At 43.7% G+C, this 72,089-nt stretch overlaps 2 protein-coding genes across 2 annotated transcripts; both read right to left on the bottom strand.

Moving 5' to 3' along the window:
• Positions 1–7,960: 7,960 nt before the first annotated feature.
• On the bottom strand, positions 7,961–41,787 carry LOC132590541 (C-type lectin domain family 2 member D-like). The gene is made up of 7 exons (XM_060263469.1): positions 41,672–41,787; positions 24,774–24,821; positions 19,129–19,209; positions 18,317–18,409; positions 17,832–18,016; positions 15,450–15,553; positions 7,961–9,001 (listed from the first exon to the last, which is right to left on the bottom strand). Exons 2-7 carry the CDS (start codon positions 24,790–24,792, stop codon positions 8,851–8,853), a joined length of 633 nt encoding a protein of 210 aa, XP_060119452.1. The 5' UTR covers positions 24,793–24,821; positions 41,672–41,787; the 3' UTR covers positions 7,961–8,850.
• Positions 41,788–55,922: 14,135 nt separating this feature from the next.
• LOC132590544 (killer cell lectin-like receptor subfamily B member 1B allele C) lies at positions 55,923–61,432 on the bottom strand. Its single transcript, XM_060263471.1, has 3 exons — positions 61,314–61,432; positions 60,517–60,615; positions 55,923–56,101 (listed from the first exon to the last, which is right to left on the bottom strand). Exons 1-3 carry the CDS (start codon positions 61,396–61,398, stop codon positions 55,923–55,925), a joined length of 363 nt encoding a protein of 120 aa, XP_060119454.1. The 5' UTR covers positions 61,399–61,432.
• Between the last annotated feature and the right edge of the window lie 10,657 nt (positions 61,433–72,089).

Here is a 72,089-nt window from a genome sequence, read left to right on the forward strand (position 1 = left end):
CCCAGCCGTCCCCGCTGCTGGCTACTTGTCTTATATATCCGCGCTCCTATTATGTCAGCGGCGGGGAAAGAAACTGAGTGGGTTGGGCGCCTCCCTCGCGCTACAGGCATGCGCAGTGGATGCCTGCTCCCCAGAGCGAGAGGGAGTGCGCGCCAAAAATAACGCCTAGGCTAGCTTTTTAAAATCTCCGAGGTAGGGTTCGTCCTGATAGGAAAACCCATGTGTGTGACTGCACAGATGACCACTCGAAGATCATCAATTACAGGTGAGTAACCTGTTTTTTCCGATCTTGACTTGAGCACTATTTAGCCATAATGACACCCAACTGTACTTGCTGTTGGGTGACCAGTCAGCCACTTTCCCATTAACATTGGCCGAGGGATTAGAGGCCATGGTGGACTGACTGTGGAAAAGCAGATTGAAGCTGAATCCATCAAGACAGAGGTTCTGTGGCTGGGGGGAGCAGGGCTGGAGTTGGAGTGTAGATTGCCAGCTCTTGACAAGGTGCTTTTAACACCAGTACCAACCGCTAGAAGTTTGGGAGTAACACTGGATACTTCCTTTTCAACGGTGGCCCAGGTTACACAATTTGCTGAAGTGGCATTTTCTTCACCTTCGCTAAGCTCTGCAACTGGCTCCTCGCCTGTCATGCTCAGACCTAGCCACAGTAATCCATGCAACAGTCACCCCCAGGTGAGACTACTGTAATTCACTGTATGCTGGCCTACCCCAGGGTCTGACCCGGAAACGCCAATGGGTCCAGAATGCAGTGGCACAGGTCCTGATGGGAACGCCACAGACAGCACACATTCAACCTGTGCTGTGTCAGCTACACTGGCTTTCCATTGAGTACTGAGTCAAGTTCAAGGTTTTGGTTATGACCTTTAAGGCCTTAAGCAGTCTGGGACTGATGTATCCATGGGGCCACCTCCTCCACTATGTCCCTGAAAGAGCATTACACTCTACTGGTCAAAATGTACTGGTGATCCCTGGCCATATAGAGCAAGGGTCCCCAATCACCAGTCTGCGAACTGGTCCTGGTCCGTGGTCTGCTAGCAACTGGGCCGTGGAGCAGGTCAGAGGCGCCGCCCCGACCCCACCCATCTGGGATCTGGGCAAATGAAAGAGGCCGCATGGACTCACTCCGAGGCTGCCTCCCCTGCAAGGGGAGCCTCAGAGTGAGGCAGAGCAGCCCCACTATCCCTTCTGCTGGCCTGGGACCAAGGCAGACGAAAAAGGTGGCATGGCCTCACTCCGAAGCTGTGTTGGAGTGAGGTCACATCACCTCTTTCTTCCACCCAGATCCTGGGCCAGTAGAAGGGGCAGTGCAATTATGACTTTAGCCTACCCCTCATTTATAGACACCCCGCCCCCCCGGCAATCAGTTGATCGGTGGGGGTCTTTAAATGGGAGAGAAAGGCAGTTTGGCCTTCTGCCACTTAGCAGGGAGGCAGCAGAAACAGCCCCAGTCCCTCCCCCCCATTTCAAGACCACGGGGGGCAGGGATGGGGTGCGGGTGGGGGCACAGCCTTGGGCAACAAAACCCCCACCACCACCACCCTCTACTGGTCCATTAGGGTTGCCAAGTCCAGTTCAAGAAATATCTGGGAACTTTGGGGGTGGAGCCAGGAGACATTGGGGGTGGAGCCAGGAACAAGGGTGTGAAAAGCATAATTGAACTCCAAGGGAGTTCTGGCCATCACATTTAAAGGGACAGCACACTTTTTAAAATGCCCTCCTTCCATAGGAAATAATGAAGGATAGGGGTACCTTCTTTTGGGGCTCATAACATTGGACCCCCTTATCCAATCGTTTTGACACTTGGGGGGTATTTTGGGGAGAGGGCGGCACTAGATGCTATACTGAAAATTTGGTGTCTCTACTTAAAAAAACAGCCCCCCCAAAGCCCCCGATACCCATGGATCAATTCCCTATTATTCCCAATGGAAATTATTCTCCATAGGGAATAATAGATGGGGGCGGGGCTTCCCCCTACGGCCAGCTGGCTGGGGGCGGGGGCCGGGGGGAAGCCTGTAAAACCAGGGGACCCCCCGCTGGGACCTGGGGATTGGGAAGCCCATGGTCCATGGAAAAATTGTCTTCCATGAAAGCAGTTCCTGGTGCCAAAAAGGTTGGGGGCACTGATAAAGAGGTCTGGATAAATTGGATGAGGGCCAGGACTTTCTCAGTCCTGGCCCCAACTGGTGGAACTCTCTGCCAGAGAATATCAGGGCCCTGCGAGATCTTACAGTTCCACAGGGCCTGTAAGGCCAGAGATGTTCCACCAGGCTTTTAATTAAGAACAGTGACAGTTGCAGAGCTGGCACCTCTCCCCTCCACAAGGGGTCTTGCCCCCTTCAACACTGCATCTGAAAATCTTAATTGAAAAAACTGATAGGATTTATAATTGCATTTTAATTGATTTTATTGGTTTTAAATGTTTGTATTTATTAGCTATGCTGTACATCGTCCACAGCCCAGCATTGGCTGGGAAGGGGCAATTCATTAAGTTGCAGAGATAGAAAGATAAGAGTTCAATTTCAGATTGTTGCAAGCAAATATGAATTAAGAAAAGGTAGGTGAGACCCCTCCCTACCCACCCTAAGTTTCAGCTGTGACAAAGAATTATACAACATATTAGTTTTTATACTTATTTATTATATATTAAGTTATAAATATATTGCACACATAAATAATAAATCAAGGACAAAATAAAACAGATTCTTGTGAGAAGCTCCAAAATGACAGACTGTGCAATGACTTATGGAGCAGAGGAGCCTCAAGACACAGCCTCTCTCTCACAAGGGGCCATTTTTTCACAGGGCTTTGATGTGAGAGCAACAAAGTAGCATGCAAAACAGGACAAACAGACAGAAAAGGCAGCCACCAGTTGAAAAGGCCCCTTCGGCGTTGAGTAAGCCTTGTTGATGTCTTATTCTTAAAAGGTTAATATGCAATTAAAGGGCCAAACATTAAAAACAACGTGTAAAAAAATCATAAATCAACATACATGTATTTATTGTTGAAAGCTAAAACCATTTAAGGGCCTATCATAAGCCTCTATCCTATGTAAAATCATAAAACCTCAATGGGAACCCACTCAACTTGACCTGACGCATTTTGACCTAAATTGGTCTTCTTCAGTGGTCAGAAAGCTAAGTACACATACTGACTCATAATACAGAACAGGATAAAACAATAGAACAATGCTGGACCACAAGGAAATTTCTGTAATATAAAAGAGAAAAATTATAAATTTGTACAAATATTTTTTCATGCTATTTAAGAATATGTAGAATTAATTCTTATGTCTTAATCAAGAGCATACCTATAGCATTCAGTGTTTTTTGTATGCCTAAGAACAAAATATTAACCAAAATATAAAAGAAAATTTAGAAATTATTTTTGTAACTTTTTAAAGTTTTCCATTTCACCTGTAATGTACCTGTAATTCCCAATTTACCTTCCCTCATGACTTTTGTTCTAATTACATCATGCTTTGATTGGGCCAGGATTGCATCATCTGGTTCCTAGCATTTTTAAGCTGAGCACCAGCTTCAGTGCACTACACACAACTCTTGGCACATAGGCTCTGACTTTACTTGATCAATTCTGGACCACGTGGTGAGACAACTGATTTAAATCTGAAATTTATGGTTTTATTCGGTATTATTTTTAGTATGGTTTAACTTTTATATTTTGGTTAATATTTCGTTGTTAGGCATACAAAAAAACACTGAATGCTATAGATATGCTCTTGATTAAGACATAAGGCTATACAACAAGAGGCCTCAAGAATATCTCTAAACTTTGTCACTTCACTGTAAGTAATTAATTCTAAATATTATCCTTAAATAGCATGAAAAAATATTTTTACAAATTTATAATTTTTCTTTTATATTACAGAAATTTCCTTGTGGTCCAGCATTGTTCTATTGCTTTATTCTGTTCTGTATTATGAGCCAATATGCGTACTTACCTTTCTGACCTCTGAAGACCAATTTAGGTCAAAACGCGTCAGGTCAAGTTGAGTGGGTTCCCATTGAGGTTTTATGATTTTACATAGGATAGAGGCTATTGATGGGCCCTTAAATGGTTTTAGCTTTCAACAATAAATACGTATTTTGATTTATGATTTTTTTACACTTTGTTTTTAATATTTGGCCCTTTAATTGCATATTAACCCTTTTAGGTTTCTTACTCCAGTTTTTAGGTTAAGTTTCTTTCCCTTGTTTTTCTTTTCTCATGTCTTATTCTTAGAGAGCCGGCGAAAAGGCACTCACACAGTTTCACCTGTGACGTGAAGAAGGCCTCAGCTTGGGCAGTATCAGACTGGGAAAAGGCTGGGCAGCCCATGTACACTGGGAGCAAATTTCTATGGTGATTTCAATGGGTCTGTTTTAAGGGAATCCTCAAAAGAGGTGATTCCCAAGCCAACTGGAGAGCAGCAACCTCTGGAGACTGTGGGAAAAATTCCATCTTCTGCACTTCATGTAATAGACAAAGCCCCATCCTCTCCAGAGCATTTAACTGTCCTAATCTAAATAGTATACAAAAATATTTTAATACTATACAAATAACTATTCAGTCATGATTTTGCCTTCACTGAGATAGGCTAAATTCTCCATCTACAACATACGCAACATCCTTTGGCATCCTAATGACTAAACATTCTATATCACACCAGGTAAAACCAACACATCAAAACTTGTCTTGTTTTTCACAGGCGGTTATTGTCTCTACCACACTGTTGAAATGCATAGTAACATATAGAGTATAGTTACATAAATATTAAACTTTCAGGGTTGTTTTTTTAAAAGTAGGATTGCTACAAAAAGACTTTCTAGCATTGTCCAAAGTCAGGATCCTGTAGTATACTAAATAAGAACAGTGTAAAGTAATTTAGGCAGCATCTTCTAATTTCCTGTTGTAAATAGTAGCAGCAGCAGAGCCTGTTTTACCTTTGTTAGGCATGTTATATATCTTTAAGTTTCTGTAAACTTCAGAGTCATATGTAACAGAACATTTGTGATAGTACAATTTCTTCCATCATAACAGCACTGTGAGGGGAAAAGCCACATCATACACATTTCTTTCCATATAACTCCTGGCAACCCCAGTGCTTCCCAGTTATTGTTGTAGAGCAGCTGAGGGACTTGAGCAAAATAAAGGCAAATATACAGCTTTCCAGGATTTTAACCAGGAATCTCGTAGCTAGAAGCTGGGGATTATGGCAAGTGATTTGTCTGGCATTTACATGCTTAGGCACCACATACAGAAACAACAGAATAGCAGCATGGGATAGCAGTCCCTGACTGGCAAGCAGTGGGCTTGACCTAGTGATCTGTCAATGGAAGGAGATAAAGGATGTGGGTGTCTGCCTTGCTTTTCTCCTCCTCCTCCCACAACAGATGGGAAAGTTGAATCCTGGGGTTGTCTGACCACATGTGGTCTAACAGCCACGTGAGTAGGGGGACTACAGTGTGGTGAGGGAAGAGGATGAACTCTCCCTGTCCCTTACCTCAGCAAAGCACTGCCCACTTTGCTCTCCTCTGCACAACCCACCAACCCAGTAGATTATTTATTTGCCTGAGTTCTGCAGAACATCCGAGGGGAAGAAAGGAAAGAGTTGCTATCTTTGTGCCCATGGCTGGCTGGATCCATGAAATATGCAGCTAGGTACAAATACTAGAAGCCCACCTTTCTGCCTTTGGTGGCTAACAAAGAAGTATGTTAAACCCCCTCCTCTCATTCTGTAATCCCTATCAAAATCAAGCCCCCATGCACTTGATTTACTGATTTTAAAAAAACACTCTTAGCATCAGGGCTTTTTTTGTAGCAGGAACTCTTTCCATATTAGGCCACACACCCCTGATGTAGCCAATCCTCCAAGAGCTTACAGGGCTCTTAATACAGGGCCTACTGTAAGCTCCAGGAGGATTGGCTACATCAGGAGTGTGTGGCTTAATATGCAAAGGAGTTCCTGTTATTTTAAAAAATAAAGCCCTGCTTAGCATCATGCCAAATTCAAACCATCTGAAGGTTTGGAACAGAGAAACATTTCTTTAGGTGTAGCTTTTGGTAAAAGAAGCCACAACCAGTAGGATTTTGTCTTTACATGCTAGTCACACAAGTCTGAATTTGCTGTTCAACCTGAGTCCCCCCAGATTGGGATCCGGCACTCTTATAGCCATTGTTAATGCTACATTTATTATTGCAATTAAATATAGGCCCTGCTGGGTAAGACCAGTGATCAATCAAGTCTCGCATTCTGTTTCATATAGCGGCCTTGGAGGGCCAATGAACAAGCCAGAGATGCCAACTCGTTTCCTGTCCGAGGCGTATAACATGACACGCATCATGATATGCAGGTATTCAATGGGTGTAGCTTTTTTCTCAGCAAGATGATAGCCACGGTTTATTTTTGCAAATTAGGCAACTGTTTATGCACACAAGAGTTCACTGTCAGAAAAAATGCCTTTCCACCCACTTTGGGTCACACTATTTATTATGCTTCTGTTCTCCAAATCATCCATTCAAATCCATGCTCCCTGGTCTGGATTTATAAATAACATTCTTTGGTTTTATCAAAGATTTCAGGTTTTCATGGCTGGTAACATCATTAGGGTTTGTAGAATCTTTCGGGCTCAAGTGCCGTGTTCTACTGGAGAAAGTTTTCCTTCCAGACGTTTCGTTCTCAGCTGCGGAGAACATCCTCAGTGGTGTTGCAGCCGGAGCAGGCGCTCTGACCTTCTTGGCTGCTGTGCATCCCCACTCAATGCACAGCAGCCAAGAAGGTCAGAGCGCCTGCTCCGGCTGCAACGCCACTGAGGATGTTCTCCGCAGCTGAGAATGAAACGTCTGGAAGGAAAACTTTCTCCAGTAGAACACGGCACTTGAGCCCGAAAGATTCTACAAACCCTAATTCTTTGGTTTCTCTGGAATCCATTGGTGATGAGTGATTTTTTAAAAAATTACATTTATAAATCTGTTTGTTAGACATCTGTGTCACATACTTATCACCAAGAGAAAGGAATGTGTATTGTTCCTGAGTTACTGGTAGCCAGATGAAAAAGGTATTAGATAGATTCATGAGGACAGATCCTTCAGTAGCTACTAGCTATGGTGACTAAAGGCAGTCTCCATATTTAGAGGCAGCAATTCTTGGAGTGTCAGTGCTAGGAGGGAAAATCTGTTCCCAGTTTGTTGGCCTTCCAGAACAGCTGGCTGGCCACAGTGTGAAACAGGATGCGGGACTAGATGGAACCACTGGTCTGATCCAGTATGGGTGTTCTCACGTTAGGTAAGGCAGTCGCTTGCACATACCCTGACACTCACTTTAGTGTACAAGCAGGGACAGACAAAAGTAGAATATTAAGTCACTACACTCAATCCTAAATTCAGTAACATGAACCAGACACACAACATGTATAATTAATGTAAAAATACAGGAATGTCATAGGTGAACTAGAGTGGAAATCAGGGTGCTTTTTTGTAGCAGGAACTCCCTTGCATATTAGGCCACACACCCCTGATGTAGCCAATCCTCCTGGAGCTTACAGTAAGCCCTGTAAGCTCTTGGGGGATTGGATACATCAGGAGTGTGTGGCCTAATATACAAAGAAGTTCCTGCTACAAAAAAAAGCCCTGGAGGAAAGAACTGATTTGTCAGCTATAACCTGGAATGAGAATGAATTGCTGATACCCAATATTGCATACTGGAAATGTCAGAAGGAGTGTCAAGGAACTTGGGGCATTTGCACTCTGTTTCCTGTACCTGGGTAACGTCTTCTATTTTCTTGTTGTCTTCACCTTCAGCTTTAGGTGATATGAGATTTCCTGTGTAAAGTGTGTGTGGGGAGGAGGGTCGTTACACACGAGAGAGGATACATGACAGCAAATAGTGAAAGGAATTAAATCCTACCCTCTCCCATGCCATTTACTATAGCTCTTCTAAATCTTTAAGTATTTCTTTTCAGACCTGTTTCTCTTCCAGTAGAGAAATACACATGGATTCTCTGGGCACGTGCTTCTACTTCCCCCTACTCTTTGGCAAACCTGACAATAATAACTCAAAAGAGTTGCATTGGACCCTTCAATACTGTGAAATATCGAGACATGAAGCAGCCACGGCTTACTCCAACCTTGCTTGGATATCTGCTATTCTTCCTACCCTATCCCCAGCCTACTGTGACAAATAGATGTCCACAGAGGTGCCAGACAGCATGTGAAAGGTGTGTGTGTTTTCAACTAGACCTAGAAGAGGAGCAAGAGGAAGAAGCAGAAAATGTCTCCTCTCCCAATGGCAGAGGTATGTTTTAGGGCTGTAACCCCTTTTTCCTTTCCCCTTTCCAGAGGCACTCGACTTGTGTGGAGGCACTGGTATGCTAATTACTTCAAACTGGGATGCAAACACACCTGAGTCTCATTGGCTTGCATTTCATGGTGCATGCTGCATTATCTCTACAGCAGGTACCCGCTGACAGAATTTAGAAGGTTCAAAGGGCTTCATGTGCATTATGTCTCATTATTATTCCTATATGTTTCTTGTGTGTGTGTGTGTGTGTGTGTGTGCACGCATAGAAAAACAGAGGTTGTGGGACAGCAGATTGGAAAGGCTGCCTGGTAGGTTCATTGCAGAGGGGAGATTCAAGTCCAGATTCCCATATCAGTTTTGTAAATATTATACTCCCTCAACTCTGTTGTAGAAAAAGACCAGATGAAAAGGGGTATAATAATAGTAACGATGGGCCCAGGCACTGTACTAGCCACGAAGAGTGGTTGGTTCTACCACCACTGTCTCTTGCATCACTTCAGAGGTGGCTTTGGTCCTCTTCCACACCAAGTAAGTCACATATCCTTTCCGGCGAGGTTTGTTTTTCTCTTCCTGGAGCAGGCATCTGGCTGGCTGCAGAGGAAGTTCTTCTCCAGGGAGCACCTGGTACTACTCACCCCAGTGTCGTCCAGGTAGGCACACATGTTGTCTCCTCGCACAAGAAACCTGAAATAAGCATTTTTAAATTATTAAACAGGACTTCTTTATTCCATGTTTCCTCAGAGTTGTTCAGAACAGTGAACAGGATTCTCTCATAGCTACAGGCATATTTAGCTGTGAGGGTGTCCATTGTTCTGAACTTGTGAATTAACTTAAGTTCAACAGTGTAGTAGTTTCCCCTGGAGATTTCTTTGTTTGAGTACTGTCACTTTAAAAATCAGGTAGCCAGCTCGAGGTTGACTCAGCCTTCCATCCTTCCGAGGTCGGTAAAATGAGTACCCAGCTTGCTAGGGGGAAAGCGTAGATGACTGGGGAAGGCAATGGCAAATCACCCCATAAGAAGTCTGCTGTGAAAATGTTGTGAAAGCAACATCACCCCAGAGTCAGAAACAACTGATGCTTGTACAGGGGACCTTTCCTTTCCACTTTAAAAAATTCTTTACAACCTCCCTCACAACTTGTGACTGGAATGAAAGAACTCAGAGATTTCTGTTTCTATTTGCTTCTGATGAAGGGAGCTTTGACTCTTGAAAGCTCATACTTCTGAAACTCCTGTTTAAGGTGTTACTACTGGACTAAAATCGAACTGTTACTTCCACTGCAGATCAGCACTGCTCCCCATTGAAACAAGCCTACTCTTGACAGACATTATGGTCTATATTGCAGTGCCATCTGCTGGGGTGGAATAAACATAGCAGCAAGAATTCATCCAAGCAGTTTAACTGAGGCCGCGGCCACACTCACCATTAAATCCATCCCTAACCCGTCGCTATTATACCCCGCAGCTTTTTTACAACGAATTTCCTGATCAGACATCCCTCCATCCTTCAGTTCTAAGCAGCGTTGGTCCCGTTGTTGGTTGATCAGAGGTCTCAACCGGACCTCATTTTTTGAGATGGCATTCCACACTCGCGCAAGCGCAGTACCGTGGGATATCGTGCTTGGCTTTTTTTTTTAAAGGTGCCAGGAAAGGTGGGTGATCTCTCCCCCCCCCCCCCATTTAAACACCCGGAAAGGAAGGGGAAGCCCAGGAGTTCTCTTTGCTGTCTCTCCGCCTGGCAGGGAGACAGCAAAGGTGGGTCAATCTTCCTCCCCCCCATTTAAACACCCCGCCGTGGGTTTAAATTGTGGGGAGAGCACGGCAACTCTCTTTGCTGTCTCTCCGCCTGGCAGGGAAACAGCAAAGGTGGGGGATCTTCCTCCCCCCCCCATTTAAACACCCCGCCATGGTGTTTAAATGGGGGGGGCACGGCAACTCTCTTTGCTGTCTCTCCACCTGGCGGGGAGACGGCAAAGGTGGGTCATCCTCCTCCCCTGGCAGGGAGACAGCAAAGGTGGGCGATCTGCCTCCCCCCCCCCCCATTTAGGAAAGGTCCCCTGTGCAAGCACCAGTCGTTTTCAACTCTGGGGTGACGCTGCTTTCACAAAGTTTTCACGGCAGACCTTTTACGGGGTGGTTTGCCATTGCCTTCCCTGGTCATTACACTTCCCCCCCCCCCCCAGCAAGCTGGGTACATATTTTACCAACCTCAGAAGGTTGGAAGGCTGAGTCAACAATTGCTGGCGCGATGATATTATTCAGAGTTGGCTCTCGCAGGGAAGCAGATGTGCGCTTGCGACGAGTCGGCTACAATGGAGCATTCAAACATAGAAAGTACACGCGGGAGTCGTCGGAAGCATTCTTATTCTGGATTTAATGTACTATCAAAAAAGTCCGCGTCTCAGTCGTGGCAGTTCGGGACATGAACGAGCCAACAACCATTGCCAGATGCTGATGTTTGGACAACCGCATAAAATCCGACATGCATCTGGCTTTCATCCATGCCCATCTCGTCAGTTTATGTGTGTCTGACCTTGGCCTGGGATGGGTTAATGCTCTCTAGGAACTTGCTAGTTTAGAGCAGCAAATCTTTAACTTTACATTCAGACCAAGACAGAACTTTGTTTTAAATGCTATCAAGTTTTCTTTTATATACAATGAATGGCATGTGTAGTTTCCCCACTTGTAGTAAGTTGTAGATGATATTGTGCAGAGACAATTTTTTAATCTGTTCTCACATGATGCTACAAAGCCCCTTTCCAAAATTATCTCTACTATTATTCCAGTAGAAGTTGTAATTGAAGCTGTTTGCCCTCATCTAACACGTCGACTCTCTTATTAAACTAGAACTTTCTTGTTTAAGAAGAAAGTTTGGCAACGAAAATCTATTTGCTCTGTGAAGCACAAAAACATCCTCCCAGAGCGAGAGAAACTTTTTGCACATTTTCAAATACAACTGGGAAGGGAGGGGGGAGGGAGAACACACAGGAACACAGTTCTGGCTGGCTTGGCTTCAGGAGGTTTGCCTAATATGCAAATGAGTTCATACTGGGCTTTTTCTACAAAGAAATGCTTGCTTTTTACAGGTTGCGATCCAAATCAGAGAGGCTTTTACTCATGCATAGCCCACAGCTATTTTATGTCATTTAACTTTTGCTGTTTTTTTTAAGGTTTTATTATATTCTATAGTGTTATTGTTGGTTTTAAAGTATACTGTATTCTTATATAAATGCCAATAAAGATCTATGGTATGGTATGGTACAAAGAAATGCCCTGAATACAACCTTAGAAAGCAACAGCATTTCCATTTTGTTGGGCAGTCATAAAAACTGTTCTTTTTTTTTTTTAAGTTTATTGATTTCTTAACACAAACAAACGTCAACCTCTTACAAAATACTGTATCATTCTGCCATATCAGTCTTGGTATATAAATACAGAACATAAATTTCTTCTTATAATTTCATCCGCGTACCAAAACCTCTAAGTTCAAATTGTCTTATATCTAAAACAGAGAGTGGAAATGGGTTTAAACATCTAAAGTTAACCACCTAGTTTATAAAACTAAACATAATACTATATCATTTATTCATCACACTGAATTCTTGTTATCTTTTTCTTTTGTCATCCTATCAAACCATATATATAGCTTCTTCCATTTATTGCTTGCTACGGATTTTGTCTCCCCTTTCAAAAGAGTTGAAAGTATATCCGCTTCAGCAGCTTGTAGTACTTTTTCAATTACTTCCTCTAGATTTGGGCATCTCCCTTTCCTACAATATTTGGCTAACAAAATTCTAGCAGCTGTAAGAATATAAATCATCAGATGCTCATCTTCTTTTGGTATAAGTTTGTTTACCATAGATAATAACATGATCTCTGGTTTAAACTGAAAATCCAAACATAATACCTCCTTTAAAAATAAAAATACTTTCACCCAATATTTTCTCACAATAGCGCAAGTCCACCATAGATGATAAAACGTACCTATTTAAGTACCACATTTCCAACAAGTTATTGGACATCTTTGATAGCTGGACTGGCGTAATATACCACCTATGGAACATTTTGAAAAAGTTTTCCCTGTAGTTAACTGGCTTATTTTATAGTTATTTTTCCACAATTGCAGCCATTGTTCTAAGTCAATAGTCCTCCCCAAATTCTGTGACCATTTAATCATCACTTCTTTTACCTGTTCATCTTCTAATTTTATTTGCATTAAATAATTATATACCTTTCTGATCGTTTTATCCTCCTTTGCCAACAATATTTTATCGAAATCAAAATTCCCTTTAGTAAACCCACACACTTTATCTTTATTAAATTTAGCTGTAATCTGCAAATTTAGCCACCAATCTATTTTTATTCCTCTCTGTTCTAAATCATCCCTCTTTCTTAATTTATCATCCTCATCCAACAGCTCCTGATATGTTACAATATTCATAAAATCCCATAATTGAGGTTTTGTGGATGCTTCTATTGGGGAAACCCATCTGGGTGTCTTATTATATATCTTGTTTTTTATCTTTATCCAAACATCAAATATTGCCTTCTGGATCAAGTGATTAGTAAAATACTTACTACCTTTATCTGTGTACCAGAGATTTGTGTGCCAGCCTGTCAAGAGATCATGACCTTCTAAAGCAAGAATTCTCTTATTTTCCAAACTTATCCAGTCTTTCAACCAGACTGTTACATTTGCAATATAGTAGGATTCCCAATCTGGTAAACCTAGTCCTCCATTTTCTTTCTGATCACTTAATATCTTCCATCTAATTCTTGGCTTTTTCCCTTGCCATATAAATGTCCTGACGAGTCTATTCAGTTTAGTGAAAAAAACCTTCTTAATTGCAAAATTAATTGTTTGGAATAGAAACATCACTTTCGGAAGAATGGTCATCTTAATAAGGGCAATTCTTCCCATAAAAGACAGTTGTAGACCTTCCCACTTCTTCAGTAAATTCTCAATTTCTTTTAGCGCAATCACAAAATTATTTTCATATATACTGCTACACTTGTCAGATTTATTCCTAAGTATTTCACTTTCTTTGCACTTTTAAAACCAGCTCTTATTTCCAAACAGTTAATCTCCTGTATTGTCATATTCTTAGTTAAAATTTTATAATAAAAACTGTTCTTGACTGAGATATGGTTAAGACAAAGTCACCGCCTATGTGAACATAATGTAAATATCATATTACCATAGGAAAAAATTGGCATGCAAATTATTACAGCATTTACAGAGGTGGGTTCCTGAGGTAAAAAGACAAAGAATCAACAATATCAAGAAATATGCAAAAAACAACGGTCACCGGATAGCAGAGAGCTGTGTGCAATATCACACAAGGATGTGGTGGTTTTTTGTTTGCAGGAAATGCAAAAATCTTCCAGCCTGCTTGGCATAACCATAATGGTTTTTCATTATGTTCTGGGAGCCTATCCCATTCTTTCAGATCCCCCTGTGACCCACCCCCAGACATCTGAATCCTGGAAATCTGTTGCCTAAAGAAAACTGAAACAAAAATGTCCTTACAGAAACGGCATTCAGAGTTTTCTGTAAAATGCTGAGCATATTCCAAATACTTTGATGTCGAATAAGATCCAGATATTCTCTAAATGCTAAAATATGTTCCATATACTTGACATCTGGCCAGGGCATTTTTTTGTAGCAGGAACTCCTTTGCATATTAGGCCACACACCCTTGATGTAGCCAATCCTCCTGGAGCTTACAGTAGGTCCTGTACTAAGAGCCCTGACCGCTTATGAATTTTCAAGCTTGATTCTCACTAATATAACCAAGAATTGCCAATGGAACCACAGAACAAAACATCTGAGATAAAAGTTTCACAAAGAATAAATTTAAATTCGTAATTTAAATAGGAAACTGAAAGCTTAAGACAAATCTCAAACAACTGGGAAGATTCATTTTAGCCCAAAATAAAACCTGGCTTGGCCCATCTGTTAGTTTCATTTAGCTTCTAGGAGATGAATGATGAAGCTGTTTTATACCACTTGGGCCATCTGTCTACATATCTGTCTCAGGTTTTGTCAGTGCTGATGGGCAGCAGGTGTCAAAAAGACCATGTTTCTGAGCACTTCCAGTTCTTAGTCATAGATCCATCAGAGAACCTCCGTGCACACAGTGGGATGATTTTTGCTATTCCTGGGGGTCCCCGTCTCCCAGAAGCAGTGTTTCAGACGGCATCTTGGACTATAGCATGAAGTAGGGAAATCATATGCTGCAGACCGAAATCCTTTCCAGTCACAAAAACCTTCTGGTAGTATCAACCCCTTTCTGTAAATATTCCAATAACTAGGGGTGCTGCAATTTTTTCAGGGAGCTTGTTCAGTTGTTATAGGCCCCTTCACAGCTGATCCAGCAAATCAGCTGTGAGTTGTCTCTGAACCACATTCCCTCTTAGCAAAATAACTACATAGTGAAGATGTGAAAGGAAGAAGAGCTCCCTTTCCTACAGGCTGGGCTGGATCAGAAACAAGGCTTTTGGCCTCTGCATTGCAAAAGGAAGCAGAGAAAGAGCTCATTTCTCTTTCCCTCTCAAGCTGGACGGGGACATTTTCCTGAGCTCCGCATTGCAAAAGCGAACTATTTTTATGAGCTCCTCATTGCAAAAGTGAGAAGAGCAGAATTTCCCCAGCAAGAGATCAAAAAACCCTCAGGTGATCTCTGCAAGTAGCCTGTTCCTGCAAATTCACACGAACAGTTGTGAACAGCCAAACAGGTCATCCATTAATTGACTGCCTGATCACCACTTGTGAAAGGGAATCAAGCCAAAGTAGCAGGCATTTGAGAATTCCTGTCAATGACTGAACCAGGGACCATCTACATACAAAGCAAGTGCTCAACTGTCAGTTATAGCCTCTTCCTCTGAATCCAAACCCTTTGCATACAATGAATGTAATTCACCACTAAGCCAAACCCCGACCTTGTTCCCAGTAACTTGGGTAGCAGCCCTGAATGTGTTTTTTTCACTTTTCAGGTGTGTTTAGCTAATGATCCACCTGGAGAACAGTGGGTAATGTGCATTAGCTCCAGAAGCTTGTGTTAGAAATTCCCTTTACAACATGCAAATACCGAAAGACAAATGGAGAGAGGTTCAAAAAAAAAAAATACTCACTGATCTTCAAACTCTGTGCCATTCTGCCATTTCCATGCCAGGCCTGTTTGCCTTGAGAGGCCAATCCAATGATGAACAGGGCGAGTCATGTTCACTAAAAAACTCTAGAAGATAAATAAAGGAATGATTAATATACCTCTGTGTTAGAACTCTCTCTACATCAAGGTCCCTAGTCTTGTTGAGCCTGTAGGCATTTTTAGAATTTTGAAAATGGGGAATGGGTGCCACCACCCAAAAGAGGCAATCAGAAAATGATTGCTACAGGGTTCTTGGGCCAACAAAAAAATGCTGTGTGAGCAAAGTATCACCCTTCAATGAAGGCAGGTGGTTTTTATGGATGTTCCCTGGAGATACAAAGGCCTCCTGGGTTCTTCTGAAGTGCCTCCTGTTCCACTGAGATGGAGGAAAATCAGGATTGGCTTTTGCTTTAGAGAAGAAATGCTTTGATGAAGAAGCAAATGGGTATCAGGAAATGCATTGGCAGGAGCCCTTTTGGAAACTGCTGCTGTATATTCTACCTCTGTAACCTTGTGCACTGAAATCAGATACTGCAAGGCTATACATATGCCTTCATAAATTTGGTACACAGTGAGAGAGTAGACTGGGAGAAAATTAACTTAATAACATATCTACCTCCCACCCCCATTTTGTGTTCTAATTATTTTTTTACAACAATCACAATTTGGAAAGCCATTCCTTTTAAAAGTTTTAGAAAGAGAAAGGTATCAGGTACTTAATTTGGCAAGTTCATATACAAAACAACAATATTACCCCCTTCTTAATATTTTTGGCTGCTAACATTTTGTAGGAGGAAGGGCTCAACTTTCATTACACCTGCCTCTGCTGTCAATGGATTCTCTCCAACAAGAGCCTTTGATGTTTGCATCTATACATTATCAGTGACATGGGGCCCCTACCTTCAGATACCTAAATCCATAGATCAAGGCTGCACAGATGCTGAACAATTTTTTCTGCAAAACTGGTGGACTCCCCAGGTTTGCAACAAAAAAAATCTGAAATGGTTAAATTCACCCTAAGTAAAATGAAAAGTTAAAAAGTGTCATATGCACTTGCACATTTTCTTCAAATGAAGCTCTGCCCACCACACCCAAGTGCAGTCCCTCTCTGACCCTGGAAAGAAGCTGCTATTCACTATGACCCTCCCAGATGGAAGGAGCTGTCCCTTTAAACTATGACCCTCCCAGATGGAAGGAGCTGTCCCTTTAAACTATGACCCTCCCAGATGGAAAAAGTTGTTCTGACAAATGTTGCTGTGGCCTCAGACCAAGAGCTGTCCCTTTAAACTTGAGTTCCACTCCCCAGGGTGTCCTCATTGGCCATTCAACTGTGCTTCCCTCCCAAGCCTTCTCACCTTAGACCACAGTCCCCCAAGCTGCCTATGCCAGCATTGCCTTATCTACTTGAACTCCATTGCTTTTCATGAGTAATGCAGTCTTCTCTTGCCCTTCCCAAGAAACTCACTCACACATCTCCTTTTAAATGTGCAGCCCTCCTGCCAGCATCTGCTCACCATCACTTGTCAATCAGTCGGGCTGCCTGAAGTTTCTTGATGCTGCTCAAGTCCTGAGGGCCTGCTTGACAGCCCCAGTTGCAGCCATTCCACTCCTGTAGCTTGGTCCTCCAAGTGGTATCCTCTCCCTTCTAAAACTGATCAAGCATCTGGAAAAGTACTGGCTGTTTTGCCACTGCTGAGTACTTTGCCACTGCTCTTCTTTTGCTTGTTTCCTTGGGCCAGAGTTGCAGGTTTGGACTACGATGCTTGTCAAGGTTAGGACTTTGCCAGAAATTCAACGAGGGAGGATGGGTCTATTTCAATGGTTTCCATTCTTCACTGCTATCACTCGGGGTGGGAAAAACAACTCCTGTACAAGCACGTGCAAGCAAAACGGAGGCATACAGAGATGGCATTTGCATGCCTTGTCCCTGTGCCTTTATTCTGAAGTCTTGCTCTTATTCTGGTTGGCTTCATGATCTCAGACCTGATTGGCTATGTAGCACCACACTGTCATCACACTGAACAAGTGATCCTTGATTGACTTAATAGTAGCCTGAAAAAAGAACCCTCCTATTTTTAATTTTAGTATTTTTTTAGCAACAGATGACATCAAATCAAAGGTATGTGTGCTATGTGCTGTCAAGTCACTTCCAAAGGAGGAGTGAAAGGGGGTGAAAAATGGAAGATTTGGGGCAGGCTTTATGAGAACATTTCAATTCCCCAGGAAATTCCCTTTTTTTTGGACCAAGAATGTTTCCCCGTGGCATGTCAGGATGAAGGAAGAACAGCAGCACACAATAGTAACTATACACATGCTTGCTTCAGACGCTCAACCTGCCAGTTATTGATACATACATATTCCTTACCAGATCCCACTGCGAATCGATCAGTGCCAAGGTAGCACCAAATGTGGAACATTTTGTTTCACTGCTATTCCAATCCCCATCATCTTCAGATTTATAGTAGCATTTTCCATGGTACCCAATCCAGTGTTGTGGGCAGGCAGCATCAGCAAGAGGAGGACACGGTGAACAAGGCTGTGGTTTTCGAACTGAAAGAAAAACAGAGTGATCATATTTCAAGCAGCACATGAAGTATTTTATACTATCTGGCCATTGGTCCATCCTAGTTCAACAGTATGGCCTCTTCTTAGCCTCACTGGGCACCAGTCACTCTCTCTCAGCGTAACTAACCTCTTGAGAGAAAAAAATGAGGAACTGAGAACCAAGGGAATAAAAAAATGAGGATCAGAGAATCCTTAACCCATTCACCTATCTTTCAAACTGTGCAGCATATCTTAATTTAATTTAAGTACTAAAAAAGTCAAAGGATAAGATTGTTATGCACTCACCAGCCAATGCAATGATGACAATGAGCAGAACTGTAACCACAAGGGTGACTGCCAGGGGGTATTTTTTATCTGTAATGCACTTTGGGATGAAAGCTGAAAAACAACATGAGACTGAGAATATAGTGGTCACAAGAATGAAACACACAAGCCCCTCTTTAAAGAACTTATCTAAGTTTGTTTCTCAAAAGGCAAGATAGGCCTCATTGAGCTGTTTTTCATGAGAGGCATAATGAAGGCATGCACAATGCCATTGTTACTACATCTCTGGATATAATTTTTCCTCAAAAATTGGCCCTGAGGAAAGAAATCAGGAGCAGGACTGGACACAACACCACAGTCTTTCTTCTACCTTTCCCTTGTCCATCTCATTGTGAAGAGAACCAAATGACAGAACGGGGGCAACTGACCTATTATTCAACGCCAGATTCCCCCAGACACTGGGGAATCTTGAGGCCTGTTCCTCATCTCTCTCTGGAACAATCTGAGACCAGGGGTAGCTAGGCAGGGATCTGAACAGGCCCTTCAACCTGCAAAGAATCCAGCCTCTCTGATATTGGTTTTCTGTCTTACCTCAGAACTGATCAGCCTCATAATTCCTGCAACACAGCTGCCCAAAGTACAAGGCCCCTTCCCAAGGGAAAACAAAGCCGGCATCCCATCTAGAATCTATAAAGTCATATAAACAGACACCTCAAATGGCCATAAACAAGGCTCTAATAGCACACAATGTCGTTCTGCTCTTTAAGCTAAATAGGTCTGGCATTTTTGGAAGATCTCATTATAAATGCAACAAAATAAATTATTAGTTTTACCAGCATGTCCTGATTGCCCCGCCTTAATTGTCTTGGGATGCTGGACAATCAGTTCGGAGTCTACGGTTTCTCTTGCTGCCTCTGTCCAGAAGCAAAAATGACTGAGAATTATTATGATTAGCCCAGATCCTAAAGGATAAAGTGTAGCCATATGAAAATGGGTCAGTGCTGTGTATTGCACGCCCCATAAGAGTGGCAGAGATGAGCTGCTAACACAGTTAAGGTGGGAGAATTCAATAATAATAAGTAAATACCTCCATGAAATATGATCAACAGTTTTTTCAGAACGGAAGGAGGCTGTTTCCATCAGGTCTCCATTTTGGTTGGCCTTTCTCTTTTCTCCCCCACTTTAGCTGTGTGATCTGCTGATCCCTGCCAGTCATATAGTGCCCAATACACAGTGCTGGCCCATTTTCATCAGAAAAAGCAAGAACTACAAGAGAGGAGATGACTGAGAGGTGATATGCTCACCATTTTCAAGTACTTCAAGTACTCGTATATAGGATTGTGCGGAGTTGTTTTCTGTTGCCCCAGAAGGGCGGACCAGAACCAAAGGGGTGAAATTAAATCAGAAGAGTTTTCAACTAAATATTAGGAAGAACTTCCTGACAAAGCAGTTCCTTAGTGGAACAGGCTTCCTTGGGAAGTGGTGGGCTCTCCTTTGGAGGTTTTTAAACAGAGGCTAGATGGCCATCTGACAGCAATGCTGATTCTGTGAACTTACACAGATGATGAGAGGGAGGACAGGAGAGGTTGCATCAGTGCTTAGTTCTCACGGCCCTTTCTTATATGCCCAGGAAAATACTGGTTGCCAATTTGGGGTCAGGAAGCAATTTTCCTCCAGGCCAGTTTGGCCAGGGATCCTGGAGGGTTTTTTGCCATCTTCTAGGCATGGAACAAGGCTCACTGGCAATGTTCCTTCTAAGTTGCATGTGAGCTAGCTCACAGTTTGTTAGCCTCCAGCTTACACATTTCTGCTCAAGCTCAGGAAAAATTGCCCCAGAGCAACCTAATTCATGTAGTAGCTCACAACTGTAATGCCAGTAGCTCACGAAGTACTAGAATTTTTGCTCACAAGACTGCATCTTGGTACAAATATTTTTATTACATTAGCATCCCTCATTAATCTTAAATTCCAGTTACATCAGCACTTTTAACTAATAAGGTTTTCTTCTCACATAAGAGTTTAGATCTATCTCCACTTTGCAGTTATGCAGCTAAGACCATCCCGATACTGCCCCAGTATTTCTCTTAGAGCCCAGGAACTTCTCCACCATACTTCCCATTAATCAGGAATCTCTCCCCTAGGAAAACTGAATCTCTTATATCCAGGCCTTTTTTTGTAGCAGGAACTCCTCTGCATATTAAGCCACATACCCCTGATGTAGCTAATCCTCCAAGAGATGACAGGACTCTTAGTACAGGGCCTACTGTAAGCTCCAGGAGGATTGGCTACATCAGGGGTGTGCAGCCAAAAAAGCAAAGGCGTTATATCCTATTCAATGACAAATCCTATCACTAACATCAGAATTCTTCTCTAAATGAGCTGTGCTCTGCTTACCATACCACACTAAGCTCTACACTGCATGGTAGATTCCATGTACTTTTTTGTTCTCCATTCCCCTTGGAATATTACTCCTCGGATCTCCACCTCTAACTCCAGCCATCAGCCCTCTGGTTGTTTCCAGATTTCTTTTTGGATTACTGGCTTCTTAAACATTTGGGAATCTCCCAGCAGAATCTTCACTCGAGCTCTTTCCCTTCCTGCTCCCATCCTTGAGTAGGCATTCTTTCTGCTTAGCCTAGGAGCTTTGTTACTTGGTCAAAAACAATCTGTAATGCATCATTCCCCCATAGGCCAGGTATGAAACCTAAGCCTGCAGCTCCTTTATCAATAACTGTGCGAAGTGGCAAAACATCTCTTCTGCTCTGCTTCCGCAGAGTGAATCTGCAGCAGCCAGGGGAAAGCCAGATTTATTTACACAGACTATTAAGTATGTGTGTCTTCCTGATGACCCATGGGAACAATGTCTGACCTCTCCCCCTGAAAAGCACAAACGTTTCCAAGAAACAATTAGTTGCTCAGACATGGATCAGTAGCTTGGTAACAGAGGATCTGTGACCAGCAAATGGGAAAGGCAGCTTAGAAGCTGGCCCCGGTAAGCCTAAATTACCAAGGGCAAGGAGGCACTTGTCTTATGTATATTGTGCTTTCAGACGGTCACAATCAATATGAGATGGCCAGTAAACATATTAGCTGCTTCCTGAAGAGCAAGCTAATTTGTCCTGATTGCACAGTAATCTTGGAACCAGGCCTGATTTATATGGAGCCAAGGGATCAACAACGTATCTGTAAGGAAAGGAAAAATTGTTTCCATCAAAGGTGGAAAATGTTCTCTCTCCTGCTAAAACTGATTGATTCAAGGAATGTACAGAACCAATGAGAGTTGGTTCCTCCATCTTTCATTCTGCAGTAGGCAAGGTTGCCAGCTCTAGGTTGGAAAATTCTTGGAGATCTGGGAAGGGGAGGGACTTCAGTGGAATATAATACCCTAGATTCCATCTTCCAAAGCAGCCATTTTGTCCAGGAGAACTGATCTCTGTAACTAGAAGAGCAGTTAAGAACATAAGAAGAGCCCTGCTGAATCAGATCAATGGTCCATCTAGTCTAGCATCCTGCCTCGCACAAAGGTCAGCCAGTCCCTCTGGATGGCCAAGAACAGGACATAGAGGCCAAGGCCTTCCCCTGATGTTGCCTCCCAGTTCTGGGATTCAGAAGCTTAGTGCCTCTGAATGTGGAAGTTCCGCTCATTTATCATGACTAGTAGCCACTGACAGATTTATTCTTAGTGAATCAATTAGGGCTGTCAATTCAGATAAAGGTTTACCAAATATTTACCGAATATAGCCTTTTCGGTAAATATTTGGAAACAGGTATTCCAAATAAGCATCTGAGCCTATTTGAGTTCTGAATACCTGATTTCCGAATAATTACGGTATTAATGGGAAAAGGAAGTCTGTAATTGCCTTTCCCGCCTTTCCCTGGCCTTTTCTCGCTTCTGGCTGGGGTGAGGGGGAGGGGTGGGGGTGGGGGGGAGAAGAGGCCTCTGACCAATCAGAGGCATGCATTTCTGCAAACTGGAAATACATGGCTCTGCAGGACCCTGCAGGGCTTTTTTTTGTTGTGCAAAGTAGGGAGAAGGGAGACACTGCAATTCTCCAATGGAATTGCATGTCCCCCCCCCCAAGCCAATCAGAGAACAGAACAGTTTATTTCCAAACTGTTCTGTTCTGTTCATGGGCAGAGAGAGGGTATTTATTTACCATCTCTTGCCCCCTGGACTCCATTGCTGTTCCTGCTGCCATAGAGAGACTGTGAACTGGTGTTGAGCCTCTGCTGCTTTGGCACAGTGCTCTGCTGCTCTGCTCTCTGTGGCCTGGTGTGGATCCTGATCCTGGACCTAGACTTCAGCATCTGACTGGGTGAGATCCTTCCTTTTTTTCCTTATTGTGGGGTAGGGGGTTGGGGAATTTTTAAAGTAGGTTTTTGTTTCTATATTTTAGAAAACCTTCTTTGTGCTTTGGGTAGGTGTCTGCATGGTTTTGTGTTGGGAAAGGGTTGATAGGGGGGATTGGGGTTGGCTCTGGCATGGCCTGGCTGGGATTGTTTGTTTTAATCACTTCATAATTTTATTACATTGTCTAGTTTGTTAAAAATTATTTTTGCTCTGCTCTGCTGGTTTAGGCGTCTGGTCTGCTTTGGTTCCTTGGTGGCACAGGCCATTTTCCTGTGGGCTGAGTGCCTCCCTGGTCTGGTTGTTGTGCTTGTGGCTGGGTTAGGTGGTGGGGGCCTGGTAACCTTTCCTGGTTTGCTGTGCTCTGCTGCTCTGGGCCTCGGGTAGCCTGCTCTGGTCCCTTGGCCAAGGTCACTGTTCCCTGTCATTTTCCTGTGGGCATCTGGGTGAGAAACCCAGAAGCGGCATGGTTGGTGCGCTTGGGCAACTCTCCCAGTGTTGTTTGGGGCTGGCCTGGAGAGCTGGCATCTGGGTTTGCTGCAGAGCAGACCTGGAGCAGATTGTATTTTGTGTGGCACTGAAGTTGGCAACTGGGTTTATATTGGTGCCAGGGTGCATATAGAGTAGGTAGATAGATCCATGCTACGGTCAGCTCAAGAATAGATCACTGTAATGCTCTCTACATGGGGCTACCCTCGATGCTTACCCGGAGACTACAACTAGTGCAGAATGCTGCAGCACGGCTTTTAATGGGGCTGCCGCGATGGGAGCACATTCAGCCCGTGCTGAGAGAGCTGCACTGGTTGCCTGTTGTGTTCCGAGTTTGCTTCAAGGTGTTGGTATTAACCTTTAAAGCCCTTTATGGTCAGGGACCTGTCTATCTACAGGACCGCCTTTCCCCATATATCCCCCAGAGAGCACTGCGATCAGGGACAAAAAGTCTGTTGTCTGCCCCTGGGCCAAAAGAAGCCAGGTTGTGTGTAACGAGATCTAGGGCTTTTTCGGTGGCAGCACCAGAACTTTGGAACACCCTTCCAGAAGCCATAAAGGCCCTGCAGGATTTGTCTGCGTTCCTCAGGACCTGTAAGACCGAATTGTTTAAGCAGGCTTTTGCTGTTTAATTGAAAAAGGGCTGCCACCGGACATCTTATAGAATGCTGGTGATCACAGTCGAGAATTCAATACCACTTATATTGTACTGAAGCAGCGCCATAGAATGGTTTTAAAACTGAAATAAGTAAATTATGGTTTTATATGTTTTATTGGACTGATTGTATTGTATAATGTTGTGAGCCGCCTGAGTCCGCTTGTGGAGAGGGTGGGATATAAATTGAATGTAATAAATAAATAAATAAATAAATGATAAGATTGGGGACCTATAGGATTCTCTGATTTGAAGTTAGGTTTGGCTTTGGGTGCCCCAGGAATTGGACCCCATGGTCCAATCTTTTTGGGACTTGAGAGTTTTGTAGGGGAGAGTCCCCTGAAGCTGCCCTGCAGTTTCGGGGGGTCTCCCTCAAACCCCCTCCCCTCCAGGAAGCTTCCAATATACCCTATTTTGCCATTGACTTCAATGGCCCATAGGGTATAATGGTGGAATAGGGGCACCCACTTTGGGTGCCTGTGGATAGGGACCCCTGGCCCAATCTTTTTGAAACCTGGGGGTTTTGTAGGGGAGAGTCCCCTGCAGGTTTTCTGCAAGTTTGGGGGCTCTCCCTCAAACCCCCTCCCCTCCAGGAGGCTTCCAATATACCCTATTTTGCCATTGACTTCAATGGCCCATAGGGTATAATGGGAGCCGAATACCGAATGTATCCGAATATACCTGTGTATTTGGATATATCTGAATACCCTATTCGGTAATATCCGGAATACCAAAAAAATTACCAAATATTTCCGAATCCGGGTATTACCAATTTTGTTGTTGTTGTTGACAGCCCTAGAATCAATCTAATCACCAGTTAAAGCTGTTTATTCCTGTGTATCACTACATCCTCACACAGAGAATTCCACATTTTAATCGCTCTCTGTGTCATGCAGTTATTTCCCTAGAAATTCCAGGAGATCTCCAGACACAATGTGGACTACAACCCTAGCATTAGGAGAAATAAATAAGCTTCTACCACTTACCTGAGACTTCTTGTGCCATCCTCTGAGCTGAGAGTAACAGGCCTTAACCTGTATAGAAACCAAAAAGAAACATTACTTAAATAATATTCTTAAATAATAAGAAACAAAAAATACTACTCATTGCTACATGTAAAAATCATTGTGATTTCTTACTGTAGAGAAGACTGTGTCCCCTAAAACCACAAGGGTTGCCAAATCCGGATTAAGAAATTTCTGGAAATTTGAGGGCAGAGGCTGGGGAAGGCAGGGACCTTTCAGTGGGGTACTGTCAAGAACAGGACCCTGATAATGATTTTATGGTTGCTGTTCTGACTAATGTTTGGGTTGCTAACAGTTTTGTCTTGACAGTATTTTCCTTGCTTATTAATTAGCCCACAGTGAATGTAATCTATGACACTTAGCCCCTTATATAAACTTATTTTCAGTTACCAACAACCATTAGCTTCTTTTTGAATGTCTGGTACTGTATGTAATGTAGGATGCTTTGGGCTTGCAGGTGGAAAGAGACTGCAGGGAGACAGGTCTAATCTGGTCTCCCTGGGCAATGATGATAGGCTCAAACTGAAGAGAGAATTTGACCTTGACCACCACAGCCTGAAAGTTAACTATATCTTATTCTAAAGGACTTTCAAAAGATTTTTGGCGGGCATGGGAATATGAGGAGTCGTTGCTCCCCTTTTTTATAATAGTGGGTAATTTTTCATTGTACTCCATTCTGGCAAGACCTGGTTTAGTATCCACTTGCCATGTGACGGTTGCTTTGAGTACCATCATTAAACTTCTTTTGCTCCTACTCAAGAAGTCTCGTGATTGAACCTGGGCAAAACCTTACAGGTACAGTGCCTTGAGTCCACCCTCCAAAGCTTCCATTTTCTACATGGGAACTGATCTCTGTAGTTTGGAGATGAGCTGTAATTCCAGGGGATCCCCAGGTCCCACTTGGAGGCTGGCATCCCTAGTCCACAGTAAAGTGCCTTATGAAGGTGCTTCAAGCTGAGCCAGAACATCTATCTAGCCCAGGGGTGGCCTATCGTTTTATCGTTATTACCGCTAGCCCTGGTAGGTGAGTCAATATAGCAAGCAACAGTCCAACGACACTCTGTGCTTAACAATATACAATTTATTTACAATATTTACACTCACCAGTAAAGTGCTTCGCCAAGCAAACCATCTAGAGTAGAAGGATACATTGCACAGCACAGCTTATATACAAATTACATAGTATATGCACCAATGGGTTACAAGTGCTGCGTCATTGTGCACTGGACATTCAAGCTTTGCACTCGTTACCAAATGCCAGTCAGAACTGGTTTCATCTTGTTGAGACTTGGTAAGCACTGAAGTCATTATTTTGACACTGACTGTCAGTTAGATCAGCATGATCTCAGTAGTCACTAGCCTAATGCCTTATTGAACATTTTTATATGCTGACATGGCCAACAGTACCGTGAAGGGTCCTCTGAGGACCAGAGAACATCTTGTGGGTGATTTCCCATCCTACTTGTAGGGAGGCAGGATAATTTATTTATTTAAAACTTCCTGCTTCCTGTGGGAGTCACCCGGGAACTCCTGACAGCAGTAGACCTAAGAGAACTGGAACAAAATGTAAAAACATAACAGCTCAACGAACAAACATGAAAAGGAGCAAGTCGAAGGACTGCGTAGCTTGAAACACAGGCTTAGATAGAAACATGCAGAGTATAGGCCTGTAACTAACCCTACTTCTTATCCATCAATATCTGGTCAGGGTACTTCAGAACTTTTTTGGAACACAGAGATGGCGAGCTGGGCAGGCCAAGATGTCCTCTTGTCCTCAGAGGAGAAGGACCCTTTACGGTGAGTATCCAATGGTTGTTCTCCCTCTGAGACATAGGACATCTTGTGGGACATCTTAAAAGCAGTGTCCCAAAAGACTGGGAGGGTCTCTGCCAGCTCAGCCCTCTAAAATATGTTGTAGGACCTTCTGCCCAAAGGCTGCATCTGCTGATGCATACAAATAGATTTTGTAATGACATATGAACGTGGATAAGGAGGACCATTTGCAGCTCTGCAAATCTCCTCTACCGAGACCCTATTGGCTAATGCTGCGCTAGTTGCAGCACTTCGTACTTAGTGAGCAGTGATGCCCTGGGGAAACTGTAGACTTTGGCTTCTGTACGCTTCCACTATACAAAGTCTTATTACTTTGCTAATGGCAACAGGAGACATCTTCTTGTCTGTATGTGGAGGCGCAGTGTTAATGAAAAGAGAGTCTGTGGCCCTCATGTCCTTTGTTCTGTCTATATACTGTTTTAAGGCTCTTCGAACATAGAGACAGTGCCATCTCTTCTCCTTCGGGTGAACCGGATGAGGACAGAAGGTAGGTAAGTAAATCTCCTGGGATCTGTGGAAGGATGAGTCTACCTTGGGCTGAAAAGATGGAACAGTACGTAGAACTACCTTGTCCTTATGGATGATGCAAAAATTTGATCTAACAGACAGTGCGCCTAGCTCTGAAACTCTTCTGGCAGAAGTGACAGCCACCAAAAGCAAGACTTTCATCCGAAGGTAAGCTAAAGAAATCATCTTGATCGGATCGAAAGGAGCCCTTGTAAGTGCCCTAAGCACTGTGTTTAGATTCCAAGTGGGGAACCTGTGTACCTGAGGGGGTTGAGATAGAGAAGCACCCCTCAGGAAACGGAGAATATGAGGGTATTTTGAAATTGACATTTTTTGAACCTTTGGTATGACTGACAATAATGCTGCGACCTGACATCGTAAAGTAGCTGCTTTTAACCCCGAATCTAGTCCATCCTGTAGGAAGTTCAGAATAGAGTTAACTATTGGGCAAAGTGGGTCCATTTGCTTTCTACAGCACCATCTAACGAATACCTTCCATGTATAATTATAAATTCTCTGTGTGGAAACTTTCCTGGCCGCCAATATAGTTTTGGTAACCTGATCTGAATAACCCAGTTTTGTCAAACCTTGCCTTTCAACCTCCAGGCGGTCAAGCGAAACCACTCTGGACTGGGATGTGCAATTGGCCCCGGTGAAGCAAACCTTCTGTCACCTGTAGCGTCACTGGTTTTGAGACTGCCAGTTCCTGCAGATCTGCCAACCAGGGTCTCCGTGGCCAATATGGGGCCATTACAATGACCTCTGCTCTGAGTTGACGTATTCGCCGAAGAAGTCTCAGAAGAAGAGGGATTGGGGGGAATGAATACAGCAGTTCCTTTGGCCAGGGAGCTGTCAGCGCGTCTGTGTCCTCTGCTAGCCGGTGATAGTAGCGTATGTAAAAGTGAGGGATTTTGTGATTCAACAGAGATGCAAATAGGTCCACTTTCAGTTCCCCCAAAAGTGACACTATTTCCTGAAATGAGCTGTTTGAGTGCCCACTCCCCTTGTCTTAGCTGTTGCCTGCTTAGCCAATCCGCTTGGGTATTGACAACCCCCTGAACATGTTCCACCTTGATGGACTTGATGTGAGACTGAGCCCACGCGAAGAGGCTGCAAGCTTCCCTGTGGAGCATCCTGGACCCCCCCCCCCCCGCTTGTTGATATAGGCTTTTGCCGCAATGTTGTCTGTGTGAATCAAGATGTGCTTGTGTCGAAGAAAAGGAGCAAAATGAATCAGTGCCAGTCGTATTGCTCTTAGCTCCAAAACATTTATTGGAAATCTTGTTTCCTGACTGGACCATGTTCCCTGTACTGGCATCTGTTGGTACGTTGCCCCCCAGCCAGACAGGCTGGCATCTGTGAAGATTTGATGCCATTCTTGGACCCAGAAACATTTTCCCTGTAGCAAGTTTGGTGTCTTTGTCCACCATTTCAAGCTCATCTTCACCTGTAGAAGGACTCTGAGGGTCTGCTCTTCTGGAAATCTGGCGCTGAAAAGGCTGAAGAAAACTCTGAAGCTGTCTTGCATTGAATCTTCCCCATTGGACTGAGTCTAAAGATGCAATCAGACCTTGGAGAGAAGCCAATCACATCAGGGAAGATTGTTTGCTTTTGATGACCACCGTTGTCGATTCTTTGATCTTTTGAGCCTTCTTTCGCGTTAGGAACAGCCACGACATCTTTGTGTTGATGACTACCCCTAGATGCTCCAGACGCTGGGATGGACCTATAGAGCTTTTCTGTCTGTTGATGACGAAGCCAAACTCCTCCAGGCACTGGATGGTCTTTCGTCATGGATGGTGAACAGATCAGCATGTCGTCTAGGTACGGATGCATGTGCATCCCTTGCTCTTGTAGAATAGTTACTGGATTGACCAGTACCTTGGTAAAGACTCGAGGGGCAGACACCAGACCAAAGGGAAGGGCTCTGAACTGGTAGTGTTCTCCATTATAACAGAATCTGAGGAATTCTCTGTGGTCGGGAAAAATTGGAATGTGCAGATAGACTTCTGTTAAGTCTATGAAAGTTAACAATTCCTTAGGTTTCAGGGACTCTGCAATGAATCGTAGCATCTCCATCCAGAAATGCTTGGTCACGATGAATTTGTTGACAAATTTTAAGTCCAGAATCGCCCTCCGGTCCCCTGATCATTTGGGCACTGTAAAAAATATGGACTAGACTCCAGATTGTTGTTCTTCCGTTGGTACCCTTTCTATTGCTTGTATTGAAAGCAGGTGTTGAATGGCCTGAAGAGTTCGAAGCCTCTTTTGAGTGTTTCGGTGCTCTGGAGAACGAATGAAGCAATGTGGTGGGAAACAGAGGAATTCGATTTTGTAACTGTCTGCTACCACCTTCTTGCACCAATTGTCTATTTGTGAGTCCTGCCAGATCTGCGCAAAGTGAAGTAGACGAGCACCAACAGGTAGACTCTGGTAGTCATTGCTTGGATTTTGGATCTCAGTTGGTTCTGTCTGGTTGTTTGCCTTGTTTGTTGAACGTATTGTGGAAGGTGGGTCTACGAAAAGGTTGCTTAGACGATGACCATGAGTATCTCTTTGAATCCTATCGAAACTTTTGAAGGGTGTGGTGGGTACGAAAGGAAGAGGAAAAATTCTGCCGACCGTCTTGGCGCCTAATGAAGCGTGGCATAGCCTTATTTTTATCCCATTTCTACCAGGATCTTGTCTAGATGTTTGCCAATGAGGCACCCCCCCTTGGAAGAGATAGGACATTATTATCTTCTTTAACCTGGTTCTGTGGACCAAGCTCTGAGCCAGAGGGAACGTCTTGCTCCGGCAGTGGATGCAATTGCTCAGGAAGCAAAAACCAATGAGTCTAGGGTGGAATCTGTTAGAAAAGAAGCCGCTTTTAGTAGTCTATTTGCTCCATCAATGACTCTGGAATTCTCTGGAAGCATCTTTAGTAATTTTCTTAGCCAAACGATAGATGCCTTGGCGACCATAGAACTTATTGCTGAGGCTTTAAGGGATATGGAGGATGGCATCCATCCGAGAGTTCTGAAAGAACTCGAAGTTGAACTTGTGGATCTTCTAACAAAAATATGTAATCTTTCATTGAAATCTGCCTCCGTTCCTGAGGACTGGAAGGTAGCAAATGTCACTCCCACCTTTAAAAAGGGTTCCAGAGGAGATCCAGGAAATTACAGGCCAGTCAGTCTGACTTCAATACCGGGAAAGTTGGTAGAAACCATTATCAAGGCACATTGATGAGCACGGGTTATTGAGGAAGACTCAGCATGGGTTCTGTAAGGGAAGATCTTGCCTCACTAACCTGTTACATTTCTTTGAGGGGGTGAACAAACATGTGGACAAAGGAGACCCGATAGATGTTGTTTACCTTGACTTCCGGAAAGCTTTTGATAAAGTTCCTCATCAAAGGCTCCTTAGAAAGCTTGAGAGTCATGGAGTAAAAGGACAGGTCCTCTTGTGGATCAAAAACTGGCTGAGTAATAGGAAGCAGAGAGTGAGTATAAATGGGCAGTCTTCGCAGTGGAGGACGGTAAGCAGTGGGGTGCTGCAGGGCTCGGTACTGGGTCCCATGGTCTTTAACTTGTTCATAAATGATTTAGAGTTGGGAGTGAGCAGTGAAGTGGCCAAGTTTGCGGATGACACGAAATTGTTCAGGGTGGTGAGAACCAGAGAGGATTGTGAGGCACTCCAAAGGGATCTGTTGAGGCTGGGTGAGTGGGCGTCAACGTGGCAGATGGGGTTCAATGCGGCCAAGTGCAAAGTAATGCACATTGGGGCCAAGAATCCCAGCTACAAATACAAGTTGATGGGGTGTGAACTGGCAGAGACTGACCAAGAGAGAGATCTTGGGGTCGTGGTAGATAACTCACTGAAAATGTCAAGACAGTGTAAGTTTGCAATAAAAAAGGCCAACGTCATGCTGGGAATTATTAGGAAGGGAATTGAAAACAAATCAGCCAGTATAATAATGGCCCTGTATAAATCGATGGTGCGGTCTCATTTGGAGTACTGTGTGCAGTTCTGGTCGCCGCACCTCAAAAAGGATATTATAGCATTGGAGAAAGTCCAGAAAAGGGCAACTAGAATGATTAAAGGGCTGGAACACTTTCCCTATGAAGAAAGGTTGAAACGCTTGGGACTCTTTAGCTTGGAGAAACGTCGACTGCGGGGTGCCATGATAGAGGTTTACAAGATAATGCATGGGATGGAGAAAGTAGAGAAAGAAGTACTTTTCTCCCTTTCTCACAATACAAGAACTCGTGGGCATTCGATGAAATTGCTGAGCAGACAGGTTAAAACGGATAAAACAGCAAGGGTCAGCTGAACCTTCTTCACCCAAAGGGTGATTAACATGTAGAATTCACTGCCACAGGAGGTGGTTGCGGCCACCTTCAAGAGGGGTTTAGATAAAAATATGGAACAGAGGTCCATCAGTGGCTATTAGCCACAGGGTGTGTGTATGTGTATATATATATAAAACATTTTTTTGCCACTGTGTGACAAAGAGTGTTGGACTGGATGGGCCATTGGCCTGATCTAACATGGCTTCTATTATGTTCTTCATGAGCCTTGCGTGGAGTGAATTCAGCTTTCCTATCTAAGGCATCCTTTAACGTTCCTTGACCATCTTCAAAGACCAACATATAACTTTGCAGTGCCGCCACAAGGGCGTCAGCCATTGTAACCTGGGTATAACTTCTTGATGAAACCTGGGTACTGCTTGTTAGAGAAGAGTTTCTTACATTCAGCTCCCATTTTCCTCTCAAAATAAGCTGGAAAAGGAAAGGCTTTTTCGGCGGCATTGTGCATAGGAAAGAATTTCCTGTTACCATCTTTGTGGGCTAACATGTTTTACATTGGCATCTTTCTCAATATCGGGATCTAAGGCTGCTAAAGTCTTTGAAAGTAAATACTGATAATCCTCCATATTAAAAAATCGTTTTGCAGGCTCTGGGACTAGGATCTCTGAGTCCTCATCATCTGTAGAGAACTTTCCCTCCTCCCTATCATCTGGATTGTCTGGGTGGTCTGTCCCATGAGGAGACTGATCCCCTTGTCTACCATCTACTGAAACTTGCTTTTGGGCAGCCTTGGTCGGCTAGGACCTAGGGTTCTTTCCATTAGCTACGCGCATGTACAGGTTTCCCCAGGTCTTTGTTCATCCCCAGGAACGCTATTCAGTATTTCCCCAACACATTAGCTTACATGTAGCCAATTCCATCAAGCATTGTTTCCCAAGAGCAGTCACATCAGCATGCCCTCAGGTAGCATTTTGATCTATAACTGGAAAAATGCAGCCCCACTGCAGGGGTGTGGGTGTGTGTTCAGCATTGTACCTCATACCCAGAGCACTGGCCGTTACATCACCTTCACCCCAGACTTTGCCTCTTCTGAACTGATAACTAAACTTCCCTAAAAGGCCTCCTTTTATTCCTTCTCCTTTCTGTATTTATAATAGCTTGTATGTTTTATTGTGGGCATTTATTTCTGTTTGCGTGTTATCTTATTATTTCCTCTTTCAATAACAAGAACCTTTCTTGGTTAAATTACAGCCTGATTTATTCCTTATGGTTTTTCTAAGGCAAAAATGCCCATAAACTCTGGTGGAAGATCATGTTAGTTACCCTTCTCTCGTAAGCAAAAAGTCCCCTTAAGAGCTAAATTCCCTCCAAATGTGAGCTGGAATGTTTTTGTTTTGTTTTTGCAGCTGCTTTAACTTGCTTCTCTAGCAGCAATACTGGATCCTGTAGAACCAAAACTCTTAACAAAGTCAGCAAGGGTCAGCTGAACCTCTTTGAAAGTGGGAAGCACAATGTCCTTCAAGATCATACCTTCCCAACCAGCACCACTTCCAACTTGGCTGTGTTCACATTAAGTTTATTTGCTTTCAACCTTTTGAGCACAGAAGTTGGGGAATGGCTCAAGACTTCTACAGCAACACCAGGGGATTTGGATACAGAGATACAGGGCTGGGTGTCATTGATATATTGATGAAATCTAATTCCAAAGCTACAAATGATTTCTCCAAAAGACTTTACATAGAGGTTGAACATGGAGGATAAAGTTGTTTCCCTTCTCTGAATGTGTTCCATCTGGTCTTAATTCTTCTGAAACAATAGAACACAAAACTGGACACAGTATTCCAGATTGTTTGATTATCAAGGAACATGCCCTGAGCTGGATGGTCCAGACTAGCTGATCTCGTCAGATTTCAGAAGTTAAGCAGAATTGACTCTAATTAGTACTTGGATGGGAGATCACTAAGGAAATCCAAGGTCATGACAGGGAGGCAGGCAATGACAGACCACCTTTGAATGACACTTGCCTTGAAAACCCCACAGGAGTCACAATAAATCAGCTGCGACTTGACAGAACTTTATACCACCATATCAAGAACACAGTGGATCTAAGTTCCCTTGACAGGTGTTTCATTTCTATTAACTGCATTTACTCTTTGGGGGCAGCTGCATTGGGCTGCCAATTCATATTTAGCTTGTGACGAACAGCTACTCTTAGATCCAGGTTTCCAGTCTATCAAGGTAACTTTAAACTTTATTTCTGTCCTCTCGAGTGTTAGTCATCTTTTCCAGTTTTGCGTCACCTTTAAATTCTGTTAAAGATTCCATCCACTCACGTCACTGGGGAAAAATTATGAAAACTTGTACCTTAAATGGAGCCCTATAGCACCCATTTAGCTTGTTATATATATTTACAAAAACAGTTCATTAAATGTATGAAAGGTTATTCCAATGAAAGCATGGTACATATTTGTATAAGCTTAAGTACAATAGAACAAACAAAGTGTAACGGTTTGGACTGGGAGTACATGCTATATTCAAACAGAACCCAGCTAACATTATTCATTGTATAGCAGATGGCTTACACTTGCATGGAATGGGAGTCATGGAGATACACTCTCAAAGAGGTTAATTCCATCCAGATAAATGAAGCCTGGGACTTTCATGGAAGAAAGTAGGAAAAACTGGCTAGTTGCCTGGCAACTGCTGACATATGCTGTCACTGCTTCTCAGTTAAGACAGAATGGCCTATTCCGAGACATACAGGGCTGCATTCCCATGACACCTCCTTCTCAAGTTCCCTTCATTGTCCTGGGTAATGCAATAAAGGCTGCATCTGGCTTTCTATGTCTTGCTGCCATCCTGTTGTGTGTGGTCTCACCTCACATCCCATAACATGAAGAAATCATGAGACAGGGGACTGCTATTATCAGGGGCGACTCCATGTTTTTCTTAACCTATAGCTTTGTCTTTAGCTTCTGGGTCACATCTGTCCTGCCCATGTAAATTTTAAAGAGATGCACTTCCAGGAAAACCCCCCCCCACTTTTCCATTAGGAAGGATCACCACAGAGTGAATTATTAAAAGCAACAGCAGCTGGAATGTGAAAGCACAGGCAATGGCGGAATGGGTCTAAAAATATTGGTTGCCAGAAGACAAAGGGGGCCACCCACAACTATAAGGCCATCATTTAATTTTTATATGAAATACATAACATTTTCAAAAAATACGTAAGTGGAAAAAAGGTACAATTTGCGAAATAAATGTGTGTGTGTATCTCTATATATGTAATTATAGTGTACATATATTGTACATTTTACTGGCAGTATGCAGTAGATATTAAATGTAAATACAGATTGCTCCAGAACCACTTATATTGGAAGGGGTGTTGAAGGACCTGAGTCAGATTGAGGTGACAAGAGAGGAGGTCCTACAACTGATAGATGAATTAAAAACTAATAAGTCACCAGGTCCAGATGGCATACATCCAAGAGTTCTGAAAGAACTCAAAGTTGAACTTGTGGACCTTCTGACAAAAATATGTAATCTTTCATTGAAATCTGCCGCCGTTCCTGAGGACTGGAAGGTAACAAATGTCACCCCCATCTTTAAAAAGGGTTCCAGAGGAGATCCGGGAAATTACAGGCCAGTCAGTCTGACTTCAATACCGGGAAAGTTGGTAGAAACCATTATCAAGGACAGAATGAGTAGGTACATTGATGAACACGAGTTATTGAGGAAGACTCAGCATGGGTTCTGCAAGGGAAGATCTTGCCTCACTAACCTGTTACATTTCTTTGAGGGGGTGAACAAACATGTGGACAAAGGAGACCCGATAGATGTTGTTTACCTTGACTTCCAGAAAGCTTTTGATAAAATTCCTCATCAAAGGCTCCTTAGAAAGCTTGAGAGTCATGGAGTAAAAGGACAGGTCCTCTTGTGGATCAAAAACTGGCTGAATAATAGGAAGCAGAGAGTGAGTATAAATGGACAGTCTTCGCAGTGGAGGACAGTAAGCAGTGGAGTGCCGCAGGGCTCGGTACTGGGTCCCATGCTCTTTAACTTGTTCATAAATGATTTGGAGTTGAGAGTAAGCAGTGAAGTGTTGGGAGAAAACATAGACATTGTGGGAATTTCAGAAACTTGGTGGAATGAGGAGAATCAGTGGGACACGGTGATTCCTGGATATAAGTTATATCGGAAGGATAAGGAGGGAAGGGTTGGAGGTGGGGTGGCTCTGTATGTCAGAGAGGATTTACGGTCCAGTAAGATTGAGGTCAGAGAATTAGATTACCTTTTAGAAATGCTTTGGGTTGAAATAGAAGGCCCAAAAGGAAATTTAACTATGGGAGTTTGTTATCACCCACCAAATCAAAAGAGAGAGGACGATTATAATATGATGGAAGGCTTAAAGATAGCAGCTAAATGTAAAAACTGTGCCGTAATAGGTGATTTTAACTACCTGCAGATTGATTGGGTCAATATGTGTTCTGGTCGAGATGAGAACTTTTTGCTGCCCCAGAACCACTAATTTTGGAAGGGGTGTTGAAAGACCTGAGTCAGATTGAGGTGACAAAAGAGGAGGTCCTACAACTGATAGACAAATTAAAAACTAATAAGTCACCGGGTCCGGATGGCATACATCCGAGAGTTCTGAAAGAACTCAAAGTTGAACTTGTGGATCTTCTAACAAAAATATGTAATCTTTCATTGAAATCTGCCTCCGTTCCTGGGGACTGGAAGGTAGCAAATGTCACCCCCATCTTTAAAAAGGGTTCCAGAGGAGATCCGGGAAATTACAGGCCAGTCAGTCTGACTTCAATACCGGGAAAGTTGGTAGAAACCATTATCAAGGACAGAATGAATAGGCACATTGATGAACACGAGTTATTGAGGAAGACTCAGCATGGGTTCTGTAAGGGAAGATCTTGCCTCACTAACCTGTTAAATTTCTTTGAGGGGGTGAACAAACATGTGGACAAAAGAGACCGATAGATGTTGTTTACCTTGACTTCCAGAAAGCTTTTGATAAAGTTCCTCATCAAAAGCTCCTTAGAAGCTTGAGAGTCATGGAGTAAAAGGACAGGTCCTCTTGTGGATCAAAAACTGGCTGAGTAATAGGAAGCAGAGAGTGAGTATAAATGGGCAGTCTTCGCAGTAGAGGACGGTAAGCAGTGGGGTGCCGCAGGGCTCGGTACTGGGTCCCATGCTCTTTAACTTGTTCATAAATGATTTAGAGTTGGGAGTGAGCAGTGAAGTGGCCAAGTTTGAGGATGACACTAAATTGTTCAGGGTGGTGAGAACTAGAGAGGATTGTGAGGCACTCCAAAGGGATCTGTTGAGGCTGGGTGAGTGGGCATCAATGTGGCAGATGTGGTTCAATGTGGCCAAGTGCAAAGTAATGCACATTGGGGCCAAGAATCCCAGCTACAAATACAAGTTGATGGGCTGTGAACTGGCAGAGACTGACCAAGAGAGATCTTGGAATCGTGGTAGATAACTTACTGAAAATGTCAAGACTGTGTGCGATTTCAATAAAAAAGGCCAACGCCATGCTGCGAATTATTAGGAAGGGAATTGAAAACAAATCAGCCAGTATCATAATGGCCCTGTATAAATCGATGGTGTGGTCTCATTTGGAGTACTGTGTGCAGTTCTCGTCGCCGCACCTCAAAGAAGATATAGCATTGGAGAAAGTCCAGAAAAGGGCAACTAGAATGATTAAAGGGCTGGAACACTTTCCCTATGAAGAAAGGTTGAAACACTTGGGACTCTTTAGCTTGGAGAAACGTTGACTGCGGGGTGCCATGATAGAAGTTTACAAGATAATGCATGGGATGGAGAAAGTAGAGAAAGAAGTACTTTTCTCCCTTTCTTCACCCAAAGGGTGATTAACATGTGAAATTCACTGCCACAGGAGATGGTTGTGGCCACAAGCATAGCCACCTTCAAGAGGGGTTTAGATAAAAATATGGAGCAAAGGTCCATCAGTGGCTATTAGCCACAGTGTGTGTATATATATATGTGTGTGTGTGTGTATACCTGGAGGCTAGCAACCCTAAATACAATGTATATTTTAATTGCATTACAGTAATAATATTGGAACTTCTATTATATTTTCAATTATATTTTCAAGCTCTTAAAAGAACATTAACATTTTTAACATTGTCTAATGTTTAAGGGGGCCCCACTTCATCAGGGGCCCGCTTGCCATTGGGCAAGCAGACACCCTGGCCAGTCCGCCACTGAGCACAGGACTAACATTTCCACACACACCCCCACATCTCTACGAACATATAGTGAGCTCCTGACAGATCCTGCAGTATTTAGTGAAGCTTTGTTTATTTTATGTGGGGAAAAAACGCCAATGGATTCATGTGTCACACAACCATCTTTAATTTTAAAATGTAATTGATTTTAATTGTGAACCTCTTTGCAGGTCAATTGATTGGAAAGTGGAGTATAAATTCATCAAATAAACAGTACCACTCAGTATGGCAGTGATACACTAGGGATGCTCTTATAAGGGAAGACATACAACGTGGCCTTGGTCACACACTCTCCCGGAAAACACCACGGCCCTGTGGGACATGCCACAATTCCGCAGGGCATGTAAAACGGAATTGTTTAAACAGGCTTTTAACATCTAATGGAGGTGACCAGTACTTCACCACCCCATAGCATTGATATCCTAACCCAACCCAAACAGGAATGTAACGCGCTAAATAACATAATGGGAAATAGCGCTAATTAAGAACTAATAATAACGCCATCTGAGGATTAGAACTGTATATGTTTGAGATCTTTTAATGATTTTATGTGATTATATTATAACAATTTAATTTCATGTTGTTTTAACTCCTGTTAGCCGCCCTGAGCTTGTCAGGGGAGGGCGGGATATAAATATAATAAAATAAACATAAAATAAATTAATAAAATAGTTGCATGGGACATTTTGTATGCAAACATTTATTTATTTAAAACACATGTGTGCTGCCTTTCCACCCAATTAGGATGACTCCAAGATATGACTCCCCCGTTAAACCCTTCAACACTTCCTCTACAATATCCCTTCAGAATAATCCGAACATTTGATTTTGTTAGCTTTCAACATTCCAAAGTCATTCAGCTCAGAGCATTTTCGGATATTCCTATGTTCAGAAGTGCGGTTGATGGATGTTGGATTGGGTGTCTTTTCAGTAGTGGCCCCTCATCCATCATCCATCTATCCACCTACCTAGCTACCTTTATAATCTGTCTTTCTTACTGGGTCTTAAAGCCTCCTATCACAAAATTCAGAGGTCTGAATGGAGGTTCCTAATAAAACCAAATAACCCAATGAGGCTGGGCAGATTACAGGTCTGAGAAAGACTATGTAGCCAATCAGCTAGCAGAGTATTTTGTTGACTTATTTGGCTGATATTGCAAATTATTTTCCTCCCACCCCCACCCTGGCTACCCATAAATACACATTGTTTTGTTTTATTGCTAGGTATTTTATAATTTAGCCATGCTGGGAGCCTGTGACTAAAAGGCAGCACGTACATTCTTGAGAGACTTCATGAACACATTATGCCTGGCAAGACAGCAAATAAATTTAAAAAGGATTTCCATAACAGAAATACAAAAGTATTTACACAGCTGTTTGTTAATAGGTACAACTTGGTTCTGATGTCATATTAACTGTGATAACTGCATCCGAATGATCTCTCTTCTCTGTTCCCCCGCCCCCCGCTTTGTCTTTGTAACATAACAGTTACTGTTACAACTCATAAATATTTCCCCTCAAACTCTGCCATGGTTATCATGGAACAGCTGGTGGAGCAAATGGAGGTGCATATGGTGAGGCTGTGTGTGATACCGCCTTCTGGCAGGATGGGAGAAGGCGGATATGCACCAGATATGCAGAGAATTTACCAGCTGTTGAGGCGGGGGGGGGGGGCCTTCCCCTGCACCTTGTGATTTCAACAGCCAATGGATGCTTCAGCTGCATTCCCTGGCAATGCTCCCTCTAAGATGTGGTGTCCTGTGGGCAAAAATTCTACTTCGTGAACTACTGGCATTAAAGTTGTGAGCTACTGCATCATTTAGTTTATTCTGGAGCCATTTTTCCTGAGCTAAGACAAAAATGTGTCAGCTGGAAGCTAAAAAAACCTGTGAGCTATTTCACACTAACTCAGAGGGAACACTGCTCCCTGGCTGTCTCCTCCACTAAACTAGGAAACTGTCCTTATGACCAAGGGGATCTTCAGGGCCACAAAATGAAACAATTTTGCCTGTGATACTGCCTTACTCTTTCAAATTCTATATTTTATTTTTCTACAAAAACCCTCTACCCTTCATGAGTGCAGATGTGGCATCATCTGCATTATCATCAGCAGCATGAAATCCTTGACAGAACACCTGAGTAAGGAGGAAGTGTAGCATATTTAACTATTTCCCCCTATAGGAGGGGAAAGCTCAGTGTATACACAGAACATCACGAAAAAGCAATTCCTAAATATTAAGAAAACGAATCCTCACAATTGCATTGCATGGAAAGTTGCAACAAGGTCTGGGTTTATTTATATGCCATGTTTTGAAATCCTCAAACAATCCTTACAACATTTAAAATAATACAAAATTAACTATTTCTTCTCTCTCCCTTCACATTCCCAATATACTGGCTCCTGTTGCTGAGTAAATACTAGCAAATCCCTCCTGCACAGCAAAAAAGAAGCCAAAGCCTGTTTTGCCTTTGACATGCAGTATTCTCACTTTCATAATGCTCCCTTAATGTGTCTTCCAATGAAGAAACTGGTTTTTTTAAACCCTAAAATCTTATTTAAGTCTTCATTTCTTTTAGGATTGCCGCATCTTCTAGAAGTGGAGGAAAAAGCACCTCACACAGAGAATAATGGGATTCCAACCCAGAAGCACCTTAAGAGAGGTACAAAATATTCAGGATATTCTCTGAAACAGACAATAATTTAACATAGCACTACAAAAAACCTTCTCCATTTAAAAGCAACTAAAATTTGAAAAACTGTCCAAGAAGAGCCCCTAATTTAATTGTACATGTTCATTGGATTCTTAAGACCACACCCAACCTTTTCAAGGCAGCCATTCCTGGGTATGTCCTAGTTTCCGTTATTTTGATCACTACATGATCATTGCATGGTCCAAGATGTCATATTTTCCCCCGTGGTAGAGGATGCCCTTATCTATTAAAATGCCCTGTTTATAATAAATAGGCAAAAGCAAAATTATTTTCTTTGACTCCCCTATCCCTTTTGGAAGACAGACAGAAAAGCCCCGGCTTTGCTGAGAAACATTTCACTCCTAGGGAAAGACTGGTTTGTTTAGAAGGGCATATGCTGACTTTCAGATAGTTATCTGTTTTGCTAAACTTACATGCAACTATACATGTACAGTCTCCCTGCACCTCGTCCTCAAAAATCCCTTTTCTGATCACTTTGGAAATATGGGTTCTGGTGCTAAAACCCCTTCGCGTTTTTCATTCCTGGGAAAGAACAGGAGCAGTCCACAATTGACTGAACAGTGGGGGGACGGAGGCCTGGAGTCGGACCCCTGTGGCGGCAAGAGGTGTCGACGTCTGCTCGAGGAAAAAGACACACAGAAACACACATCGCTTTCCAACACAAGCAGTGGCCGGTCAGGAACTGCTACTGGCATATAGCATCCTGAAAGCGGCGGGCATCAAATCTGCTGCGGTAAACAAGCCTGGAATCTCCGTAATTCTACTTTCGATCCTACTGGAAATCTGCAAAAAAAAAAAAAAATCCAAGGAGCAGGCCCGGCTGTCTCCCTCTTCGGCAGCTCAGCGATCACCCAGACGCGTCCCCGCCCTTCTTTCGCCTTTCCTTCCACATCTGTCTTCATCTCGCCGCTGGATTGCCAAATCTACAGGCAATTGGCTCCGTTCTTAACTGCGCAGCAAGACTGGCATTTTTTTTTACAAAAAAGATAAGTATGCCCTGCCCCACGGTCTCTCTACGATTTTCCTGAAGCAAACCTCTCAGCACAAAATAGGAGTCAAGTTTGTCCTATTACTTCAGACCAACACGGCTGACTACTTGGATCTCTCAGCACAGTTTAGGAAAGCCCATCGCTCGTGATCCTTTATGTTCTTGGGGTTGGGAAATTCGTCACGCAATCTTAGATTAGGAACGACGCCTTCTCGAAAAGCACCCCCTACCCCAACAACAAAACCACAACCCACCTCCTTACCATGTCTCAGTCACTCCGGGGGCAGGCGAAACAGATAGGGGTTTTGTCTCTGAAGCGCAAGCAGGCGACCCGCGCCAGATACGCATCATTTCCATTCGCCGCTCGCTCCTCCTCCTACGGTAATTACGGTATCCCTTTGTTTTTCGAAGGTCAGACTTCATGAGCTGCAGCTGAGCGGTACGCAAGGCCTCTCCGTCTTCTCATTGTTTCTTTGCTGGGCCGTGTTCTTTTTGTTTGTTTTTTGCTTTTTGAGGGAGCCTTTCAAATGTTGTGCGGGTGCACGCACTATTTATTCCTTTACGAACATGTTCGTCCTGGAGCTTTCACAATTTCCACAGCGCCTCTGAGCCCCCTTCCAGCAGGCCTCTCGGAGAGGATTAAATGAATGGGGGACATCTTGACTGTGCTGTTCAAACGTAGGCCGTTATCCAGGAACTGTGTGGTGTACAATAGCTAAAAGAGAGACCTTTGAAATTGCTAGATACATACAGTGTAATAAAAAGTCTAGGGTCAGGTATTTCTAAGATAAAAAAAATTCTGGGTTTTTTTAATGCTATCTTTGCTTTAATATTCCTTAGTTTAAAAACCTGATTTGGTAGTGGTGGTGTTTGTACATAAACGCACCCTGACCTGAATAGCCCAGGTTAGCTCAAAATCCATATGGTCAGCTCTGATTTGAACCACCAAGGAAGTCCAGGATGCAGAGCCCATGCCCTTCCAATTAACACAGGCAAAGCACTCTGTTGAGGGGGGGACACTTTATTCCAGGAATAAGAGGGATACAAAAGACAAATCCACCACTTTCTGTTCCCATTTGACTGGAGCCCTAATGGGCTTTTATACCTCTACGCAAGCAACTTTTCTTTACACAAGCACAAACTGCATTTAGTTCTGTTCCCATGGCTAATGTCTGCATGTTAGCAAGCAAACATAAACTTCTTTTCTCATTTGAGATATACAGAAGACAGTTTGTTTACTCCCCACCCCCACGCTCTCTGTTCTGCTGTGCTCAGCATTTCTCAGAATGTTTGCGTCTCTTACATTCTAGAAAACAGTATCAAAGTTAACGGAGTTGGGCAGAGGCACTCAGAGTGCTAGCTGCTTGCAGCAGCCTGCCAAAATCTAAGAAAATTGTGTTATTCTCACCTATTATTTGAATGTCTCCTGCTCTGAAAACCAGACGAGTATGCCATAGGTCAGCTGCAACTTGATTTCACATTTCACCACTACCACCACATCAATGCAGCCAGATGCACTATGAAATTAATCATTCTAGTTGGAGAGGGGAGTTCCAACCCAGATATGCGTAGGATGTAGGCTTGCCAATCCCCAGGTCCCAGCGGGGGTTCTTCAGCTTTCCCAGGCTGCTTCCCACCGCAAGTCAGCAGGCCGGTGGGGGAAGCCCCGCCCCCAGAGGACCATGTGCCTTTGGAGGCTTCAGTCTAGGATTGAAAGGCTTCTTCTTGGGATGGTGTGTCTGTGCTACTTTGAAGAAGTTGGCAGCAACTCGTGAGTAGAGAGGCCAATCCGTCGCTTCAGAGTCGCCAGAAACCGGGGGGGGGGAGGGAGGGAGGAAACATCTGCTGAGCACTTCATTATTCCCTATGTGGAGATCGATTCTCATAGGGTATAATGGGGAATTGATCTGGAGGTTTCGGGGGCTCTGGGGGAGCTGTTTTTTGAGGGAGAGGCACCTTGTATTGTGAGAAAGGGAGAAAAGTACTTTCTCTACTTTCTTCATCCATGCATAATCTTGTAAACCTCTATCATGTCACCCCACAGTCGACATTTCTCCAAGCTAAAGAGCCCCAAGCGTTTTAACCTTTCTTCATAGGGAAAGTATTCCAAATCTTTAATCAGTCGTTTCCAACTCTGGGGTGACATTGCTTTCACAACGTTTTCATGGCAGACTTTTTATGGGGTGGTTTGACATTGCCTTCCCCAGTCATTTACATTTTACCCTCAGCAAGCTAGGTACTCATTTTACCGACCTCAGGATGATGGAAGGCTGAGTCAACCATGAGCTGCCTACTTGAACCCAGCTTCTGCCGGGATCAAACTCAGGTCATCAGCAGAGCTTGGACTGCAGTACTGCAGCTTTATCATTCTGCGCCGGAACCTTAATCTTAGGGTCTTAACAACTTGTTTAAGGTAACTGTGATCTATGGATGGAAACTGCTAAAGGAAGGAGACTTTTGTTCTTAAATTGTAAATTTTAGAAGTATTGTCTCAGGGCTGTGTTATCTAGCAAGAAGTTCAGTTGGGACCTTAATCCAGGAAGCCACAGAGGGTTTATCTGGAGACTTCTTGGGTCACCAACAAGAGGAAAGAGCAGGGTCAGCTCACCCACTAGGCAAATTAGGCATTTGCCTAAGGTGCCAGCAGGGTGGGGCACCGAATTTGGCCTCCCCCTCTCCCCCCTAGGCAAATGCCTAGTTTGCCTGCTCCTCAGCCTTCTCCTCCCTCCCTTCCCCACCAGGTCTATTTCAATACCCGGGAATGGGCAGTCAAGCTCTGTGCTCCCGGGCTATTTAAAGGCATCCCCGCACACCAATCAGCTGATCAGCAGGTAAAACCACACCAGAGGCTCCTGGCTCCTATGCTGGCCTTCCGGTATGCTCACTGCCAGTGCTGGGTTGAGGGGGCAGACCAGAAGCAGTGGGAAGGATGAATGAGCCACTGAAAGAGCCACTGCTGCTGCTGTCTCCTCCCCCTTTCCTTCCTACACGATCCAGGGAGGAGGCAGTAGTGGCGGCCACTCTTTCAGCAGCTCGCTGGTCTTTCCTGCTGGTGCTGGCCTGCCCCCTCAACCCAGCAATGACAGTGATCACACCAGAGGGCCAGCATAGGAGCTGGGAGTCTCTGGCATGGTTTTACCTGCTGATCAGCGGATCGACAGGGGGGCACCTTTAAATAGCCCGGGAGCACAGTGCTCGACTGCCTTTCCCGGACATTGAAATAGACCTGGTGGGGAAGACAGGGAGGAGGAGGCATGGTGGAGGGGACTGGCAGGGCACTGTGGAGGGGGGCAGCGGGCCGCAAGTCTGTCTAGGGTGCCATGCATCCTAGGGCCAGTCCTGGGAAAGAGATAGACTGTGAAGGAGGGGAAAGTTAATTATTTGGACTATAAAAGATAACTGTTCCGCTGTCTTCTATTTTTTTGTTCTATGTTTTTGTTACAAGATATGATATTAAGTGAAAAGTAAAAATGTTTTATTCTCTTTGAATTACTGCAAGATCCATTCCAAGTTCTGTCCCACAGAACCCACAAGCTGAGGTTACCCTTAGAGTTCTGCCTAGTAGGGTTGCCTATCCCCAGGTGGGGTTTGGAGGCCTTCCCCCCGCTTCAGGGTCATTGGAAAGCTGGGGTGGGGTGTCTGCTGAGCACTCCATTATTCCTTATGGAGACCAATTCCCATAAGGAATAATGGATAATTGATCTGCGGGTATCTGGGGAGGCAGTTTTTTGAGGTAGAGACACTAAATTTGCAGCATAGTATTTGATGCATCTCCTCAAAACACCCACCAAGTTTCAAAAGAATTGGACCAGGGGGTCCAATTCTATGAGCCCTAAAAGAATGTGCCCCTATCCTTCATTATTTCCAATGGAGGAAAGGCATTTAAAAGGTGTGCTGTCCCTTTAAATGTGATTGCCAGAAATCCCTTTTGAGTTTAATTATGCTTGTCACAACCTTGCTTCTGGTTCTACCCCAATGTCTCCTGATCCCACCCCCAAAGTCTCCTGGCTCCACCCCCAAAGTCCTCAGATATTTCTTGAATTGGACTATGTCTAAGACTATAAAATTCACCAAATGGCAGTCCTGTTCTATAACTGGTGAGGCAAATAATCATATGTCATTCCTTCTGAAAGCAAACTTGATGGTCCTGCTGGTGGAATTCTGTTCTCTCTCTCCACCCCCCTCCATTCCGCTCAGGTTTTGGCATGCATGACCTTCCTATTCGTTGGGCCCCAGATCTCAAGAGTGTCCATGTTCTATGATTATGCTGTTAGAGGATCCACATTTGGTGAATGGAGAATTGCTTGCCTAAACTTGGAGCTCATCAATTTACACGGTGTACATGTACTCTCCTGATTGTTTATTCCCTTTCCACCCATTCTTACAGGCCTTCAATGTGTCCTCAAGCTCAACATTCATTAGGAGAAATTATTCACATCGTTTTGGAGCCAATGTGCTGTAATTGAACTGTGGCAAACTGAGGTTCAGATCCCCCTCAGCCATGAAAATCATTCAGTGATCCTGAGTCAGTCAGTCATTCTCTCTCAGCATAACCCTCCTCATACATTTGTAGAGAGGAGGAGAAAAGCCAGGCTCAAAAAACAGAATACTGTCTTCTAACTCACAACATGGAGGAGACTCACAAGCTACGTCACCATCAGCTATATCATCCAAAATCTGAATAATATTTTTCATTACTTTAACAGCCATGGGCATACATTAAGATATTCAAATATTGGCTGTATTGTTCATGATCAATCTTATTCTTTGTCAAAGTACCACAGTGGTTCTTTTCAAGGGGAATTGCTTGATACCATCGTCACAAAGTCCTGGCTATCTTTCCACAGAGAATTCAGCATTCTGGGATTTTTCTCAGACTGTACATATGTTCATTAACTAGAGTGGCTTAGAACCTGGAAAATTAGCAGTTGTGGGGCTGGACAGTCCTGATTTTAAAAGCCTGCGGTGGGGGATTGAGAAGTAACATCGTGTTAGAAAAAGCCAAGTGGGAGAAAGACTGAGATGGAAATTGATGCTGAGAAATAAGATAGATTGTATGGCATGATTTAGGTCTAAACCTGAATACTGATTTATTCATTCAGAAAGATTACTTGAAGAGATTTGCTTATGTTTAGCATACACAATCAATTTTGATAACTCAAATGGGCTGGGTTTTAACAACTAGAGAGCCAAGGATGAAATCGAGGTTCTTTCTGTATGGATATTTTGCACCCAGACTGGAGCAACTGTTTTGGGACACTGTCCTCCTCCCATTGTCCACTTTCCAGACTTTGGAAACATTGCTATGCCACCCTCAGCTGTGTTGTCCAAAATCTGAGTAATATTCAGGGCTTTTTTTCTAGGGGAATGCAGCTGAACAGAGTTCTAGAACCTCTCCATAGAAAAAAAAATTCTCAAAAAATGTTTAAAAGTTCATGAGGGGCACATGTTTGTTTCTCCTTCATTTCCCTCTTGAGAGTTCCGGCACCTGTTTTTCCAGAAAGAAAGCCCTGGCTAATATTTATGGTTATTTTATAGCACATGTGCATTGAGATGCTCAAATGAGTACAGTTTTCTTTTGACAGATCCAGTGAAGAAGTAGTCTGCATTGTTCGTGATAAATCTTATTCTTTGTTAAAGCACCACAGTTGTTCTCCTCAAGGGGAAGTTCTGGATACCTGGAGTAAAGGATAAACCATTGTCACTATTTATGATTAGCCCTGGCTATCTGTCAATGGAGAATTCAACACTGGAATTTTGATCAGTTGTGTTAATGTTTGTTCAGCTGTGCTAATGAACTAGTGGTGCCATCAACCTGGACTTGCTCCTTTAACAAAGCCTGAATGGGAAATTATGTACTAGGTGATGTGTATACCTTTGTGGCATGAAAGCATCAACTGCCTATTTCCACACATTAAACCTCTGTTAAAGGGACTAGCTGAATCTTGTCAGATCTTGGAAGCTAAGCAAAGTCAGCCCTGGTTAGTATTTGGATGGAAGACCTCCAAGGAATACCAGGGTCACTACACAGAGGCAGGCAATGGCAAACCACGCTGAAATGTCTCTTGCTCTGAAAACCTTATGGGGTTGCCATAGGAGATCCCCCACTCCAAGTAAGATGCTGTGTAGAAGCTGTTGAAGGAGCTAAACTGTATCTCGTTTGAAGGGACAAACTACCTGGGGCCCTGCTACATAAAGTACTCACTGCGTCTGATTCAGTGGGGAGCCATTCACCCAGACCCATTTCTTCTCTGTTGGTACAAGATGAAGTCCAATCCACACAGGCGCCTTTAATTTTTTTTGGATGAATTCCTGTGAAATGCAAGTTAGCATAGAACTATGACTTCTTTTATTGTCCAAGAATATTTTTAATATATATTTTTATTTTATATAAACAAACATTAGAAAAAGGTAAGATAAGATAGAAATATCACAGTGGTTTTTTATACATAAACCATCATACGTTGGCCAACAAGAGCATAAAAATTAATGAGAGAAGACATCGATGTTATCTAATAAATTGTAACTAATAACATTTTTCTATCTATAAAATTGTTAAACAGATCTTACCAGGGCTTTTTTTGTAGGGAAAAAAAATCCCAGCAGGAACTCATTTGCATATTAGGCCACACCCCCTGACATCACCATTGTTTCACACCGGTGTTTTAGAAAAAGCCCAACATGAACTCATTTGCATATTAGGCCACACACCCTGATGCCAAGCCAGCCAGAACTACATTCCTGTGCGTTCCTGCTCAAAAAAAGCCCTGGATCTTACATTGTCAAGTGCAGATTACTTATATATTTTTGGTTTTGGTTTGGTCTACATACATTTACATTCATAACATTTCTGATGTTAGGACATTGTAAGCATAAACATTTTGAACACATATTACACAATTTTGTCTCTTAATCCTTATGGACTTCATAGTTTTATTCTTATTATAGTCTTTAAAGCTTTGCAGCCTAATTCTGATCAATATATGCAAAAATACATTCCATTCTTCTTGAAATTCAGACTCTGGTATATTATGAAAGTAAGATGTTAGCTTTGCCATTGTCATATAATCAGTTTATTTTTCTAATCAGTCAGTTCTGGGCATATTTCAGCTTTCCATTTTGATGTTTATATTTTCTGGCACTCACGAAGAAAAAAATAACGTATATGCTCATATATTTGGCTGAGAAAGAAGAAGCTATAACAGACATTAAAAATGATAACAGCAAACCAGGGAAACAGTAAGAAATAACTAGGCCCAAACTGATCGTGTAGGACTGCGGACATTTTGACCAGACTCTGCAGCTTGAGCTGTAGACATTTTATCTCCGTGTCACAAAAGGTTTCCTCTGCTACTAATGCTGCAGATCAGCCTGGGCAGCAGTAGAAGCCCACCAAAATGCTGGCAACCCTGCCAGCCAAGGAGGAATGGTTGTGTTTTGGGATGATCGTATTCCTAGATCCTAAGGAGAGCCAGAGATACATATTGGCCTACATGGGTGGAGTTATTAACAGTTGGGAAATCCCTGAATATTTGGAGGTAGAGCCCTGGAGAGGGCTGAATTGGGGGAGGGGAGGGAGCTCCGCAGGTATGTGGTACAATAGTGTTCACCCTTAGGGTTGCCAAGCTCCCACCGGGGGCAGGGGATCCCTCACCTTGGAGGACCCCAACCCGTTGGCAGGGAGCAGGCCACCAGGCGGATCCCTGCTCCCGAAGAGCCCCATTTGCGCGTGCAGTCCCTGGCACGATGACATCACCTGGAAGTGATGCCACTGTGCTAGGGATGTTCTAGGACTTGCTGTAAAAACTCTATGGTATCATAGAGTTTTACCATGAATCCTAGAGCATTTCTAGTGTGACGCTCTAGGCATAGAGCAATTGCTAGTAGACTCTAAGAGGTTTTTGCATTCCATTATAGAAGAGGCACAGGACTGGCCTGCTTAAAATCATACACAAGTGGCTTTGAGCTAATTTGCTGTCAAAAGAATTTGCTCTAGGTTAAAAATAAATAAATAAATATAGAGAGTATAAGAGCATTTGGCCATCTAAAAGAACAGCTTGCTTCTAATAAAAAATATTGCAGAGAGAGATTGGCCAGAAAACGCCAGAAGGCTTTTGCATCTGATTAAAAGAAGTTTGAACTGGCTTAAACTCCTAATATAAATATATACACTTGTGTCATTGAGTGGATGAGAGAACCTGAGGCAGAAGATGTTGCAGAAGAGTATTTACATTGGGTTACCAATGTAACCTTGGGTTACCAAGGCAATTTCTTTCAGGGTTACCAAGAGGCTGGTAACCCAGGAAGAAATATAGGAAGGAGTACTCTTGAGGAAATCCATTGACGAAACGAGCCTACATCCGGGTGCTCATTGGACATTTCTTGTAATGTTGTAATGTGAGAATGGACCTCTGTGATAATATTGCTATGTGAATGGGTATTTCTAGTGAAGTAAAAAAAGATAATTTATAAAGGTTTTTAATAGTTTTATTAAGCATTGTTAGCCAGTATATCACAGTATTTGTTTCTCTCATTGCCTGTCTTATTAACTGTGATCCCTTTTTGTTGATTATACCACCTGGAGGTTGGCAATTCTAGACCTGTCCAATTGTTCGATATATTCAGCCTGAGGACATAGATAAGACCCAGGGCCAGCCCTGCCACTAGGAAAACTAGGCATCTGCCTAGGACGGCAGCCTTCGGGGGGCACCGAATTGGGTGCCCCCCACCTGACTCGGTGAGGCAGCTGACCAGCGGCTGCCTCTGAGTTTCCTCCCCTCCCCCCATGCCTCTTGGAGGACTCCAAGACTTTCTTGGAGACTCCAAGGGCTTTCTCCCTGCTTTTGCACCCCTGGGATGCAAAAGCAAGGAGAGGATTTCCCCCCCCTCAAGCCTCTCCGAGAAGCGCAGGTGGCAGGGGCTTTCTTGCTGCCTTTGCACCCACAGGAGACTCTTGAGAGGATCTTTCCCCCCCCCCTCGGCTCTCAAGAGTCTCCTGAGTGGCACGGGTGGCAGGGGCTTTCTCCCTGCTTTTGCACCCCTGGAATGCTACTCAGCTCCTTGGCCTCTGGCCTGTGGGGTCCCACAAAGTTCCATCCTGTCCCCTATTTATATATATGTAATTCCCCGATGGTGGTGACCGAATGAAACTCTCCCATTGGCTTGCAGGTGCATTCCATGCGCTCGACAAATAATTGGCCCATCACAGCTCACTCAGTACCTCTGGCTCTCATTGGCTGAATCCTCTGCCCCTGCCTATTGCAGGCCAAGGAATGTTGAACAAACTGCCAAAACAGTCTTACCTCAGAGACAGACACATCCCTGATACTTTTCCGTATCCTCTCTGTCAAACAACATCACAAAGGGCTGCCTCTCTACTGCGGCCTCATGAAAGGCGTCACGACCACTGTTGGCAACACATCTCTGCCACCTCATCAACAACCCACACAGACGGCCTTCCAGCACACACAGCCTCTAAAGGCTGCTGAAATAGCCAGGGAGCTGCCAACATAATGTGACTAGGTAGCAAGGCCTGGCCCCACCGGGAGCATTTCCTCAGAGGCCATGGCTGCCACCTCTTTCCTGTCACTCTCGCCCAAGACAGATGAGGATTGGACCACTAGGGAAGCTGCTAGCCAGAGGCTGTTGCTCGACCATCAAGGTTGCCTCTGTCAGTAAAGGGTGCCCAATTATTCTTCTAACTGGCATGACTTAACTAGGCCTGGCTGCTTGCTCCTGTTCAGCAGCAGCCCCCCAATGACAGCCAGTGTGAGTTAACAGTTGCCAACTCCAAGTTCGGAAAATTCATGGAGATTTGAGGAGTGGAGCCTGGAGAGGATAGGGTTTGAGGACTGGTGGGACCTCAGACAGGTACAATGCCATACACTCCACTTTCCAAATCAGCCATTTCCTCCTGATGAACTTTGGTTGCCAATCTCCAGGTGAGGGCTGGAAATCACTCAGAATTACAACTGCTCTCCAGATGGCAGAGATCAGCTCCCGTTGAGGTGGGGGTGGGGAGAGTGAATGCTACTTGGGTGAATGGGAAGGTAGCAAGGGTGGGGGGCACTCACCCAGAGCCTCTTTCTAGAGCCTGTTGTATTTTTCTTCACAACGGACCTTATTCCTAGTGCTTCAATAATACAAAGTAAAGCTTCAGTAGGAACTCTTTTGACTGGACAAGATCACTGTTGCACAGATACCTGCTGATGCTCAGTCACTCTCTACTCTCCTTGCCCCAGCCCTTGCCAATGCTCAAGAAAATGAAAACATACACTGGGTATCAAAATAACCATCCAGTGCTTCTGCCGTCATATGTTGAAAGTTATTTAGGTGGGATTAGAAATGCTCACTATTTCTGAATGGAAAGTGGCTCAGATTTATTGTTTCATAACATTTCTATGCCACCTCTTCAGAGTCCTACTCAAGGTGGTTTACAATTAAAAATCATAATATTAAAACATGTCATTAAAATACAAGCCAGTGGATATATGCAGCATTTAAAAAAACAATCCATAAAACAGAAGCAGACCATTAAAAAGCTGATAAGGTAAAACCCCTAATTAAAACCCTGGGTTGAAAGATTGTGTTTTACCTTGCAGCCTAAAAGAAAGTACAGGGGGTGATATGGTCCCTGTCTGGAGCCAACCCCTGACAATAGTCCCCCTCCTCCAAATTTTGGACCAATTAAAGCTTCTGGACTGTCTTCAAAGGCAGCCCTACAAAATGTGAATTACAGTAATCTGTCTTGGATGTGATCAGGGCATGGATCACTGTCGCCAAATTGTCCTTTTCAAAGAATGGTTGTAGTTGGCAGGCCAGCTGGAGCTTATAAAAGGCAGTATATGCAACAAAGGAGACTTGACCTTCCAGCTGTAGGCCAGAATCCAATAGATTGGATAAACTATGAACCTGCTCCTTCAGGAGGGAATGTAAGCCCCTCCAGGACAAACTGGCTCATCAGTCTCCAACCAGTTTCTCCAGTGACCAACAGTACCTCACTCTTGTGTGGTCTGAGCTTCACTTTACTGGTCCTCATCAATCCCATTATCTTCTCCAGGCAATTCAAGACTTCTACAGATTCACCTAGCTTAACTGTTAAGGAAAAACAAAGCTGAGTCTCATCTGCATATTGGTGGCCCCTTATTCCAAATTCCCGGATGACCTCTCTCAGTGGTTTCATGTAGATGTTAAATAATAAGGGGGGCAAAATGGAACCTTGTGGGACCCCACTGCATCATAGAATCATAGAGTTGGAAGGGACCTCCAAGGTCATCTAGTCCAACCCCCTGAACAATGCAGGAAACTCACAAATACCTCCCCCTAAATTCACAGGATCTTCATTGCTGTCAGATGGCAATCTAGCCTGTTTAAAAACCTCCAATGAAGGAGAGCTCACCACCTCCTGAGGAAGCCTGTTCCACTGAGAAACCGCTCTAATGGTCAGGAAGTTCTTCCTAATGTTGAGCTGGAAACTCTTTTGATTTAATTTCAACCCATTGATTCTGGTCCTACTGTCTGGGGCCACAGAAAACAATTCCACACCATCCTCTGTATGACAGCCCTTCAAATACTTGAAGATGGTGATCATATCACCTCTCAGCTGCCTCCTCTCCAGGCTAAACATGGCCAGCTCCTTCAACCTTTCTTCATAAAATCTGGTCTCCAGACCCCTCACCATCATTGTTGCCCTCCTCTGGCCCCGTTTCAGCTTATCTATACCCTTCTTAAAATGTGGTGCCCAAAACTGAACACAATACTCTAGGTGAGGTCTTACCAGAGCAAAGTGATACCATCACTTCATGTGATCTGGACACTATACTTCTGTTGATACAGAATCAATGCCATGGGACCAAGTAGCAGTCTGCCAGCACCACCTTCTGGAACTGGTCAAGTAAGAGTGGAACCACCAAAGCATGGCTCCCCCAGCCCTGCCAGCCTCTACAGAAGGATACCACTGTCAATCTGCCTCTTCCAAGTCCATCTGAAGCTGCGTAGCCACCACCTGATGAGTACCTTTCCCAAGAATGGAATACTAGCAAATGGTGGTGGTTTATTAGGTCATATGGCTCCAGGGATACCTTCTTCAGGAGAGGTCTCACAACCATTTATTTCAAACTGGTTGCAACCATGCCCTCCCACAGAGAGGCATTTATTACTTCCTGGACACAGTCTACCAACCCAGCTCTGGGTATAAAACTCTTAGCCATAAGAGGCAAAGGCAAGACTGGACATGGTGGGTCACACACTTCAAAGCACCTGGTCCACTTCATCAGACTTCACCAACTGAAAATTATCCATACAATTAAAACTGGACAGCACTCCAGTAACACCTTGAGATTGAACCAGTCCAACTGTGGTGTCTAAGTCATGGCAAATGCGAGCGATTTTATCTGCAAAATGCATTGCAAAGGAATTACACGAGATCAACACCCTCTGGCGCTTTCACAACCTGGAAAAGCTCTGCAGGATGGCATTGTGGAAATGCTATGTTAGCAGAAAAGTTCATATGGCCTTCATTAGTCAATCTCTGTATATTCCTAGAAATTAATGATAAAGAAAGAGCAAGAATGCAAATCCTAGCTCTATAGTTATATTTTACCTGACCAGAGTCCATTAATAGCTGAGATCTCTTTGCTGTACAGTCTTCATTACTCTTCTCCCAGGACTGGGTGGAGGTAGAAAACCAGTAACACCTATCCCCATTCTTCTGCCACATCAAGGGACATAGTCTGCAACTTCCACTTTCTTAAGAAGGAAAACAACTCTTTTTTAATGCATTTATATCCCTTGCTACTTTTCAGAATTGCTTCAGTATCTAGAAAGTTCAAGAACCCTTCCTAGAGTGAAGTCTGAGGAAAATTTGTTGAGGGCAGTGTCACAGACCCTTGTCTGTGGATGGTATTGATTGAGCAAACAATGTTCTGATGAGGGTCGCCAAACTCCAAGTGTGGCCTAGAGGTCTTCTGGAATTATAACTGACCTCCAGACCAGTTCCCCTGTAGAAAATCAGTGCCTTGGAGGGTTGACTCTATAAATTCCCTCCCACAAACCCTGCTCTCCCTAGGCTCCACCCACCAAATCTCCAGGAATTTCCTAACCCAGAGTTGGCAACACTAGTTTTGATACATATAGTTCTATGGAAACTTCCTTCTTAGCTCAGAGAAGCACTTACCTCATTCTATCAGAAGTGCAAAACTGGAAGGCTGAGGTATGGACATGTGAGTTTCACGTAACTGGGCCTATATAACTTATAATGCAATGTATGTGAACTGTTCTAATTTTACTGGTTGTGAGCCACCCTGAGCCTGCTCCGGTGGGGAGGGTGGGATATAAATCTAATAAACTTAAACTTAAGATGGCTACACTCCCAAAACACCCCTGAATCTCTCAGGTGTGAGTTTTTGAAATAACATGAGTGAGAATAGCTGAAATTGAATTTTATCTTAAAATAGATAAGGAATGGTATAGATGTATTCTGGATTCTCATTTTACTTACATATGTATCAATGTGATTCCTCAAGATTAGGGGGTGGAGTTTAGGAAGGGTATGGTTTGGGGAGGGGAGAAACCTCAGCAGGATATCACGCCATACAGTCTACCCTTCAAAACAGCCATTTTCTCCAGGGGAATTGACCTCCACCATCTGGAGATCAGTTGTAATTACAGAAGATCTCCAGGCACAGCCTGAAGTCAGCAACTAGGGTTGCAAACCTCCATGTAGTAACTGGAGATCTCCTGGAAATACAATTGATATCAAAGCAGAGATTAGTTCCCCTGGATAAAATGGCTGCCTTGGAAGGTGGACTCTATAGCAGTGTACCCCATTGAAGTTCCTCCCCTCAGACCCTGCCTTCCTCAGGTTCTACTTCCAGAATCTCCAGTACTATCCACGCCTTAGCTGTCAACTTTAGCTGGAACCTTAGCTAAATATCAGGTCATGAACTATAACTTCAAAATATTCAGAATCTTTTAGTGATAATATGAACCATATATGATCCATTTTGAAGGTGAGATATAAAATAAATGGCCAAAAATGCATCTGCCGGTGAATCTGTCTCTTATTCCCCGGGCAAGCGATATGTGAAATCAAATTTCAGTAAGCCTGTCTTAAATGCCAGGCTTCAAGGTATAAGTTTTCGTGTGCAGAGACAAAGTAGTTTGACTATAAAAATTACTTTTAGGCCTGCCAATTCTAGATCTGACCACTAGATGTCAATAGAGGTTCAGGAAGAGAATTTTTGCTTGTATTAACTATTCCGAAATTATAAGATGAAGGAACCTGGTACAGAGAGTACAAATTCACTTGTCTTTTATTATTTATTTGTATCTCACCTTTCTTCCCAACAGGGATCCAAAGTGGCCTACAATGTTCTCTTCTCCATTTTATCCTCACAACAACCCTGTGAGGTAGGCTGGGCTGAGAATGTGTGACTGGCCCAAGGTCACCCAGCAAGCTTCCATGGCACAAGTTGGGGGTTGAATTGGGGTCTCCCAAATCCTAGTCCAACACTTTAACCATGCTGGCTCTCACCTGCTGATGCTGAATTCACACACAACTCCTCTTTCAACCTAGACTTGAAATCCTCCAGTGTTCTGTTTTCTTCACCTCCGCTGTGACCATATTGACATCCTTTGATATGCTCTGAGGATGATATGGATGCCCCAACCAGCTGTTTGTTTTTATTTCTAGCTGCAAGTTGGCAGGAAAAAACAACATAAGCTGCATAAAAAAAGTACTCAGAAATGTTTTGTAACAAACAAAATTTCACAAAAAAGGGGGAGACTTTATAGGGTTGCCAGCTTCCAGGTGGCACCTGGAGATCTCTCACCATTACAATTGATCTTCAGATTATCAAGAGCAGTTCCCTAGGAGAAAATGTTGCTTTCCAGGATGGACTCTATGGCATTATACCCTGATCAGTCCTTTCCCTCCCCAAACTCTGCCCTCCCCAGGCTCCCCCCCCCCCACAAAAAAACCCCTAAATGTTTTTCCCAATCCAGAACTGGCAGCTCTATTTGAAAGGGGCTTTCATAGGGCCTTGCTTCACCTGCCTGTCACTCAGAGAAAGTGAGGTGTTTCAAGGAAAAGGGCCTTTTCTGTGTTGGCACCAATCATTGATCTCTGTCTAATCACTGTCCACCAAGCACTTTCCTTGTCTAATCTGGTAGGCTTGAGGTCTGGATGATATGGCCAGTGTTTTATTTTTCTGTGGTGATTTGATCAGATTCATTTGCTTCAAAATGTTATAATGTCTGCTTTTGGAGGGTTTTTTCCTGGCCACAAAAATGTTGAAGTTTTTATAAACTGCTCTAAGTTTGTTTTGATCTTATTTCTTATTTATTTTGAAAAAATATATATGCTGCCTTTCCAAGGGCTGCTTAAACCAGCTTGCAACTTTTTTTTTAAAGGTCAATGAACAAGAAACCATTAAAAACAAGACAAGGCCAATCTGTTGCTAAGTTTAGACTGCATCTTTAAAATCTTTTTACAGATACTTTTATTGTTTAATTGTTAGAATTTTTATATTTTAATATGTGTAAAATATCCTGCTATAATATTATTAATAATAATAATAATAGTACTGATAGTGATAATAATGATTATAATGATGATGATAATACATTTAAATAATAAATAATTATTTGATGCTTTTGTCTTGGCAATTGGCATGGGGGTGGCTAATTTGGATCAGGAATGTGGGGGAATATGATATAATAAAGTTTATTGTCTGTGGCCCACAGCCATTACAATCTGACACATATAACATCATTATAACTATCAGCATTACAGCAATTTAACCCAAAAATACTAATCAGGACTTGAGAATTAGGCACGTCCCTTTCTTATGTGTGTCATCTTCTGCTTCTATAATACTTACTTTATCATGGCTAGGGATGGGTCCCATTACATCACTATACCATGTTGAGATTCGGTGTCATCTTACAGTCTAATACATCATTTCCTCTTTTTAAAGAAAACTGTCAAGAAAATACTAAGAATACTGGTGGACATACAGGAGCTGAGGCATGCAGATCCTTATTTTGTGGAAGTCATAAGCAAATTGTTTTAGCTTCCCCCCACACACACACCTTTGGGCTTCCATCTCACATGGACTGTGCTTGAGTTTATCAGTTCTCACACAGCCCACTACCTTCCCAGGTCACAGCAAAGATCATCCATGCTTCATTTGAGATGGAAAAAAGAAATAGACTGTGTGTTGCTTAAACAAGATCCCTGGATGACCTCACAGTGTGGCTTCATATAGATGTTAAGCATAGGAGATAAGATTGAACCATGCAGGATTCCATAATACAGACACTACAGTTTATCCCTGCCCCCAGCACCACCTTCTGGTATCCATCAACCTCAAATAGCTCCATCAACCTCAAATAGCTCCATATATATATTTGGCCGCTGTGTGACACAGAATGTTAGACTGGATGGGCCATTGGCCTGATCTAACATGGCTTCTCTTATGTTCTTAACCATCACAGAGTACTTCCCCTGATCTGAATCCCTGCTATAAGATACAGAAGGATACCATGCATGTATCAAAGACCAATGAAAGTTCTAGGAAAATAGCCCTGCCCTGGATAATCAGATCTCTGAAGCTATGCAGGGCTGACCCTGGCAGCAAGTACTTGGATGGGAGACCTCCTTGGAACACCAGGAACAGGAGGTAGAGGCAGGCTGTTTCAAGCCACATCTCTGAACATCCTCTGTACCCCAGTAGGGGTCACCAGCAGCTTCTACAACTTCCAGGGATGCACACATACACACATAAACACAAATACAAAAAAAAAAGTTCCAGGAGAATCAGTGGACTATGCTCCTTCTGTTTCTTTCCTGAAGTAAGTCATCTACTTGGCCCACTAGGGCAGACTCAGTTCCAAAACCAGACTTGATGCTTGATCAAAATGGGTCTCAAATGATCCCTATGCTTGGAAAGTGTCCAGTCACTGCTCACTTAAGCACCTGACCCCGCAAAAGGAACTATGTCAGCAAGACTCTAATTGTTTAAATATTATATGATTGTTCAACTGCATCTCGGTGTCTGGTGATGGCAAAGAAGTTTGCAGATAGACATAAGATCTTTTCCTGTCAGCCTTTCATTAACTGATACAGCACAAATTTTAATTATCTCCTCACTTTCCAGTGTTGAACAGTGAGAGACAGCTATTCATGCATTCCTATACTGATGGATAATGTCTGTCTATCTCAGGGGTGGCCAACCTGCAGCTCAGTAGCCACATGCGGCTCTTTCACACATATCGTGTGGCTCTCGAAGCCCCCACTGCCCCACTGGCCAGCTTGGAGAAGGCATTTGTCTCTTTAAATCACTTCTCCAAGCCAAGCCAGCCGGATCACAGGATCTTCATTGCTGTCAGATGGCCATCCAGCCTCTGTTTAAAAACCTCCAAGGAAGGAGAGCCTACACCACCTCCTGAGGGGGCCTATTCCACTGAGGAACCTCTCTAACAGTCAGGAAGTTCTTCCTAATGTTGAGATGGAAACTCTTTTGATTTAATTTCAACCCATTAGTTCTGGTCCTACCTTCCGGGGCCACAGAAAACAATTCCACACCCTCCTCTATATGACAGCCCTTCAAGTACATGAAGATGGTGATCATATCACCTCTCAGTCGCCTCCTCTCCAGGCTAAACATCCTCAGCTCCTTCAACCTTTCTTCATAGGACTTGGTCTCCAGACCCCTCACCATCTTTGTCACCCAGCTTGTCTATATCCTTCTTAAAATGTGGTGCCCAAAACTGAACACAATACTTCAGAGCAGAGTAAAGTAATTCCTTCCTTCCTTGCTTCCTCCCTTCCTTGTCTTGTGGTTCTCAAACATCTGGCATTCATGTCTTGCGGCTCTCCAAAATCTGGCGTTTATGTGTGACTCTTATGTTAAGCAAGTTTGGCCACCCCTGAGCTATCTTATTTGTCAGTGTGGCTCCAAAGTTGGCATCTTCAAGTGGATGTTCTGCCACAATAACTTCTTAAACATAGACTTTGGCTATAAAGACTTTCACAAATAGTATATCAGCAATCAGCCCACTGAACAAATTAAAACCAGTCATAACCTTCAGCTCTGGGGCCTGGTAGCCTTACCCAAATTCTTTAAAAATACAAGCTAAATGAAATTCTAAAGCTCTGTGGAAATTTGCAAATGCTGCCAAGTCAGAAACTGTTAAATGCAAAATTAATCCTGCAATGACTGTTCTAAGATCTGGAGTTCTGTTCTTCGTCATACAAGGTATTAAGAACAGTTATTTTTGTTGTTGTTCAGTCGCACAGTCGAGTCCGACTCTTTGCTACCCTGTAGACAAAGTCATGCCAGGCCCTCCTGTCTTCCACCATCCTCTGAAGTCTGCTCAAATTTGTGTTTGTTACATCAGTAACGCTGTCCAACCATCTCATCTTTTGCCGTCCCCTTCTTCTTTTGTCTTCTGTCTTAGTTATTAGATTGCTATCAAATGCACCAACTGCATTTAGCTAAAGAAAAACAGGAGCTGCCCCTCTCAAAGTGAAAGTTCATACTGATAGAACTGTAAAAGTCACCCTCAAAATGTGGTTAGAAATGTTGGTCAGATAAGCTGATCTAGAATGATCTAGTTTAAATGGTTTTAAATGGTTTACTGTACTGCTCTAGAATTTAAAATTAGAGATCGATCAGTCAGTGCATTCCTGCATTTCTGCTTTCTTAATAATGCTTATGTATCCTACAGAGTCTCTCTTTTTGCAACCCTAGCTTGAATTGGATCTGAGGATCTAATTTCACTGTTAGGAAGAGTTTCATGATGTTCAAGTAATTTGCTTTTATTGATTGACAATGGAAAGTTATTCCTTTCGTCCCTTTGACAAAGCTGCAGGGGAGAGGCAGAGAGAGGCAAACTTGGCAACAATGCCAGCAGCAGCCACACCAGGCAAAAAGCTGCTCAATTGCTGGCTGCACATGATGTGCAGAATGGGAGGACTGCATGGAGGGGGGGAACCAGGGGGAAAAGCCGGCCCGGGCCCCTAAAGGCTTGGAGGCCCATAGGCCAGTGCCTACTTGGGCTAATTGTTAATGCAACCCTGCCTCAGCTTGTTAAATTACTCACCCCAGACTCCCATCGCTATCACTGCAGCCACCAGGATGATGTTTCCAGCTAATCCAGCCCACAGCACAATCCAATGCCAGCGCGGGCAAGGTCGGGGTTCTACAATAAATCATTGAAAAAACTGAGTTTGATACTTGGAACTACAGAGCAATTAGCCAAGAGCCACTGGGATTCCCAGTTCCCATTTGCTTCTTCAGGACAGGCAGCTCCTCTGTAAAGCAATGAGCCCATCCTGGCTGTCTCCCACTTCCTTGGAGTAGGAGATATTCCAGAAGAATCCAGCTGGCATTTATTCAGAAATAGCCACCATGTAAGGATGCTTAGTATCTTTGTGTTCCCAGAATGTGATGCATGAGATAACAGCAAGCATAATAACTGTGTAAAACAGAACTCACACAGGGATTTACTGCTTCATTTCAAAGAGAAACAGTGAGCACACGCCTTGATTAAAATTTGGCATGGTTACTGAGGACTCGATTTAGCTTGAATTCAGGCTTACCCTGATATTTGCTGGGTTACCTTGGACCAGCCATTTCCTCTCAGCCTGTCCTACCTCAGAGGATTGTTGTGAGGATACGATGGAGAACTTGGTATACTGCCCTGAACTTCTAGAATGAGGGGTGTGTGTGTGTGTGTGTGGTAGGGGGAGAATTTACTAAGTAAATCAGTGTGGATTTGTACCCACCTTTTCCTCAGTATGTATGCAGCATGGCTGGGATCAATGAAAGTTGCTGGAAAAGTTACTCTCTCTTTTATCCACACATTAAAAAAAACTCTCTGATATAAATGTAACTTACCTGAATGTTGCCCTGAAGGCAAGTCTCTTGTGGAGGATGCTTCTGCAGGTAAGGTGATGTCTGCATAGACTATTGCTTCATCCATGGCAAATGCTACTTAAAGGAGCACGACTCTGTGCAAGTGAGAATCTCCCTCTACACCCACAGCTGACTCACTTGTTGCAGTGTCCTGGTGATTTATCACCTCAGCTTCATGCACACAGCAACTAAAGCCCATTCCTCCTGCCCTGCATACAGTTGTGGTTGCCTTTATCTGTTTAAAGAAAGAGCAGGAAGAAGCGAAGACTTTGTGGGTGTAATGTAAACTGTAGTACAGTTGGGTCAGGGAGCTGGGTTTGGCCAGAAGAGAAGACAAAGGTGTGGCCTAATATTGCCTTCATCTTTATTCCACCTTTTTGCACAGTGCTCAGGATGGGATGTGTGGTTATCTCCAATGCTCCCTCTAAGCTGTGGAGTCTTGTAAGAAAAAATTCTACCTTGTGAGCTACTGGCATTAAAATAGTGAGCTACTGAATAAATTAGATTGCTCTGGGGCCATCCTTCCTGAGCTAAAACAAAAATGGATGCTACAAAACTGTGAACTAGCTCATCACGCTAACTGGTTAACTGGAACACTGGTTATCTCATACCCTAGTTTGTCCTGCCAACAACCCTGGTAAATTTGTATGAGGGTGACTGGCCCAAGGTGAATTTCATGGCAGAGTAGAAATTTTGACCAACATCTTCCCAGTCCTGGGTGGCTCCCTTCTTTTATTTTATATACTTGTGGGTCATGGCCAGTAAGGTTGATAGACTTATGTGAATCAGTGAGGATTGCCAGTTCCAGGTTAGGAAGTACCTGGAGGTTTTGGGGAAGGAGCCTGAGGAGGTAGAGGTTTGGGGGAGGAGAGATACTTCAATGCAGTATAATACCATAGAGTCCACCTTCCAAATCAGCCATTTTCCCCAAACGAACTGATCTTTGTCAACTGGATATAAGTTGTCAAAGTGGGGGATCTCCAGTTACCATCTGGAGGTTGGCAACCATATAAATTTGTGGGGTTTGTGGTGGGTTTAGCAGGCTCTCCAAGAGTACATTGATTTTGAGGTTCACAACGAAAATGAAATATTCTTTTTATAAACTACAGACCTCAACCCAGAGACCTTAATAGCAGACTCTAGATGTGCAGAGCAGCTTCTGAAGTTGAGGGGCTTTTTTTTGGGGGGGGGGGGGAAGCTTTGTAATCTCTTTAATGATCACGTTATGTTATACATTTTCTGAACTAATCCACACAAAGCAGTAGCCCTATGTTCCCTCTGGTAAGCCACTTCCGAAACTCAGCAATGTTTTTAAAAGTTTCCATTTTCAAGACAGTACAGACAGTTGCTGTGGTGGGCCGGGGTGGAGATGGGGAGAGGAGTAAAGGTCAAGCATGACATAGGCTTCTGGGAGGGGAGAGTAAATGCTGAGCATGATGTAGGCTTACATTTAATTTCTTTAGCGGTACTTTAATACACTTGCTGTTTGTATGCATGATTTTGTGAGCAGCTCTGTCTCAAGGATTCATTCTTTGTGCTTGTTTATTTTTGTTTTACCTGCAAAACCTCCAATAAAATTTAAAAATAAAAATAATTAGAAGCTGCTGTAGTGTTACTTGCTATCTCAAAAGCACTAAGGTTTTGTTATTCAGAAAGTTGGGGGCGTTTTTATGGCTCCCACATCAAGTTTCCTAGAATCACTGGCTGGCTCTTTCAAAACTCCTTTCTGGCAGCTGATTGCTTTGGCAACATCATGAATCACCAGGGCTGTGTGTTTCCCAGCCTAGAGTGCAGGCCATCCTGTCAGAGGGCACATGGAGAAGTAGGTAATCATTTAGATGGCTTATTTAGAAAGTTGTTGTGATTCAGAAAGAGGGAAGTCAAAAGAAGGAAGTGACATGCTCATTCATTCTCATGAGGGAGAAGCAGATATTGACAATACACCAGGCTCTTTCCTGCTGTAATTTCTGTACTACATGCCATGAGGAAACTGCTAGTGTAGCTGTGAGAAAGGAACCCATTAAATTATTCAAGGCCACAGTGAGCCCACTTACAGAGGAGGTTGTCTGCTGTGTCTCTGCATCAAGTAGCGACTGAGAGCATTTATAGTGCAATCCTAAAGAGAGTTACATTCAAGGCTTTTTTGAGCAGGGAAAAAACACAGTTCCAGCTGGCTTGGCATTGGGAGCGTGGCCTAATATGCAAATGAGTTCCTGCTGGGCTTTCTCTATTAATAAGCCCTGTGTGAAACAATGGTGATGCCAGGAGGTGTGGCCTAATATGCAAATGAGCCTACTGGGCTTTCTCTTTTTAAAAAAGCCCAGGTTACATTCTTCTATTGTAGACGGACATTTTAATAGTTCACAGCCATTTATTTTTTCATTCATTTAGACATTTTTTACCTGCCCTAATAAATCCAAGATATGCCATTATCATATTTAACAGAACTGCATTGGAAGCTTTTCTGAAGCTCAGGAAAGAAGGTGCCCTGGTCACTTTCTTGGGTGTGCTACTGGCAAAATAACTGAAACAGCAAATCATCAGGTGGCAGCAGAGTAGGGGAGTGCAAAAAAAAAATATTCGGAAATAATCAGATTTGGAAATATACAGGGCCAAAATATTCGGAATACCGTATATTTCCGAATACCGGAACTCAGAATAGCCATATATACGGTAGATTCATGGCTATTTCCAAATATACGGCCCCATTATACCCTATGGCCATTGAAATCAATGGCAAAGTAGGGTATATTGGAAGCCACCTGGAGTGCAGATGGTTTGAGGGAGAGCCCCCAAATTTGCAGGGGACCTGCAGGGGACTCTCCCCTACAAACCCCCAAAGTCCTAAAAAGATTGGGCCAGGGGGTCCCGTTCCAGGGGCACCCAAAGAAGGTGCCCCTATCCCACATTATACCCTATGGGCCACTGAAATCAATGGCAACGTAGGGCATAATTAGAGGCTACTGGGGGGGCGGGTTGAGAGAGCCCCCAAAACTGCAGAGAACCCGCAGGGGACTCTCCCCTACAAAACCCCCAAGTCCCAAAAAGATTAGGCCGGAGTCCCTGTCTTTGGGCTCCCCAAAAGGCCCATTGCCACCAATGCTGGGGAAAGCCCAATTCCCCAATTGCTGTGGGGAAAGTGGCTCTGACCACAGGGGGGTTTGAGGGAGAGGCCCCAAAACTGCAGGGCAGCTTCAGGGGACTCCCCCACATGCAACCCCCCTGGCCCAAAAAAACTGCACCCATCTGTGGGCACCCCAAAAGGAACACTGTTCCCAATGGTGGGAAAAAACCAATCAGAGCCAAACACCCCCCCCCCAAAAAAAAAACAGAACCAGGAAAAGGGACAACAGGACACAATGCAAAACCAACAACAACAGATCCAAATCACTGAGAAAAGGCCAACAAACTCAACTGTTAAAAAAGTGACCTTTTTAACAATGAAAATTAGACCAAACATGCCCCCCCAAGAACCAGAACCAGAAGAGAAAAGGAACAACAGCAGCACAACACAGCAGCAACAAATCAAACACAGAATCCTGTTAAAACAGTAAAAAACTGGACTTTTAACAATACAAGAACTTTACCAACCCCTCCCCCTCAAAAACCTTCACGCTAACCCCAAGAAATCCAAGCCACCCAAATCAGGAAAAGTAAAAGGACACTGCACTTTTAAAAGTCCTCTCACTAAAGTAAAATATAGGCAAATTGGCAAAAAAAACCCCCACCCCAGGCCCCCACCCCCACAGAATCCCCTAACCCCAAATAAGCTACCCAGTACCCACCCATCCAAATCTGGATAAGTAAAGGGACTCTGAGTCTTAAAAAGTCCTTTTACTAACTAAAATAAAAACAAGAACCCCAAGACTATCTTACCTTAGATGTCTTCTCTTCTCCAGGCAGGTCAGGCAAGGCTGAGAGAGAGCAGCAGCAGCAGCAGCTGAGGCCATTGTTGCAATTCTTCACAGTCAGCAAAGATAGGGCCTTCTTGGGTGATATTTTCTCATGTGTCAACTAAGGTGTTCAGATGCCACCTGTTAGCTGTTCCTCCACTAAGGGTGGCCCACTTGGCATCACTCAGAACCCAGACCTTTTCCATCATGGCTCTCACACTTTAGAATGGCCTCCTTGAAGAGGGGAAGGGAGCCCCCTCTTTGGAGAGACACTGCAAGGCTTGTTTGTTTGCCAGGACTTTTGAGGGGGTGTTAACAGCATGGCCCTGACCTTGATGGTCCAGGCTAGCCACATCTCATTAGATCTCAGAAGCAAAGCAAGGTCAGCCCTGGCTGCTATTGGGATGGGCGACAAGACGACTGAGGAAACCTAGCGTCATTACACAGAGGCAGGTCATGATAAATCACCTCTGAATGTCTCTTGCCTTTAAAACTCTATGGGGTTAACATAAGTCAGCTGCAACTTGATGGCATTTTCCATCACCATGAATAGCAGGCATCTCTTTTTTGGGGCGGGGTGTGTGGAGGTATGTGAGTTTGCTTATTTTATTTGGTTTTATTTTGCAATGGTAATAATTACTGGTAAGCCACCTTGGGCTGGTAAGCCCCAGCCTGGCAACTAATGGAAGAATGGCAGGCAGGGACATGGGGGGGGGGGGGGGGCAGTGGCCATCAGTGATGGTGTGATATCATTTCCAAGGGGAAACCAGAAGTCATGTCACACCTCTCTAGGAGTTAGTGGATACTCTATCATTAACCATAGCATTTAGAACAATTTGTAGAATGGCATGATGTGATTTCTGGGTTTACCCTGGAAGTGAAGTTACTCTATAGGCTGGCCTGCCATTTTGTTTATTCTTCTCCCACCTCTACTGGGGTGGGGGATTCCCTACCATCACCAGGAGATTGACAACTCTACTTTGAGCTAAGATGAAAGGCAGGAGTATAATTACTTAAACAAACAAATAAATAAAATACATTCAGCATGGTGTGTCACTCCTCCACTTGCACCTGCTGGAATGGCCTTGGGTCAGCCATAGCTCTCACAGAGGTTGTTAAGCAGATCTGCATAGGTTTGCTAAATACCTGGAGAAAAAAATGTCCTGTATAAATGTGTAACAGATTATTTGCTGGGTGATTTTATTTACTTAAATAAAGCCTCTGAATGTTCGTTCGTTCATTCATTCATTTATGGTATTTACTGCCAGCCTTTCTCACAGGGACTCAAGGCAGATTACACATAGTGAGTCAGTACAGTTAACAAAATGGGACATTCAATAACCTGTGCATTAGGATTTTAGATGTCTGGAAACACTAGAAAGGACTGAAGCACAGAGTATTAACATGACCCATTAAGCAGTACAGCAATTACATAATAGGATTCAGCTTACAATAAGCTATACACATCATCTATCCAAGTAAGTCTGTGAATCATTTTGTACAGTACAATCTTATGACTTGTGCAGAGAAACCCTTGAATAATTCTGTTTTGGAATTTGTGAAAAAGAACGAGGCATTTTTTTCCTCCAGGCCTGTTGGCAACTATAGGATTAAGTCAACCTTGATTTCAAGGGACGAGTTAAGGCATGACTCATATATTTGGTAGGGCAACAGTCTTTGCATACTAAAGAACTGCACTAGCTATGGTTGCTGTTTCGGGGTTGGAAAATTCCTGGAGATGTAGGATTGAAGCTTGGAGGAGGGCAGTGTTTGGGGAGGGGATGTCCCCCAGCAGGGTATAATTTCATAGCACTAAGGTGACAATTTTCTCCAGGAGAACTGATCTCTGTAGGCTGGAAATCAATTGAAATCCCAGGGGATCTCCAGGCCCTACCTGGAGGCTGGCAACTCTAGCACAAGCTTCCCCCTTACAGAAATATAACTTGTTGGGCCAGTGAAGGTATATTTAAACTGAGACCTTGTTCATGCAGTGCTTATTTTTCATAAAGTAGCGAGAAGGTCACAGAAATCAAGCTCATAAGAAAGGCTAAGGTGCCAGACAGTGATAATGGGAACTTGATGTCAACTGGTGAAGAGAGGCAAGAGTTCAGTCCAGAAGGCAGAAACCTCACAGGTCATGCACTAATGTGACTATGTTACAAGACCATGCGATGATATGTGAGACCCCAACGTGGAAACATTTTGACAGGACTGCACTTCTTGACAACTGAAACAGGAACCAGGATTTGAAACTGTAACCTTGGTAAGTATCAGACATCACACCATTACAGTTTTGAAATGTCATAGTGTGTGTTCAAGTTGTGCATTCAAGTCATGCAAGGGTTCTTGGGCTTGTATGGGGGCATTAGGCAACTCTGTCCTCTGCTCCTTCCTCTTCTGTCACTAGATTTCAGATCTGCTGTCCTGGAAATTTCACTTCCTTTATCCAGGGGCCATGCAAACCCTAAACCCTCCCTAATATAAAACAGCACAAGAAGCACCTGCCAAAGCAAACAATTTTCCCCAGCCCTCAATAAACTCAGGGCAAATGGATATCATTTGGCGGTATGATTTCCTTGTTGATATTTACATGACAGTTCTCTCTTAAAAAAAACCAAAACCAAAAATTAAAACCTTTTCTGTTCCATGTTATAAGTCAGAATCAGTCAGAGAAGAAACCTGCTGTATAACACTCCACTGATGCATTCATGTAGGCATGGACACATTTGTCCAATGTAGAATAGCCATTATTTGTTGTGTGAACCCTTCTGAGAGCCAGTTTGGTGTAGTGGTTAAGTGCATGGACTTTTATCTGGGAGAATCAGGTTTGATTCCTCACTCCTCCACTTGCAGCTGCTGGAATGGCCTTGGGTCAACCATAGCTCTTGCAGGAGTTGTCCTTGAAAGGGCAGCTACTGTAAGTTCTCTAAGCCTCACCTACCTCACAAGGTGTCTGTTGTGGCAGGGGGAGGGGGGGTGGGAGAAGGTAAAAGAGATTGTGACCACTCTGAGATTCAGAGTATAGCGTGGGATACAAATCCAATATTTTCTTTTTACACCTACAGGCCCTTAAAATCAGAAGGAACCCCCCCCCCCCAAGACATTTACTTTCAAGAATGAACACCACCAGAACCACGGTCAGAACAATAATTGCCGCCAGTGAAATGCCAAAGCCAGTTTTCCACCAGTGAAGATTGGAAAAGGAATCTGTGGGATTGAAGTGCATGATAATATTCTAGTACACAGGCTATTGAGGCAGAGACAGATCTAATAACATCAGGGTTCTGTAGAAAACATATGAGAACTTAAGAACATAAGAGAAGCCATGTTGGATCAGGCCAATGGCCCATCCAGTCCAACACTCTGTGTCACACAGTGGCCAAAAAAAAATTTATATATACACACAGACACACACTGTGGCTAATAGCCACTGATGGACCACGGCCTAATTAGGGTTGCCAACTCCAAGTTCAGAAATTCCTGGAGACTTGAGGATGGAGCCTGGGAGAGTGGGGTTTAGGGGGAGGGAAGGGACTTCAGCAGGATATGCCATGCAGTCCACTTTCCCAAGCGTCCCTTTTCCCCAGGGGCAATGGAATAATTTTTTACTAAGTAAGAAATGAGTAAGTGAATTTATATAGTCTGGAAATCAGTTGTAATCACAAGAGTTCTCCAGTCTCCACCTGGAGATTGGCAATCCTATCCAATCTGGCAAGTGAGGTCCCTACAGAGAAAGCGTCCATGTTTTCAGTTGACACATGCCAGAACCTAGGTTGTGACACTTGCAAGAATGCTTCTCTTCTCTCCACATAAGTTTGCTCCTCCATTTGGCAATGAGAAATCTCCAAGAAAAGCCAGGCATGAATAAATAAAACAAAGGCAGGTGGAATGGAAACCTAATTAAAAATATTAAGAGTGTATCAACATTATGGACTGGTTTCAATTCTCAGCAATTCATTTTTTTTTCCTGGGAACTTGGTGGGGATGAGTACTACTAGCCATCCCAAACTGATAATTCTCAACAACTTCATCATATTACAGTTTCCTTGGTGGAAATCACAACTAAAATAGGTGAAGGAGAAATCATCTGTTTCTAATGTATACATTGTCCTCAGAAAGAATTATTATCCTGGCCCATTTATCTTTGCAGCAGACTGCATTCTCCTCACTTTGAATTGGCATTTAGATATTCTCTGGTCTGTGCAATCCCTGATTGGTTAGGATTGTGCACCCAAAAGGATAAGAAAGAAAAGAAAATCCACTTTTAAAAATGGTTTCTAGTTGCTGTTTGAGTAGCAGATTTGAAAGAGCAGCAATAAAGTTAAGTGAGGAGTTTCAGAAGACATTTCACACCCACTCCACTCAGAAGCCACTATTTTAATAGCAACGGTTTTCAGATACGAATGTTCACTGCAAGGCTAACCCACGCACTTTCCACAAGTTTGTTCTCCATTTGTTTGTTTTTCTTACTATCAGGGCTTTTTGGGTAGAAAAAGCCCAGCAGGAATTCATTTGCATATTAGGCCACATCCCCTGATGTCACCATTGTTTCACATAGGGCTTTGGAATTCATTTGCATATTAGGCCGCACCCCCAGACACCAAGCCAGCCGGAACTGTGTTGCTGTGCGTTCCTGCTCAAAAAAAGCCCTGCTTATTATCCTTTATTCTGTATGGCAGATTTTTCTTGGCAGATGGTAGAATGCAGGAGGCATATCAGGAAATACAGTCATGCAAGCTTCAGGGAAGGTATGTGCTGGATAGGATATCTTTGTTATATCTTTTGATTAAAAACAGTTTATTAATAGAAATATGCTGTGCTGAGGAGAGTGGGGTTACTGATGCCACATTTTTTTAAATTTAAATATTTATAACCCACCTTTCCCTTGTGACTCAAGGCGGCTTTCAAGTCCTGACTTGGAGACGCAATAAAACACTAATTAACCTCCCTGCCACCACCACCCACCAAGAATATGCCTGAAGCTTACAGCCCATTGAAAGGCCTAGTGAATAAAATGGCCTTGCAGTGCCTCCTAAAAACTCTTAAAGACAGTGCCTCCCATAGGCAGCTGCCTTATACTGTATCAGACCACTGATCTCTCAAGATCGGTATTGTCTACTCAGACAGCACTCAGGTAGATGTCTTTCACATCACTTACTACTTGATCCTTCTAACTGGAGATGCCAGGGATTGAGCCTGGGACCTTTCACATGCTAAGCAGATGAGCAGCCACTGAGCCACAGCCTGAAGATGGCAACTATTAAAACGTCATGACAAGTCTCCCTCCCGCATCATTAAAAGGGCACCTGCCTTGAGTGAGATAAAAAATTGTTATGGCTAAATCTCTCTGTGACCAATGGAAAAAGTTAATTGTGGCCGAGGTCAGACACACATAAACTGACGAGATGGGCATGGATGAAAGCCAGATTTTATGCGATTGTCCAAACATCAGCATCTGGCAATGGTTGTTGGATCGTTTGTGTCCCGAACTGCCACGACTGAGACGCGGACTTTTTTGACAGTACATTGGCCGCGGTCACACTCACCATTAAATCCATCCCTAACCCGTCGCTATTATACCCTGCAGCTTTTTTACAACCCACTTCCTGATCAGACATCCCTCCATCCTTCAGTTCTTAGCAGCATTGGTCCCATAGCTGGTTGATCAGAGGTCTCAACTGGACCTCATTTTTTGAGATGGCATTCCACACTCGCGCAAGCGCAGTACGTGGGATATTGTGCTTGGGGTTTTTTTTTTTAAGTTGCCAGTAAAGGTGGGCGATTTACCCCCCCCCCCCCCCCAATTTAAACACCCAGAAAGGAAGGGGAAGCCCAGGAGTTCTCTTTGGTGTCTCTCCGCCTGGAGAGGAGACAGCAAAGGTGGGGGATCTTCCTCCTCCCCCCATTTAAACACTCTGCCGTGGTGTTTAAATGGAGGAGGGAGCATGGCAACTCTCTTTGCTGTCTCTCCACCTGGCGGGTAGACAGCAAAGGTGGGTGATCTTCTTCCCCCCCATTTAAACACCCCGACGTGGTGTTTAAATGCGGGGGGAGCACGGCAACTCTCTTTGCTGTCTCTCCGCCTGGCAGGGAGACAGCAAAGGTGGGGGATCTTCCTCCCCCCTCCATTTAAACACCCCAACGTGGTGTTTAAATGGGGGGGAGCATGGCAACTCTCTTTGCTGTCTCTCCACCTGGCGGGGAGACAGCAAAGGTGGGTGATCTTCCCCCCCATTTAAACACCCCACCGTGGTGTTTAAATGGGGGGGGGGGGTGCATGGCAACTCTCTTTGCTGTCTTTCTGCCTGGCGGGGAGACGGTAAAGGTGGGTCATCTTCCTCCCCTGGCAGGGAGACAGCAAAGGTGGGCGATCTGCCTCCCCCCGCTTATTTAGGAAAGGTTCCCTGTGCAAGCACCAGTCGTTTTCAACTCTGGGGTGACGCTGCTTTCACAAAGTTTTCATGGCAGACCTTTTACGGGGTGGTTTGCCATTGCTTTCCCCAGTCATCTATACTTTCCCCCCCAGCAAGCTGGGTGCATATTTTACTGACCTCGGAAGGTTGGAAGGCTGAGTCAACAATTGCTGGCGCAATGATATAAATTGGAGTGGGCTCTCGCAGGAAGCGGATGTGCGCTTGTGACGAGTCGGCTACAATGGAATGTGAAAACAGCGTCACCCCAGAGTCGAAAACAACTGGTGCTTGCACAGGGGACCTTTCCTAAATGGCGGGGGGGGGGGGGAGGCAGATCACCCACCTTTGCTGTCTCCCCGCCAGGCGGAGAGACAGCAAAGAGAGTTGCCGTGCTCCCCCCATTTAAACACCACGGCGGGGTGTTTAAATGGGGGGGGAGGATCACCCACCTT

The sequence above is a fragment of the Heteronotia binoei genome, unplaced genomic scaffold (genome assembly GCF_032191835.1).
Source record: "Heteronotia binoei isolate CCM8104 ecotype False Entrance Well unplaced genomic scaffold, APGP_CSIRO_Hbin_v1 ptg000246l, whole genome shotgun sequence".
Classification (NCBI taxonomy): domain Eukaryota; kingdom Metazoa; phylum Chordata; class Lepidosauria; order Squamata; family Gekkonidae; genus Heteronotia; species Heteronotia binoei.

Excerpts from the sequence above, each read along its gene's own strand:
- LOC132590541 (XM_060263469.1), bottom strand. Across the intron at positions 18,017-18,316 it reads TGTCATCATTGCATTGGCTG|TTCGAAAACCACAGCCTTGT; the intron begins GTGAGTGCATAA and ends TTTTTCTTTCAG. Across the intron at positions 9,002-15,449 it reads GGCACAGAGTTTGAAGATCA|GTTTCTTGTGCGAGGAGACA; the intron begins GTGAGTATTTTT and ends TGCTTATTTCAG.
- LOC132590544 (XM_060263471.1), bottom strand. The coding sequence starts at position 61,398 with ATGGATGAAGCAATAGTCTATGCAGACATCACCTTACCTGCAGAAGCA. Across the intron at positions 60,616-61,313 it reads GCCTTCAGGGCAACATTCAG|AACCCCGACCTTGCCCGCGC; the intron begins GTAAGTTACATT and ends GATTTATTGTAG. Across the intron at positions 56,102-60,516 it reads GATAGCGATGGGAGTCTGGG|CTAGAAATAAAAACAAACAG; the intron begins GTGAGTAATTTA and ends GCCAACTTGCAG.